At 46.8% G+C, this 72,089-nt stretch overlaps 1 protein-coding gene and 1 long non-coding RNA gene across 2 annotated transcripts; one reads left to right on the top strand and one right to left on the bottom strand.

Annotated features, from left to right (window-relative positions):
• Nucleotides 1-30,812: 30,812 nt before the first annotated feature.
• LOC145519054 (histone-lysine N-methyltransferase PRDM9-like) lies at nt 30,813-41,091 on the top strand. Its single transcript, XM_081524285.1, is given in 8 exon segments — nt 30,813-30,947; nt 34,377-34,444; nt 35,889-36,082; nt 37,764-38,284; nt 40,046-40,099; nt 40,578-40,632; nt 40,800-40,987; nt 41,050-41,091. Coding segments are annotated over 8 exon segments (1,257 nt in total).
• A 296-nt stretch (nt 41,092-41,387) lies between these two features.
• On the bottom strand, nt 41,388-44,068 carry LOC145517649 (uncharacterized). The gene is made up of 3 exons (XR_014062231.1): nt 43,895-44,068; nt 43,163-43,327; nt 41,388-42,787 (listed from the first exon to the last, which is right to left on the bottom strand). It is a non-coding gene; the product is annotated as an uncharacterized LOC145517649 (long non-coding RNA).
• Nucleotides 44,069-72,089: the final 28,021 nt, after the last annotated feature.

The raw sequence follows: 72,089 nt of genomic DNA, 5'->3' as shown, positions 1-72,089 counted from the left end.
TAACCCTAACCCTAACCCTAACCCTAACCCTAACCCTAACCCTAACCCTAACCCTAACCCTAACCCTAACCCTAACCCTAACCCTAACCCTAACCCTAACCCTAACCCTAACCCTAACCCTAACCCTAACCCTAACCCTAACCCTAACCCTAACCCTAACCCTAACCCTAACCCTAACCCTAACCCTAACCCTAACCCTAACCCTAACCCTAACCCTAACCCTAACCCTAACCCTAACCCTAACCCTAACCCTAACCCTAACCCTAACCCTAACCCTAACCCTAACCCTAACCCTAACCCTAACCCTAACCCTAACCCTAACCCTAACCCTAACCCTAACCCTAACCCTAACCCTAACCCTAACCCTAACCCTAACCCTAACCCTAACCCTAACCCTAACCCTAACCCTAACCCTAACCCTAACCCTAACCCTAACCCTAACCCTAACCCTAACCCTAACCCTAACCCTAACCCTAACCCTAACCCTAACCCTAACCCTAACCCTAACCCTAACCCTAACCCTAACCCTAACCCTAACCCTAACCCTAACCCTAACCCTAACCCTAACCCTAACCCTAACCCTAACCCTAACCCTAACCCTAACCCTAACCCTAACCCTAACCCTAACCCTAACCCTAACCCTAACCCTAACCCTAACCCTAACCCTAACCCTAACCCTAACCCTAACCCTAACCCTAACCCTAACCCTAACCCTAACCCTAACCCTAACCCTAACCCTAACCCTAACCCTAACCCTAACCCTAACCCTAACCCTAACCCTAACCCTAACCCTAACCCTAACCCTAACCCTAACCCTAACCCTAACCCTAACCCTAACCCTAACCCTAACCCTAACCCTAACCCTAACCCTAACCCTAACCCTAACCCTAACCCTAACCCTAACCCTAACCCTAACCCTAACCCTAACCCTAACCCTAACCCTAACCCTAACCCTAACCCTAACCCTAACCCTAACCCTAACCCTAACCCTAACCCTAACCCTAACCCTAACCCTAACCCTAACCCTAACCCTAACCCTAACCCTAACCCTAACCCTAACCCTAACCCTAACCCTAACCCTAACCCCTAACCCTAACCCTAACCCTAACCCTAACCCTAACCCTAACCCTAACCCTAACCCTAACCCTAACCCTAACCCTAACCCTAACCCTAACCCTAACCCTAACCCTAACCCTAACCCTAACCCTAACCCTAACCCTAACCCTAACCCTAACCCTAACCCTAACCCTAACCCTAACCCTAACCCTAACCCTAACCCTAACCCTAACCCTAACCCTAACCCTAACCCTAACCCTAACCCTAACCCTAACCCTAACCCTAACCCTAACCCTAACCCTAACCCTAACCCTAACCCTAACCCTAACCCTAACCCTAACCCTAACCCTAACCCTAACCCTAACCCTAACCCTAACCCTAACCCTAACCCTAACCCTAACCCTAACCCTAACCCTAACCCTAACCCTAACCCTAACCCTAACCCTAACCCTAACCCTAACCCTAACCCTAACCCTAACCCTAACCCTAACCCTAACCCTAACCCTAACCCTAACCCTAACCCTAACCCTAACCCTAACCCTAACCCTAACCCTAACCCTAACCCTAACCCTAACCCTAACCCTAACCCTAACCCTAACCCTAACCCTAACCCTAACCCTAACCCTAACCCTAACCCTAACCCTAACCCTAACCCTAACCCTAACCCTAACCCTAACCCTAACCCTAACCCTAACCCTAACCCTAACCCTAACCCTAACCCTAACCCTAACCCTAACCCTAACCCTAACCCTAACCCTAACCCTAACCCTAACCCTAACCCTAACCCTAACCCTAACCCTAACCCTAACCCTAACCCTAACCCTAACCCTAACCCTAACCCTAACCCTAACCCTAACCCTAACCCTAACCCTAACCCTAACCCTAACCCTAACCCTAACCCTAACCCTAACCCTAACCCTAACCCTAACCCTAACCCTAACCCTAACCCTAACCCTAACCCTAACCCTAACCCTAACCCTAACCCTAACCCTAACCCTAACCCTAACCCTAACCCTAACCCTAACCCTAACCCTAACCCTAACCCTAACCCTAACCCTAACCCTAACCCTAACCCTAACCCTAACCCTAACCCTAACCCTAACCCTAACCCTAACCCTAACCCTAACCCTAACCCTAACCCTAACCCTAACCCTAACCCTAACCCTAACCCTAACCCTAACCCTAACCCTAACCCTAACCCTAACCCTAACCCTAACCCTAACCCTAACCCTAACCCTAACCCTAACCCTAACCCTAACCCTAACCCTAACCCTAACCCTAACCCTAACCCTAACCCTAACCCTAACCCTAACCCTAACCCTAACCCTAACCCTAACCCTAACCCTAACCCTAACCCTAACCCTAACCCTAACCCTAACCCTAACCCTAACCCTAACCCTAACCCTAACCCTAACCCTAACCCTAACCCTAACCCTAACCCTAACCCTAACCCTAACCCTAACCCTAACCCTAACCCTAACCCTAACCCTAACCCTAACCCTAACCCTAACCCTAACCCTAACCCTAACCCTAACCCTAACCCTAACCCTAACCCTAACCCTAACCCTAACCCTAACCCTAACCCTAACCCTAACCCTAACCCTAACCCTAACCCTAACCCTAACCCTAACCCTAACCCTAACCCTAACCCTAACCCTAACCCTAACCCTAACCCTAACCCTAACCCTAACCCTAACCCTAACCCTAACCCTAACCCTAACCCTAACCCTAACCCTAACCCTAACCCTAACCCTAACCCTAACCCTAACCCTAACCCTAACCCTAACCCTAACCCTAACCCTAACCCTAACCCTAACCCTAACCCTAACCCTAACCCTAACCCTAACCCTAACCCTAACCCTAACCCTAACCCTAACCCTAACCCTAACCCTAACCCTAACCCTAACCCTAACCCTAACCCTAACCCTAACCCTAACCCTAACCCTAACCCTAACCCTAACCCTAAACCCTAACCCTAACCCTAACCCTAACCCTAACCCTAACCCTAACCCTAACCCTAACCCTAACCCTAACCCTAACCCTAACCCTAACCCTAACCCTAACCCTAACCCTAACCCTAACCCTAACCCTAACCCTAACCCTAACCCTAACCCTAACCCTAACCCTAACCCTAACCCTAACCCTAACCCTAACCCTAACCCTAACCCTAACCCTAACCCTAACCCTAACCCTAACCCTAACCCTAACCCTAACCCTAACCCTAACCCTAACCCTAACCCTAACCCTAACCCTAACCCTAACCCTAACCCTAACCCTAACCCTAACCCTAACCCTAACCCTAACCCTAACCCTAACCCTAACCCTAACCCTAACCCTAACCCTAACCCTAACCCTAACCCTAACCCTAACCCTAACCCTAACCCTAACCCTAACCCTAACCCTAACCCTAACCCTAACCCTAACCCTAACCCTAACCCTAACCCTAACCCTAACCCTAACCCTAACCCTAACCCTAACCCTAACCCTAACCCTAACCCTAACCCTAACCCTAACCCTAACCCTAACCCTAACCCTAACCCTAACCCTAACCCTAACCCTAACCCTAACCCTAACCCTAACCCTAACCCTAACCCTAACCCTAACCCTAACCCTAACCCTAACCCTAACCCTAACCCTAACCCTAACCCTAACCCTAACCCTAACCCTAACCCTAACCCTAACCCTAACCCTAACCCTAACCCTAACCCTAACCCTAACCCTAACCCTAACCCTAACCCTAACCCTAACCCTAACCCTAACCCTAACCCTAACCCTAACCCTAACCCTAACCCTAACCCTAACCCTAACCCTAACCCTAACCCTAACCCTAACCCTAACCCTAACCCTAACCCTAACCCTAACCCTAACCCTAACCCTAACCCTAACCCTAACCCTAACCCTAACCCTAACCCTAACCCTAACCCTAACCCTAACCCTAACCCTAACCCTAACCCTAACCCTAACCCTAACCCTAACCCTAACCCTAACCCTAACCCTAACCCTAACCCTAACCCTAACCCTAACCCTAACCCTAACCCTAACCCTAACCCTAACCCTAACCCTAACCCTAACCCTAACCCTAACCCTAACCCTAACCCTAACCCTAACCCTAACCCTAACCCTAACCCTAACCCTAACCCTAACCCTAACCCTAACCCTAACCCTAACCCTAACCCTAACCCTAACCCTAACCCTAACCCTAACCCTAACCCTAACCCTAACCCTAACCCTAACCCTAACCCTAACCCTAACCCTAACCCTAACCCTAACCCTAACCCTAACCCTAACCCTAACCCTAACCCTAACCCTAACCCTAACCCTAACCCTAACCCTAACCCTAACCCTAACCCTAACCCTAACCCTAACCCTAACCCTAACCCTAACCCTAACCCTAACCCTAACCCTAACCCTAACCCTAACCCTAACCCTAACCCTAACCCTAACCCTAACCCTAACCCTAACCCTAACCCTAACCCTAACCCTAACCCTAACCCTAACCCTAACCCTAACCCTAACCCTAACCCTAACCCTAACCCTAACCCTAACCCTAACCCTAACCCTAACCCTAACCCTAACCCTAACCCTAACCCTAACCCTAACCCTAACCCTAACCCTAACCCTAACCCTAACCCTAACCCTAACCCTAACCCTAACCCTAACCCTAACCCTAACCCTAACCCTAACCCTAACCCTAACCCTAACCCTAACCCTAACCCTAACCCTAACCCTAACCCTAACCCTAACCCTAACCCTAACCCTAACCCTAACCCTAACCCTAACCCTAACCCTAACCCTAACCCTAACCCTAACCCTAACCCTAACCCTAACCCTAACCCTAACCCTAACCCTAACCCTAACCCTAACCCTAACCCTAACCCTAACCCTAACCCTAACCCTAACCCTAACCCTAACCCTAACCCTAACCCTAACCCTAACCCTAACCCTAACCCTAACCCTAACCCTAACCCTAACCCTAACCCTAACCCTAACCCTAACCCTAACCCTAACCCTAACCCTAACCCTAACCCTAACCCTAACCCTAACCCTAACCCTAACCCTAACCCTAACCCTAACCCTAACCCTAACCCTAACCCTAACCCTAACCCTAACCCTAACCCTAACCCTAACCCTAACCCTAACCCTAACCCTAACCCTAACCCTAACCCTAACCCTAACCCTAACCCTAACCCTAACCCTAACCCTAACCCTAACCCTAACCCTAACCCTAACCCTAACCCTAACCCTAACCCTAACCCTAACCCTAACCCTAACCCTAACCCTAACCCTAACCCTAACCCTAACCCTAACCCTAACCCTAACCCTAACCCTAACCCTAACCCTAACCCTAACCCTAACCCTAACCCTAACCCTAACCCTAACCCTAACCCTAACCCTAACCCTAACCCTAACCCTAACCCTAACCCTAACCCTAACCCTAACCCTAACCCTAACCCTAACCCTAACCCTAACCCTAACCCTAACCCTAACCCTAACCCTAACCCTAACCCTAACCCTAACCCTAACCCTAACCCTAACCCTAACCCTAACCCTAACCCTAACCCTAACCCTAACCCTAACCCTAACCCTAACCCTAACCCTAACCCTAACCCTAACCCTAACCCTAACCCTAACCCTAACCCTAACCCTAACCCTAACCCTAACCCTAACCCTAACCCTAACCCTAACCCTAACCCTAACCCTAACCCTAACCCTAACCCTAACCCTAACCCTAACCCTAACCCTAACCCTAACCCTAACCCTAACCCTAACCCTAACCCTAACCCTAACCCTAACCCTAACCCTAACCCTAACCCTAACCCTAACCCTAACCCTAACCCTAACCCTAACCCTAACCCTAACCCTAACCCTAACCCTAACCCTAACCCTAACCCTAACCCTAACCCTAACCCTAACCCTAACCCTAACCCTAACCCTAACCCTAACCCTAACCCTAACCCTAACCCTAACCCTAACCCTAACCCTAACCCTAACCCTAACCCTAACCCTAACCCTAACCCTAACCCTAACCCTAACCCTAACCCTAACCCTAACCCTAACCCTAACCCTAACCCTAACCCTAACCCTAACCCTAACCCTAACCCTAACCCTAACCCTAACCCTAACCCTAACCCTAACCCTAACCCTAACCCTAACCCTAACCCTAACCCTAACCCTAACCCTAACCCTAACCCTAACCCTAACCCTAACCCTAACCCTAACCCTAACCCTAACCCTAACCCTAACCCTAACCCTAACCCTAACCCTAACCCTAACCCTAACCCTAACCCTAACCCTAACCCTAACCCTAACCCTAACCCTAACCCTAACCCTAACCCTAACCCTAACCCTAACCCTAACCCTAACCCTAACCCTAACCCTAACCCTAACCCTAACCCTAACCCTAACCCTAACCCTAACCCTAACCCTAACCCTAACCCTAACCCTAACCCTAACCCTAACCCTAACCCTAACCCTAACCCTAACCCTAACCCTAACCCTAACCCTAACCCTAACCCTAACCCTAACCCTAACCCTAACCCTAACCCTAACCCTAACCCTAACCCTAACCCTAACCCTAACCCTAACCCTAACCCTAACCCTAACCCTAACCCTAACCCTAACCCTAACCCTAACCCTAACCCTAACCCTAACCCTAACCCTAACCCTAACCCTAACCCTAACCCTAACCCTAACCCTAACCCTAACCCTAACCCTAACCCTAACCCTAACCCTAACCCTAACCCTAACCCTAACCCTAACCCTAACCCTAACCCTAACCCTAACCCTAACCCTAACCCTAACCCTAACCCTAACCCTAACCCTAACCCTAACCCTAACCCTAACCCTAACCCTAACCCTAACCCTAACCCTAACCCTAACCCTAACCCTAACCCTAACCCTAACCCTAACCCTAACCCTAACCCTAACCCTAACCCTAACCCTAACCCTAACCCTAACCCTAACCCTAACCCTAACCCTAACCCTAACCCTAACCCTAACCCTAACCCTAACCCTAACCCTAACCCTAACCCTAACCCTAACCCTAACCCTAACCCTAACCCTAACCCTAACCCTAACCCTAACCCTAACCCTAACCCTAACCCTAACCCTAACCCTAACCCTAACCCTAACCCTAACCCTAACCCTAACCCTAACCCTAACCCTAACCCTAACCCTAACCCTAACCCTAACCCTAACCCTAACCCTAACCCTAACCCTAACCCTAACCCTAACCCTAACCCTAACCCTAACCCTAACCCTAACCCTAACCCTAACCCTAACCCTAACCCTAACCCTAACCCTAACCCTAACCCTAACCCTAACCCTAACCCTAACCCTAACCCTAACCCTAACCCTAACCCTAACCCTAACCCTAACCCTAACCCTAACCCTAACCCTAACCCTAACCCTAACCCTAACCCTAACCCTAACCCTAACCCTAACCCTAACCCTAACCCTAACCCTAACCCTAACCCTAACCCTAACCCTAACCCTAACCCTAACCCTAACCCTAACCCTAACCCTAACCCTAACCCTAACCCTAACCCTAACCCTAACCCTAACCCTAACCCTAACCCTAACCCTAACCCTAACCCTAACCCTAACCCTAACCCTAACCCTAACCCTAACCCTAACCCTAACCCTAACCCTAACCCTAACCCTAACCCTAACCCTAACCCTAACCCTAACCCTAACCCTAACCCTAACCCTAACCCTAACCCTAACCCTAACCCTAACCCTAACCCTAACCCTAACCCTAACCCTAACCCTAACCCTAACCCTAACCCTAACCCTAACCCTAACCCTAACCCTAACCCTAACCCTAACCCTAACCCTAACCCTAACCCTAACCCTAACCCTAACCCTAACCCTAACCCTAACCCTAACCCTAACCCTAACCCTAACCCTAACCCTAACCCTAACCCTAACCCTAACCCTAACCCTAACCCTAACCCTAACCCTAACCCTAACCCTAACCCTAACCCTAACCCTAACCCTAACCCTAACCCTAACCCTAACCCTAACCCTAACCCTAACCCTAACCCTAACCCTAACCCTAACCCTAACCCTAACCCTAACCCTAACCCTAACCCTAACCCTAACCCTAACCCTAACCCTAACCCTAACCCTAACCCTAACCCTAACCCTAACCCTAACCCTAACCCTAACCCTAACCCTAACCCTAACCCTAACCCTAACCCTAACCCTAACCCTAACCCTAACCCTAACCCTAACCCTAACCCTAACCCTAACCCTAACCCTAACCCTAACCCTAACCCTAACCCTAACCCTAACCCTAACCCTAACCCTAACCCTAACCCTAACCCTAACCCTAACCCTAACCCTAACCCTAACCCTAACCCTAACCCTAACCCTAACCCTAACCCTAACCCTAACCCTAACCCTAACCCTAACCCTAACCCTAACCCTAACCCTAACCCTAACCCTAACCCTAACCCTAACCCTAACCCTAACCCTAACCCTAACCCTAACCCTAACCCTAACCCTAACCCTAACCCTAACCCTAACCCTAACCCTAACCCTAACCCTAACCCTAACCCTAACCCTAACCCTAACCCTAACCCTAACCCTAACCCTAACCCTAACCCTAACCCTAACCCTAACCCTAACCCTAACCCTAACCCTAACCCTAACCCTAACCCTAACCCTAACCCTAACCCTAACCCTAACCCTAACCCTAACCCTAACCCTAACCCTAACCCTAACCCTAACCCTAACCCTAACCCTAACCCTAACCCTAACCCTAACCCTAACCCTAACCCTAACCCTAACCCTAACCCTAACCCTAACCCTAACCCTAACCCTAACCCTAACCCTAACCCTAACCCTAACCCTAACCCTAACCCTAACCCTAACCCTAACCCTAACCCTAACCCTAACCCTAACCCTAACCCTAACCCTAACCCTAACCCTAACCCTAACCCTAACCCTAACCCTAACCCTAACCCTAACCCTAACCCTAACCCTAACCCTAACCCTAACCCTAACCCTAACCCTAACCCTAACCCTAACCCTAACCCTAACCCTAACCCTAACCCTAACCCTAACCCTAACCCTAACCCTAACCCTAACCCTAACCCTAACCCTAACCCTAACCCTAACCCTAACCCTAACCCTAACCCTAACCCTAACCCTAACCCTAACCCTAACCCTAACCCTAACCCTAACCCTAACCCTAACCCTAACCCTAACCCTAACCCTAACCCTAACCCTAACCCTAACCCTAACCCTAACCCTAACCCTAACCCTAACCCTAACCCTAACCCTAACCCTAACCCTAACCCTAACCCTAACCCTAACCCTAACCCTAACCCTAACCCTAACCCTAACCCTAACCCTAACCCTAACCCTAACCCTAACCCTAACCCTAACCCTAACCCTAACCCTAACCCTAACCCTAACCCTAACCCTAACCCTAACCCTAAACCCTAACCCTAACCCTAACCCTAACCCTAACCCTAACCCTAACCCTAACCCTAACCCTAACCCTAACCCTAACCCTAACCCTAACCCTAACCCTAACCCTAACCCTAACCCTAACCCTAACCCTAACCCTAACCCTAACCCTAACCCTAACCCTAACCCTAACCCTAACCCTAACCCTAACCCTAACCCTAACCCTAACCCTAACCCTAACCCTAACCCTAACCCTAACCCTAACCCTAACCCTAACCCTAACCCTAACCCTAACCCTAACCCTAACCCTAACCCTAACCCTAACCCTAACCCTAACCCTAACCCTAACCCTAACCCTAACCCTAACCCTAACCCTAACCCTAACCCTAACCCTAACCCTAACCCTAACCCTAACCCTAACCCTAACCCTAACCCTAACCCTAACCCTAACCCTAACCCTAACCCTAACCCTAACCCTAACCCTAACCCTAACCCTAACCCTAACCCTAACCCTAACCCTAACCCTAACCCTAACCCTAACCCTAACCCTAACCCTAACCCTAACCCTAACCCTAACCCTAACCCTAACCCTAACCCTAACCCTAACCCTAACCCTAACCCTAACCCTAACCCTAACCCTAACCCTAACCCTAACCCTAACCCTAACCCTAACCCTAACCCTAACCCTAACCCTAACCCTAACCCTAACCCTAACCCTAACCCTAACCCTAACCCTAACCCTAACCCTAACCCTAACCCTAACCCTAACCCTAACCCTAACCCTAACCCTAACCCTAACCCTAACCCTAACCCTAACCCTAACCCTAACCCTAACCCTAACCCTAACCCTAACCCTAACCCTAACCCTAACCCTAACCCTAACCCTAACCCTAACCCTAACCCTAACCCTAACCCTAACCCTAACCCTAACCCTAACCCTAACCCTAACCCTAACCCTAACCCTAACCCTAACCCTAACCCTAACCCTAACCCTAACCCTAACCCTAACCCTAACCCTAACCCTAACCCTAACCCTAACCCTAACCCTAACCCTAACCCTAACCCTAACCCTAACCCTAACCCTAACCCTAACCCTAACCCTAACCCTAACCCTAACCCTAACCCTAAACCCTAACCCTAACCCTAACCCTAAACCCTAACCCTAACCCTAACCCTAACCCTAACCCTAACCCTAACCCTAACCCTAACCCTAACCCTAACCCTAACCCTAACCCTAACCCTAACCCTAACCCTAACCCTAACCCTAACCCTAACCCTAACCCTAACCCTAAACCCTAACCCTAACCCTAACCCTAACCCTAACCCTAACCCTAACCCTAACCCTAACCCTAACCCTAACCCTAACCCTAACCCTAACCCTAACCCTAACCCTAACCCTAACCCTAACCCTAACCCTAACCCTAACCCGACACCCTAACCCTAACCCTAACCCTAACCCTAACCCTAACCCTAACCCTAACCCGACACCCTAACCCTAACCCGACACCCTAACCCTAACCCTAACCCGACACCCTAACCCTAACCCTAACCCGACACCCTAACCCTAACCCGACACCCTAACCCTAACCCGACACCCTAACCCGACACCCTAACCCTAACCCTAACCCGACACCCTAACCCTAACCCGACACCCTAACCCTAACCCTAACCCGACACCCTAACCCTAACCCTAACCCGACACCCTAACCCTAACCCTAACCCGACACCCTAACCCTAACCCTAACCCTAACCCTAACCCTAACCCGACACCCTAACCCGACACCCTAACCCGACACCCTAACCCGACACCCTAACCCGACACCCTAACCCGACACCCTAACCCGACACCCTAACCCGACACCCTAACCCGACACCCTAACCCGACACCCTAACCCGACACCCTAACCCGACACCCTAACCCTAACCCTAACCCGACACCCTAACCCTAACCCTAACCCGACACCCTAACCCTAACCCTAACCCTAACCCTAACCCGACACCCTAACCCTAACCCGACACCCGACACCCTAACCCTAACCCGACACCCTAACCCTAACCCTAACCCTAACCCGACACCCTAACCCGACACCCTAACCCTAACCCTAACCCTAACCCGACACCCTAACCCTAACCCTAACCCGACACCCTAACCCTAACCCTAACCCTAACCCTAACCCTAACCCTAACCCGACACCCTAACCCGACACCCTAACCCGACACCCTAACCCGACACCCTAACCCTAACCCGACACCCTAACCCTAACCCGACACCCTAACCCGACACCCTAACCCGACACCCTAACCCGACACCCTAACCCTAACCCGACACCCTAACCCTAACCCTAACCCGACACCCTAACCCGACACCCTAACCCGACACCCTAACCCTAACCCGACACCCTAACCCTAACCCGACACCCTAACCCTAACCCGACACCCTAACCCTAACCCTAACCCGACACCCTAACCCTAACCCGACACCCTAACCCTAACCCGACACCCTAACCCTAACCCGACACCCTAACCCTAACCCGACACCCTAACCCTAACCCGACACCCTAACCCTAACCCGACACCCTAACCCTAACCCGACACCCTAACCCTAACCCGACACCCTAACCCTAACCCGACACCCTAACCCTAACCCTAACCCGACACCCTAACCCGACACCCTAACCCGACACCCTAACCCGACACCCTAACCCGACACCCTAACCCGACACCCTAACCCGACACCCTAACCCGACACCCTAACCCTAACCCGACACCCTAACCCTAACCCGACACCCTAACCCGACACCCTAACCCGACACCCTAACCCTAACCCGACACCCTAACCCGACACCCTAACCCTAACCCGACACCCTAACCCTAACCCGACACCCTAACCCTAACCCGACACCCTAACCCGACACCCTAACCCTAACCCGACACCCTAACCCTAACCCGACACCCTAACCCTAACCCTAACCCGACACCCTAACCCTAACCCGACACCCTAACCCTAACCCGACACCCTAACCCTAACCCTAACCCGACACCCTAACCCTAACCCGACACCCTAACCCTAACCCTAACCCGACACCCTAACCCGACACCCTAACCCGACACCCTAACCCTAACCCGACACCCTAACCCGACACCCTAACCCGACACCCTAACCCGACACCCTAACCCTAACCCTAACCCTAACCCTAACCCTAACCCTAACCCGACACCCTAACCCTAACCCGACACCCTAACCCTAACCCTAACCCTAACCCTAACCCTAACCCTAACCCTAACCCTAACCCTAACCCTAACCCGACACCCTAACCCTAACCCGACACCCTAACCCTAACCCTAACCCTAACCCTAACCCTAACCCTAACCCTAACCCGACACCCTAACCCTAACCCTAACCCGACACCCTAACCCTAACCCTAACCCTAACCCTAACCCTAACCCGACACCCTAACCCTAACCCTAACCCGACACCCTAACCCTAACCCGACACCCTAACCCTAACCCGACACCCTAACCCTAACCCTAACCCTAACCCTAACCCTAACCCTAACCCTAACCCTAACCCTAACCCGACACCCTAACCCTAACCCTAACCCGACACCCTAACCCTAACCCTAACCCGACACCCTAACCCGACACCCTAACCCGACACCCTAACCCTAACCCTAACCCTAACCCGACACCCTAACCCGACACCCTAACCCTAACCCGACACCCTAACCCGACACCCTAACCCTAACCCTAACCCTAACCCGACACCCTAACCCGACACCCTAACCCGACACCCTAACCCTAACCCTAACCCTAACCCTAACCCGACACCCTAACCCTAACCCTAACCCGACACCCTAACCCTAACCCTAACCCTAACCCGACACCCTAACCCTAACCCTAACCCTAACCCGACACCCTAACCCTAACCCTAACCCGACACCCTAACCCTAACCCTAACCCTAACCCGACACCCTAACCCTAACCCGACACCCTAACCCTAACCCGACACCCTAACCCTAACCCGACACCCTAACCCTAACCCTAACCCGACACCCTAACCCTAACCCTAACCCGACACCCTAACCCTAACCCTAACCCTAACCCTAACCCTAACCCTAACCCTAACCCGACACCCTAACCCTAACCCTAACCCGACACCCTAACCCTAACCCTAACCCGACACCCTAACCCTAACCCGACACCCTAACCCTAACCCGACACCCTAACCCTAACCCTAACCCTAACCCTAACCCTAACCCTAACCCTAACCCTAACCCTAACCCTAACCCTAACCCTAACCCTAACCCTAACCCTAACCCTAACCCTAACCCTAACCCTAACCCTAACCCTAACCCGACACCCTAACCCGACACCCTAACCCTAACCCTAACCCTAACCCTAACCCTAACCCTAACCCTAACCCTAACCCTAACCCTAACCCTAACCCGACACCCTAACCCTAACCCTAACCCGACACCCTAACCCTAACCCTAACCCTAACCCTAACCCGACACCCTAACCCTAACCCTAACCCTAACCCTAACACGACACCCTAACCCTAACCCGACACCCTAACCCTAACCCTAACCCGACACCCTAACCCTAACCCGACACCCTAACCCTAACCCTAACCCGACACCCTAACCCTAACCCTAACCCTAACCCTAACCCGACACCCTAACCCTAACCCGACACCCTAACCCTAACCCGACACCCTAACCCTAACCCGACACCCTAACCCTAACCCTAACCCTAACCCCTAACCCGACACCCTAACCCTAACCCGACACCCTAACCCTAACCCGACACCCTAACCCTAACCCTAACCCGACACCCTAACCCTAACCCGACACCCTAACCCTAACCCGACACCCTAACCCTAACCCGACACCCTAACCCTAACCCGACACCCTAACCCGACACCCTAACCCGACACCCTAACCCGACACCCTAACCCGACACCCTAACCCGACACCCTAACCCGACACCCTAACCCGACACCCTAACCCGACACCCGACACCCTAACCCGACACCCTAACCCGACACCCTAACCCGACACCCTAACCCGACACCCTAACCCTAACCCGACACCCTAACCCTAACCCGACACCCTAACCCGACACCCTAACCCTAACCCGACACCCTAACCCTAACCCGACACCCTAACCCTAACCCTAACCCGACACCCTAACCCTAACCCTAACCCTAACCCTAACCCTAACCCTAACCCGACACCCTAACCCTAACCCTAACCCGACACCCTAACCCGACACCCTAACCCGACACCCTAACCCGACACCCTAACCCGACACCCTAACCCTAACCCGACACCCTAACCCGACACCCTAACCCGACACCCTAACCCGACACCCTAACCCGACACCCTAACCCGACACCCTAACCCTAACCCGACACCCTAACCCTAACCCTAACCCGACACCCTAACCCTAACCCTAACCCGACACCCTAACCCTAACCCTAACCCGACACCCTAACCCTAACCCTAACCCGACACCCTAACCCTAACCCGAGACCCTAACCCGACACCCTAACCCTAACCCGACACCCTAACCCGACACCCTAACCCTAACCCTAACCCGACACCCTAACCCGACACCCTAACCCGACACCCTAACCCGACACCCTAACCCTAACCCGACACCCTAACCCTAACCCGACACCCTAACCCGACACCCTAACCCTAACCCGACACCCTAACCCGACACCCTAACCCTAACCCGACACCCTAACCCTAACCCTAACCCTAACCCTAACCCTAACCCTAACCCTAACCCTAACCCTAACCCTAACCCTAACCCTAACCCTAACCCTAACCCTAACCCTAACCCGACACCCTAACCCTAACCCGACACCCTAACCCTAACCCTAACCCTAACCCGACACCCTAACCCTAACCCGACACCCTAACCCGACACCCTAACCCGACACCCTAACCCGACACCCTAACCCTAACCCGACACCCTAACCCTAACCCTAACCCGACACCCTAACCCTAACCCTAACCCTAACCCGACACCCTAACCCTAACCCTAACCCTAACCCGACACCCTAACCCTAACCCGACACCCTAACCCGACACCCTAACCCTAACCCTAACCCTAACCCGACACCCTAACCCTAACCCTAACCCGACACCCTAACCCTAACCCTAACCCTAACCCGACACCCTAACCCTAACCCTAACCCTAACCCGACACCCTAACCCTAACCCGACACCCTAACCCGACACCCTAACCCGACACCCTAACCCGACACCCTAACCCGACACCCTAACCCTAACCCGACACCCTAACCCGACACCCTAACCCGACACCCTAACCCGACACCCTAACCCGACACCCTAACCCGACACCCTAACCCGACACCCTAACCCGACACCCTAACCCGACACCCTAACACCCTAACCCTAACCCGACACCCTAACCCGACACCCTAACCCTAACCCGACACCCTAACCCTAACCCGACACCCTAACCCGACACCCTAACCCTAACCCGACACCCTAACCCTAACCCGACACCCTAACCCTAACCCGACACCCTAACCCTAACCCGACACCCTAACCCTAACCCGACACCCTAACCCTAACCCGACACCCTAACCCGACACCCTAACCCGACACCCTAACCCTAACCCGACACCCTAACCCGACACCCTAACCCGACACCCTAACCCGACACCCTAACCCTAACCCGACACCCTAACCCTAACCCGACACCCTAACCCGACACCCTAACCCGACACCCTAACCCGACACCCTAACCCTAACCCGACACCCTAACCCGACACCCTAACCCGACACCCTAACCCGACACCCGACACCCTAACCCGACACCCGACACCCTAACCCGACACCCTAACCCTAACCCGACACCCTAACCCTAACCCGACACCCTAACCCTAACCCGACACCCTAACCCTAACCCGACACCCTAACCCTAACCCGACACCCTAACCCTAACCCGACACCCTAACCCTAACCCTAACCCGACACCCTAACCCTAACCCTAACCCTAACCCGACACCCTAACCCTAACCCTAACCCGACACCCTAACCCTAACCCGACACCCTAACCCTAACCCGACACCCTAACCCTAACCCTAACCCTAACCCGACACCCTAACCCTAACCCGACACCCTAACCCTAACCCTAACCCTAACCCTAACCCTAACCCTAACCCTAACCCTAACCCTAACCCTAACCCTAACCCGACACCCTAACCCGACACCCTAACCCTAACCCTAACCCTAACCCGACACCCTAACCCTAACCCGACACCCTAACCCTAACCCTAACCCGACACCCTAACCCTAACCCTAACCCGACACCCTAACCCGACACCCTAACCCGACACCCTAACCCTAACCCTAACCCGACACCCTAACCCGACACCCTAACCCTAACCCTAACCCTAACCCTAACCCTAACCCTAACCCGACACCCTAACCCTAACCCTAACCCTAACCCTAACCCGACACCCTAACCCGACACCCTAACCCGACACCCTAACCCGACACCCTAACCCGACACCCTAACCCGACACCCTAACCCGACACCCTAACCCGACACCCTAACCCTAACCCTAACCCTAACCCGACACCCTAACCCGACACCCTAACCCGACACCCTAACCCGACACCCTAACCCGACACCCTAACCCTAACCCTAACCCGACACCCTAACCCTAACCCTAACCCTAACCCGACACCCTAACCCTAACCCTAACCCGACACCCTAACCCGACACCCTAACCCTAACCCTAACCCTAACCCTAACCCTAACCCTAACCCTAACCCTAACCCTAACCCTAACCCTAACCCGACACCCTAACCCGACACCCTAACCCGACACCCTAACCCTAACCCGACACCCTAACCCGACACCCTAACCCTAACCCTAACCCTAACCCTAACCCTAACCCGACACCCTAACCCGACACCCTAACCCGACACCCTAACCCGACACCCTAACCCTAACCCGACACCCTAACCCGACACCCTAACCCGACACCCTAACCCGACACCCTAACCCTAACCCGACACCCTAACCCGACACCCTAACCCGACACCCTAACCCGACACCCTAACCCGACACCCTAACCCTAACCCGACACCCTAACCCGACACCCTAACCCTAACCCGACACCCTAACCCGACACCCTAACCCTAACCCGACACCCTAACCCTAACCCGACACCCTAACCCTAACCCGACACCCTAACCCGACACCCTAACCCTAACCCTAACCCGACACCCTAACCCGACACCCTAACCCGACACCCTAACCCGACACCCTAACCCGACACCCTAACCCGACACCCTAACCCGACACCCTAACCCTAACCCGACACCCTAACCCGACACCCGACACCCTAACCCTAACCCGACACCCTAACCCTAACCCGACACCCTAACCCGACACCCTAACCCGACACCCGACACCCTAACCCGACACCCGACACCCTAACCCGACACCCGACACCCTAACCCGACACCCGACACCCTAACCCGACACCCGACACCCTAACCCTAACCCGACACCCTAACCCGACACCCTAACCCGACACCCTAACCCGACACCCTAACCCTAACCCTAACCCTAACCCTAACCCGACACCCTAACCCTAACCCTAACCCTAACCCTAACCCGACACCCTAACCCTAACCCTAACCCGACACCCTAACCCTAACCCTAACCCGACACCCTAACCCTAACCCGACACCCTAACCCTAACCCTAACCACCCTAACCCGACACCCTAACCCTAACCCGACACCCTAACCCGACACCCTAACCCGACACCCTAACCCGACACCCTAACCCTAACCCGACACCCTAACCCTAACCCTAACCCTAACCCGACACCCTAACCCTAACCCTAACCCTAACCCTAACCCGACACCCTAACCCTAACCCTAACCCGACACCCTAACCCTAACCCTAACCCTAACCCGACACCCTAACCCTAACCCTAACCCTAACCCGACACCCTAACCCTAACCCTAACCCGACACCCTAACCCTAACCCTAACCCGACACCCTAACCCTAACCCTAACCCTAACCCGACACCCTAACCCGACACCCTAACCCGACACCCTAACCCGACACCCTAACCCTAACCCGACACCCTAACCCGACACCCTAACCCGACACCCTAACCCTGTACCGCCACCCTATCCCACACCCTAAACCTAACCCACACTCTTCACACCCTCAACCCTACACTTACCTTTTGAAGTACATACCTGCATCATCTTCAATTTCGGCTCTTCACATGCATAACAAAAGAAAGGGGAGTAATATTTAAACATGTGACCAAGACCCATTACCTGTATAACAGGAATATAAACACTCTGAACACATTATTTAAATGACTTGCATCAACAAAATACCTCTCCACCACATTTCCAATGGATAAGAGTGGAAGACACGTTTGTGATACATATTGTAACATAGTAGTCTAACACCGAACAGTAATCTGGCTAATTATATACACAAGATATATTTAAACCACAAATAGTTTTACAAATTCCAGTTTCTACAATCGTTTCAATCTTCACAAAGGTAGGATTAACAGCATGTTTTTCCATAGGATCCGAGGCATGGCGCAAAATGACAGTACAAATGTCATGCTCATCATTGACAATGAAAATCTTAATTATGACCGTCAGAAGAAAGGTCAGCATGGTTGCTCTAACAGATTTTTCAGTGTTCCAATACAAGTTCTACCCAAATCCATAAAGAAAGACATACGCATAGGAAACTACACATTGAAAGCAAGTCTATTCAGATAAATATTGGACATCATCTGTATCAATATTTAAGGCATAAACAACTTCAAACATTCTTCAAATTCACAGAATGACAACAAGAAAGTATGGCTACACACAGTCCGTTCAGTTTTATAAACTGCCAATGAATAACCTTCCAAGGAATTTAAAGGCTGGTGACCATTTCAAATGTCATTTTCAATTTTTAATAGCTTTGATCTATGAGCAAAACTGTAAGACAGTAAATTAAACAAATATGACCGAAATAAATGAAGTAAATCCTCAATAGATATGAAAACATTCCATGGTAGTGAAATCAATTCACATAGTTATTAGGACTTTAATGCACAGACATATCTCCAGATTCAATGTGATCAGAATTCATATATAGCAAAGATACAAAAGCTGATTTTAACAGTCATATTATTTTTCTTTGTACCCCTAAAAAGAAAAACAACCTTCAAAAGCAAAATCGAACTTGGAGACTCACATTTCCCTATGTCATATGTTAGTATACAAAGCAACAGCATATCAAACTTTGCAATACTACCATGAACATATGCATTTAAATGAAATTGGCTGAAATACCCCAAAATAAACACATACTTCTAGACTCAGTGTTTCACAAGGCAGATAACATTCAATTAATGAAACTGAGAGGGTAACAGACAGGAAGGCCAGGGGTCTCCAAAGGGAGGAATTAGGCTGCAAATATCAGACATTTTTTTCTCTCTCTCTCTTAACACGCAGGAGGAAACAAGCTAGTGCTATCTTTTTTCCCCTTCTCTACACAAATTTAAAAAGAGGTTTTCTCTGAAAAATCTGTGTTCCTATAATGACACCTGGTTCCACCTGAACTTAACTTTTCTCAAACCATGAGCGAACCAATGCATTTTTCTTTTGGAAATGTTTGCTTTAAGCTATGTGAATGTACTATGTATTTACCCTAGACTCTATCTTCAAGTAGGTTCTGCCTAAAGGCTCAAAACTGACTTGACAAACCAATATGCTTTATTCATACACTGTCCTCCTAATCTATGGGAATGAAGCTATATATTTGCTCATGTCAAATGTTTTATGGCCCAGGATGACTCACCCGGTGCCAGGGTTATCTCCACGTAGCTTGTGGGTGAGGGGCCTGCTGCCATTCCTTTCTCTAATTAGTAGACTGCTAGTAGCTATATAACATCTAGCTAAAGACGAGCAGGGGGGCACTCTCTTGCATTGGCAGGTGGATTCTTTACCACTAGCACCACCTGGGAAGCACCAAAACACATGGACATCAGTGGATTTTGGGATCCACGGGGCATATACAGAACCATTCCTCAGAGAAAACTGAAGAAGGACTTTAACATCTCAAACAAAACATAAGTAGACGTGTTCACAACCTTGATGTAGCAAGGGTTTCTTCAATCTGACAAGTGCCATGGACCGATGAAGCACTATGTGAAGAATACTTCAAAGTCTATTTGGCAAACACAGCATAGGTTGGCTATATTTAGTCCTCAAGTGAATGAAAATGTCATTAATAGTGGTCATTTCAAATAGGTAGCGTGGGAAGCTGTTTACACTTATTGTGATTCGCGCTATACCACATTCACAAATTTCAGTGGCACTGGTGCAAAATCTATACATTTCTCAGTGGAAGCTTCTACGTGGACTGTTAGGATCAGAGCTCTAACTCATACAGGCATACTTTTACTTTTAAAATGATCCTGCATGATAATCAAACAAAACACTGGATGAACACCTAGACAGTGTTTGAGCTCTGTACTAAATGATTTTAAAGCTAGTAGATGGAATGTACTGATGAGGAAGACTATGAACGAGTCACGTTCTTCAACTTGGTCAAACTGCTGATAGTCATACAAGTTAATGAAAAGTTAAGCCTGTTGTCATTAAATCGGTTCAAAAGAAATAGAATAATAAAACAAAGTAGTAAATCTTGTTTTCTTAATAAACATTGTATTATTTCTGGACAGCTTTGTTACTGGCATTAATAGAATACCTTAAATAATAACTTGTCACAGTGAAATGGATCCACATCTTTAATTGATGCCATTGCTGTTTGATACTATTGCTTGAATGAACAGCATGATTCACACTGGCCAACAAACAGAAGCAATCTAAGTGTTCATGGCAGCCAATTCCATAAACAAACTGTGGTATACACACAATGGAATATGATTCATCCCTTCAAAGTCGGTCATTCTGACAATGCTACAATGTGGACAAACCTTATGGTCATTATATTAAGTGAAATAAACCAGACCAAAACGGGACAAACGTTCTGTGATTCCACTAGTATGAGATAGCCAAACAAGTCAAATCCAAAGCCAGAAAAAGCAGAAAGTGATTCCCAGGGATGGAAGACAGTTCATGTTTCATGGACCCCACCCAGTTTCGCTTGGGGAAACTGACTTCCCATGACATCGCCAGAACCAATTATACAAATAATTGGAAGCCATATCCAATCAAATGAATGTAGACATAATTTTACAGTGTACACCAACCTCACTCAAACTTCTCAATAGGCAAAAGCCAAAACTGTATCTATGGTAGCTCAGCTTTGCTTAAAACTGTATCTACAGTACCTCAGTTTTGCTTATGAAATTTAACAACAAAAAAAAACACTAAAGTCTATCCAAAAAAGGATATAAAACATATATAACATGAACTTTAAAAAATTAGAAGTTTAAACTGTGAAAAACCTTATTCACAAAACTTAAACACAAACCACATAAAAATACATTTACAAAATACATATCTGATCAAGGATTGTACTCCAACTATAACAAAAAATCTGGAACAAACAACCTCATTAAAAATGTATAAACCTGAACACCTGGCCAAAGAAAATATAGAGATAGTAAATAAGCATGTTAAAAATACTCAAAATCATATATCATTAGGAAATTACAAACTAAAACAACAGTGAAGTAGCACTGCACATCTATTAGATCCAGTAAACTCAAAAAAGGGCTGGGGGGGCACTTCTCTGGTGGCTCAGTGGTAAGGAATCTGCCTGACAATGCAACAGACTCAAGTTCGATCCCTTACCCAGGAAGATCCCACAGGCCACAGAGAAACATAGCTGGATTTTTCCACAGCTAAACAAGGCTCACCTGTCACCTGAACACTACACATCTAGTACTTAGCAAACAGCTTTGAAAAAGTGTCCAGGCAAAAACTATCACACAATTATACACAACAGCTCTACTTGTAATAGCTAAAAACTTTCAAATATCACGATGTCTTCAGTAGATGACTGTGTCAACAAATGGGGATACTTCCAAAGTGAAGGGGGGCAAATGCTACCCCAAAATATACCGCTTCAGCATGAGAATTAGTTGGACCTAATTAACTTTTTTTTTTAAGAGGACACATGATCATCTCTGAAACCGAAGTTCAAGACGGCTCTTCTGTGAGTCACATTTACCAGAGAAATCTCATTTCAAAGAAATCTTCTGTATATACCAGATAGAAGGATGACAGTCTGTGAAACTATTTTTTATCAATAGGGAAAGCTAAGACGTAAATCTGTACAACAACCAAACCCTTCCTTTCCTTTGGTTTTATTTTTTTAATATTTATTTGTTTTTTATTTGGCTGTGCCAGGTCGACCTTCATTGAGGCAAGCCAGATATTTAGCTACAGCATGCAAACTCTTCGTTGTGGCATGGGAGATCTAGTTCTCTGATCAGGGATTGAACCTGGTCCTCCTTCTTTGGGAGTGTCCAGTCTTAACCACTGGACCACCAGGAAGCCCCGGTTTTGTTTTTAGGTGAAGATAGTACCTAAGCTGATATCTTGGGCCACTTCAGTCACTGGCTCAGTTTCCTGAGTTTCTCCAAAGCACACACAAGGTACACATTATTAAACTGGTTGGCAAAACAAGTAAAGGTAGTTCATACTACAACACTGTATGCTTACAAAGATCTAAATGGTAAATGGCATGTTATTTATTTTTATTTACTATGGGGAAAAAAGAATGCAGTACTCGTACATGTCACAACATGAATAAACGTTAAAACCATGTTTAGTGGAAAAAATCTATATAGAAAAGACCACCCAGATCCCATATTCACCATGTCTGTTTTAAATCCATCAAGTTTGTCCAAATACCTGGAAATCTCAGTAACACTCTAAAGAAAGAAAAAAGGATGAGGATGGAAAAAAAGATATAGTCATACAATTGAACAATTGCTAAAAGTGGAAGTGGGGTTGTGGATTACATTATAATGGAGAAACCACATGATTTCCTGATTTTGAAGGTTATGTGCTGGTTCTGCAAGAGAATGCACCCATTTTGGATAAAACACATGGAGTATTTCAGATGATGCAGCAAATGTGAGTACTTTTTCCCATTGCTAGGAGTTTTCTGTACATTTTAAATTACCGGAAAGTAAATTATGTTTCAAAACAACCATGTCAATACCACAAAAGAAAATTAGATCAGAAAGGAATGAAACTTTCTTATACAGACCAAGACTTACCCAGACGAGGTTCAAGGGAAGCTGTGATGCTCACTGCCATTGTAGGAGTCCACATGGAATGAAGAAGTACTGTGGGAAGTCTATTAGTAACCACCATGTCTTGGGTCCTCTGCATGACCTACTGCAGGAGAAACAGATTTTACAAATAAAATTTTCCACATAACTTCACAAAAAGTTGTTAGACTATATTCAGTAAAGCTGAATAATTTCGGATCAATTTACAATCATATAAAATATTATAATTTACAATCCCAATCAATATGCAAAAATCAGTTGCGTTTCTGTACACTAATAACAATCAGAAACAAAATAAAGAAAATCCCACTTATATTTGCATCAAACAGAATAAAACATCTAGCAACAAACTTAATCAAGGACATAAAAGACCAGTAGTCAGAAAACTAGAAAGCACTGATAAAGAAACCAAGAAAACATAAATACACAGAAAACTCCTCCACGCTCATGCACGGGAACAATGAGGAATTAAAGTGTCCATTCCAGCCAAAGCCATCAACAAATACACTGACTGCAATCACAAAATAATATTCAATGGCATTTTTCACAGAAATAGAAATATGCCTAATATTAGGCTGCTAATATTGAACAGGACTTTAAACAGCCAACAAGACTGAGAAAGAAGAACACAGCTGGAGGCATCTTCCTCTCCGACTTCAAACTACATCACGGAGCTGTAGTAACCACCACAGTGAGGACCTGGCACGAACACAGACACACGGACTCGAGGAAAGAACAGAGAGCCCAGGAGCGAACCCACATGTACTGGTCAGTTCATGAAAATCAAACCAGGAACGAGCGAAGAGAAAAGGACAGTCTTCTCGAGAGACAGTGACAGGAAAACTGGCCACCTACACTAAAGAACATCACTGGTCACCCTCTAGATCATCTAACAGAAATCTAACTAAAAACCCACCATTTTGCACATGGAGCTCTTTCCCCCCTGAGTCCTCTGAGATGGACCTCCGGTCAGCGCTCAGCTGGACACAGGAAATCTCTACTTCACCCTCATTTTTCCCTCTTGCAGCACCTCCCTGCTGGCGGGCACTGAGGCGACCCCGCTCCTCTCAGCCTGGACGCAGCCCCGTTATCCAGAAGCCAGAGCCCTGACGGCCCTGAGGAGACAAACCTCCCGCCAGTTGGTCACCAATCCGAGTCTGAAGGCAAAGCGTCCTGTGCCCGCGGGTCAGAGGGGCGTATGGTGCCCACTGTGGGCCGCCAGAGAAGAGCGGGCAGCCCCACGCTCACAGAGCCCAGAGCGCTCACCCAGAAGCAGCTGTGCTGTGAGCACTCAGACTGGAAGCCCAAACTGAAATGGAGCAGAATATCTCCATGACCCTCCTCAAAACAAGTCTAAGGAACAATTAGAGCCTAAGGAACACATTTGAGTCAGTTCTAATGAAGTGGATGGACCTAGAGCGTATTAAACAGGGAAGTCAGTCAGAAAGAGAAAAATATGGAATCTAGAAGGACGGTACTGACGAATCTGTTCACACAGCAGCAATGGAGATACAGACATAGAGAACAGACTTACAGACAAGGGTGGGGAACAAGAGGGAGAGGGTGAGATGGATGGAGAGAGTGGCATGGATGCATGTGTACCAACATCTGTAAACAGACAACAAATGGGAATTTGCGGTATGACTCAGGGAACTCAAACTGGGGCTCTGTAATAACCTAGAGAGGTGGGAATGGGTGGGATGTGGGACGGAGATTCAAGAGCAAGGGGACACACATACACCTACGGTTAATTCATGTTGATGTATGACAGAGCAAACCAATATTGTAAAACAACGAACAATCAACTAAAAATAAATAACTTAAAAAAACATATGGAATGAAATGAACATAAACACAAACTTTACAACACTGTAATTCAATTTTAAAAACTATAAAAATTTTAGAAAACAACAAAAGACCTACATGACCTTTGGTCTGGTGATGAGTTCTAACACACAACAAAAAAGCCAACTTACCAAATTATTAACATAAATTACTTAAAACACTGACTTTTACAATTTTATACAATTACTCTGTGAAGGACCTTACTCGAGAGAACCAAAAGACAAACTGTTAAACGAACCACTGACCACCCACCCTTGACAGGCCACAGAGAAGAGGAAACGCTTGCAGGAGTCGTCTTACAACAGGAGGTCCTGGTAAGGAGCCAGGAACTAACCAGCTACCACCAACCAGGATTCTGGAGAGGTCAAAAGGAGATGGGAGACTCCAGTCCAGAGGTCCTACCAACCACCCAGGATACTCCTCGCTGGAATCCATCTCAGCTGAGGGACGCGTGTGCCCCCAGGAAGGATCCCAATTCAGAATGACGGGCAACAGACAAACCAGAAACTAACCCAATGACCATAAAACCTGAGACTGTGAGCCGCGTGGCAGAGCAGTTGTCTCCGTTTCCCCCGCCCTCCCGCCCTCCGCCCCGGCAGCCCTTCCCAATCAAGCCTCTCGCTTGGACAGCGCTCCGGCCTCGGACAACTCACTTCCAAGTGTCAGACAAGAACCCACTCTCAAGCCCTGGAAGGGATCCCCTTTCCTTCATCAAAACCAACACCCAGGAGAAAATATCTTCAAAATGCTGTCTTGTGGAGAAGGAAATGGCACCCCCTCCAGTATTCCGGCCTCAGAAATCCCGGGGACAGAGGAGCTTGGTGGCTACAGTCCAACAGCAGGGCATTTCTGAGGGGAGGAAACAGTCCCGGGAAAGTTGAGGCACTCGCCAAAGGGCCCAGAGCTTTTGATAGCACAGCCAGAACTGTGCCTGAGGATTCCCAGCTGCCAGGCCTCTTGATCCTGGCCTCTTTCACCACATACATGTGTGGAAAACTAGAATCTAAAATATGCCCTGGTGGCTCCGTGGTAAAGAATCCGCCTGCCAGTGCTTGAGATGCAGGTGTGATCCCTGGTATGGGACGATCCCACATGCTATGGAGCAACTAAGCCCGTGTGCCACAACTGCTGAGCCTGTGCTCCAGATCCTGGAGCCACAGCGCAGAGCTCACATACTGCAACTACTGAAGCCCGTGAGCCTGTGCCCCACAAGAGGAGCCACTGCAGTGAGAAGCCCGCACACCACTAACTATGGCCCATGCTCACCAAAACTAGAGAAAAGCCCACACACAAAGACCCAACTCAGCCAAAAATAAATAAAATCATTTTCCTAAAAAATGCATATCTGACAAAGAATCTGTACTCAAATTGTCCAAGAACGCTAGAGCAAACAAGCCCATTCATAGTTGATAAAGACTGAAATAGACACCTGGCCACGGAGGGTATACTGATAGTAAACGATCAGACAATAACACACTCAAGACACTGGTGGGATGCATGCACAGCCCCCTTTGGAAGACAGTCTGACAGTTTTTTCAGCAACCCCATCGGACAAGCACTGAATTCTATACATAACAAGTGGTGGAAGTCAGGTATCTTACCATTGGAATGTGATGTTACAGATACACAAAAGGAAAGGTTACAACATCCATGTCATGGTGGATCAGGTTGGAGACATCATCACAAATTACCTTTAACTGAATATGTTCAAAGGTAAGCTGGAATACATGTATATATTTCCATGTATTGTCAGCTGAGTATATGTAGCTCCTACATGTATGTTTTAAATATCATTCTGTAATAAAAAGGAACAGGAAACATCCCTGGTGGCCGGGTGGTAAAGAATCTGCCTACCAATGCAGGGAACACGGGTTCAATCCCTGGTCCTAGGAGATTCCACAGGCCCAGGGACAACTAAGCCCCCGTACAACTATTGAAGCTTGCATGCTCCAGAGCCCAAGTTCTGCAACCAGAGAAAGCACTGCAATGAGAAGCCATGGGACAGCAACTAGAGGGTAGCCTCTGCTCACTACAACTAGACATCTAGCAACAAAGACCCAGCATAGTCAAAAATAATTTAATGTTAAAAAAAAAAAAAAGGACAGAAGTTCTTTGAAGAAATGACTGAGACTAGGGGTGAGACAGTAAATATATAAGCCAGGCTAATCTTAAATTATGAGAAAGTAAAGAATGTAAAGACAACTATCAAGCTGTCCAAACTGATAAAAATGAATGATTACACAGTTCTATCTGTATACACTAGCAAATAACAATCTGAAAAGGAATTTAAAAAAACAATTCCCTTTCAATAATGCCAGCATTAATAAAATACATTGCCACGGATGTAATGAGGATGACAAGACTGGCACACTGGAAATTATACAATCCAGGGCCAGTGACAAAGCTTGATTGCTCAGGGCTTTTGTGTCATAAAGTTTTATTAAAGCATAAAAGAGATAGAGAAAGCTGCTGACATAGACATTAGAAGGGGGCAGAAAGAGTACCCCCTGCTAGTCTTTAGCCAGATGTTATACAGCCACTAGCAGTCTGCTAATTAAATAAAGACAACGTATCAGAAAATAGCACCAGGCCCCTCACCCACAACATGCATGAGAAAACATTGGCAGCAGGTGAGCCATCCCAGGCCATAAAATGATTGACATGAATCTTGAAGAAAGGCAGATTTCCAAGCAAATATATAGTTTCATTAACGTAGATTAGGAGAACAAGGTATGAGTAAAACATACTGGTTTGTCAAGTCAGTTCTGAGCCTTTAGGAGGAACCGACTTGAGACAGAGTCTAGGGTAAATACATAGCACATTAACATAGCTTAAGACAAACATTTCCATAAGAAAAATGCATTGCTTAGCTCAAGGTATGAGAAAAGTTAAGTTCAGGTGGAGCCAGGAGTCGTCATGGCAACACAGGTTTTTAAGAGAAACCTCCTTTTAAATTTGTATCAAGAAGGGGAAAAAATGTAACACTAGTTTGTTTCCTCCTGCCTCTTAAGAGAGAGATAAAAACGTCTGACACTTGCAGCCTGTTCCCTCTGTCTGGAGACCCCTGGCCTTCCTGCCTGTTACCCTCTCGAGGCCTTTAGGAAGCAATACACAAGCTGACCCTAACATACACGTGGAGTGACAAGGGACTCCAAGGAGCCAAAACAATCACATGAGTCTGCAGTTCAAAGGTCCTCCAGTGTGCTGTGCTAAGTCGCTTCAGTCATGTCTGACTGTCCGAGCCCGCCAGGCTCCTCTGTCCATGGGAATTTTCCAGGCAAAGGTACTGGAGTGGGTTGTCACACCCTCCTCCAGGGGATCTTCCCAACCCAGGGATCGAATTCCTGCATTGGCAGGTAGGTTCTTTGCCACTAGCACCACCTGGGGCAAAAGTGCCTAAATGGAGATCAGGGAAACCCAGCTAGGAGATGAGAGGAGGCTCAGAGAAAAGCAAGTGAGGGAAGGAGACTCCTAGTCACATTCAGAGAAGCCCAGCAGGTAGTTCTCCAGGAGGTAGAGGAGGGGGAAGCAGGCTGGAGCTACATAGAAGAGGAAAGAGGGAACTAAAGCAGGGGCCCCCAACCTCTAGGATCTGATGCCTGATGATCTGAGGTGGCACTGATGAAATAATAATAGAAACAAGTGTTCGCTCACTCAGCCAACCCTTTGTGACCCTATGGACTGTAGCCCACAAGACTCCTCAGTCCATTGAATTCTTCAGCCAGTTCTGGAGTGGGCTGTCATTTCCTTCCCCAGGACATCTTCCCGACCCAGGGATTGAACTCGGGTCTCCGCATTACAGGCAGACTCTTTACCAACTGAGCCACCAGGGAACAGAAATAGAAACAAAGCGCACGGGAAACGGACGGCACTTGACACATGCTGGGGAGGAGGCTCCTTACAAACCCCGGAGCCAGGGTTCCCGGAAGGATATCCCATTCTCCCCTGGACCATCCACCCTCTCTGGGTCTCAGTTTCCTCATCTGTAAAATCACGGACAACTGACTATAATTCATTCCTGGAACCCAAGCCCATTGAGAGGGATGGGAAATATTACTCCAAGGCCTGGATGATAGACCAGATTTAAAGAAAAATATGGCATTGCTGCTTTTCAGTCAAACATACAAATACAATCAAGGAAGGAGTCCCTGGCCCTGCGGGATTTGCCTAGGGGTCTAGTCTGGGAAATTCTTACACATCAGGAGATGGCTCCGAGCTGGATTTCCACAAACAAGAATATCCATGCGAAGGACAAGCCTGTAGAGCTCTGTGCCCATCAGCCACGGGAAGAGACTGCCTCCCGACAGCCAGCAGCATTTACGAGTGACCTCCTAAGGCCTTCACCAAACTACAGGGGCACCTCTGCGTTTTCTGTTTCCCTCACTTTTCTGACTCTTTTCTTAAAAACACGCACATTTCTTCATAGAATGCCACAGTGGAAGGAAAATAGGCCTTCAATTTTTAGACCTCAATTTGCAAAAAACTTGGAGCTTCTTTGTTTTTTTTTAATTAAAGCACCACATAATTTAAAAATTTTACACGTTCTAATTATTCAGTTCCAAAACACCACACTTATTGTACGGGGTCCCCATGGAAAGGCCCCCTCTCAGCAGCAGGACAGCCACAGATGCCACCATGAAAGGGCAGCCAGGTGCCCTCCTCCCTTCTTTTCCGCCTGGGTGGCCGCCAGGTTTTTAAATCCACGCACCCTACTAAGTTTCTAGGGTGCAATACGTGGACCCCTCCCTTTCCCATCCCAGAAGGTGGTCAAGGGCCCGCTGGGCTGCAAACTGCCGGAAGCAGGGCTGGGCCAGCCGGCCAGCGGAAGGGTTGTGGAGTCCCAGCAGGTGAAATCACCAGGCAGCATAAATCCCTTGGACTTCCTGGGGACCTCGCTGCAGGCACTAGGCTGCTCGGGAAAACCGCGCGGGTCTGAGCTTTAGGCGACGGGGTAAAGTGGTAAAGGCCCTAACCCTAACCTTAACCCCAATGGCGAGGCCTTTCTGCGACCGCCAGGTTAGGGGGCTCCGAGACTGTGCCAACAGAGAGGGCGGAATACGTGGTTCCCTGCTCCACCCTGCGCCAGAGCCGCAGTTCCCTTACCTGTGGTCCGCACCCCTCCGCTCCGCTCACTGGATGCCAATCGATGCGGACCCAGGAGCCCACGAAATGAGCGTTCCCAGCCGCAATGGAGACCCCTGAGACCCGGGACCCACTACCTAGGAGCTCGGAGGAGGCGCGCTCCGCCCCCGACGCGGCCAGGTGCGCTCCGCCCACACGCCCGCTCCCAGGAGAGGCCCGCGGGCCTCGCTACTGCCGCCAGGTGACATCCATCCGCGAGCAAATCCACCCCACCGAGACGACCCGAGCTTTCTATCCGCTGATCTGTCTATAATTCAGGGATAAAACTGTGACTACAGAAATCAAAGATGACCTGACCTAGGATGGCCATGATTTTCTATAGAACCAGAGAAAATTGGTTAAAAAAAAAAAAATTTCTTGGAAATTGTAAAGCTGTTGTTTTGCATATGCAATTAAGAACAATTAGCTTGTTAAAAGGCCTGCCTAGGGCAAAGCTTGAAGTTAACCCTTTCCTTGAAAAACACTGCCCACTTTGCCTGAGATCTCAGCCTTGGGCAAATGAGAACTTCAAGCCCCCCTCCCCCCCAAAAAAGGAGGTCAAAGAGATATTTTAAATCTTAGGCGGAAAACTACAAGATCTGTCTGTCTGTCTGTGTGGATTTATGTATGTCTCAGTGTGAGGTGAGTCTTCTGTTTTTTGATAATATTGCTGAAGTTGTGAGTTCTTATTTAAATAATCTAAAGAAAAGGAAGCCCTTACAAATCAAACAGTTCTAAATACAGGAAAAAATTGACCTAAATGAATTTTAGATTCATGTGAACTGGGAAATAGTCAATATTAAATATCTAGTATTTTTTTTTTTGCTACTCTAATATAGACATGTCTAAGAGTCATTAACATTAAGCATAAAATTTTTATAGTGTCTAGGATTATTATAAGTTAAATTATAAGTTAAATATTGCTATATTGTTATATCTGTCACAAGCTTGTCAACAAAGAAAGTACCTCTAAAAACAAACAAACAAAAAACTCCTAAAAAATGTAAATGCGATATGAGCTTTTAGATAAACTATTAAAAATAATTATGTTTTAAAATATCTGTCTATAATAGTCTTGATTGAAGGCAGAGGAGAAGGGGAGGACAGAGGATAAGATGGTTGGATGGCGTCACTGACTCGATGGACATGAGTTTGAGCAAGCCCAGGGAGTTGGTGATGGACAGGGAAGCCTGTTATCCTGAAGTCCATGGGGTCACAAAGAGTCAGACACGACTGAGCAACTGAACTGAACTGAATTTACAATAGTTTCTCCAGATTTTGGTTACCTGAATTTCTATTGTTGTGCTAAACTAAGTGATGACAGTGTATTGAATAGCTAGGTCATTTCCAAATAAATTAAGGTTCTGAAACATTCACTACTTGACAGGACCTTCCTCTTACACAGAAACTGAAGAGATGTTTGACTATCCATGAATAGTGTCTGGTGCCATCCTGAGATGTTCACTATAAGAAAGCAAAATTTTTTTTAGATAGTATCACTGATACGTATGTTCACCAATCTATAGAATGCCAATATAAAAGTCAGTTCTTGGTTGCTTAAGGAAAATGTATTCTTGTTATTAAAGAAGGTATGAGGAATGAAATCACATTTTATGAAGGAAAAAGAAGTAGTTCTGACTTACAGGTGGCAGTTTCAGGATGGGAGAAGCAAAGGAATGTGTACACAAAGGGATAAGGAGGTTTTATGGAAAGTGGGCCCCCAGAAAAGAGCTTTGTGCGTAGTACAAGTTTTCCTGAGATGTTGAACTGCCTTTGCTGATGGCTTTTAAGTTTCTTTACCTCTTAAGTGATCTGTTCTAGGTTTACCTTTGAAATCTTTTGTTAACTTTGGCTAAGTGGCTAAGTATTGTTTCACAGTGACTTATGTGATTCCTACCTGACTGTTATAAACCCTTTGGATATTTATGAACAAACCTTCCTAAATAATTGACTTCTAGCTAACTTTGGGATGCTTAAAAGGACCCCTGAGACCTCCCAAAGAGAGATATTAAACAACCTGAGTTCATTTGGCCTGTTATACTACATGGGAAGTGTTGTCAGAAGGAGTGATGAATCTTCTCAAGTTACATTGTATGGTTGATGATACTAATATAGATATCCTAGAAATTATGTGACATTCATGAAAATCTGATATGTTCTGGTAAAATGCTGTCAGTTATAATTCTAGTTATCATATTAAAGTGTTTCAAGTCACAGCAATGACCAGATTACTTTGTCAATTTCAATTTAATCAGGTTTTAAACATGCCTTCTATGATTTCGCACGGATGCCTTTGCAAAAATACTGCTACTTCAAGATATATGGAAAAGACTTTTCTAAGCTTACCCGTAAACAACTTTTTTGTTTCTTATCTGGTAAACTGGTACCAGACTGGAATTTAGTCTAGTCTCTAGGTTAAGAGAACACAGTTTTCTTAGAATGCAGCTTTCGATCACAGATTATGACTTTCTTTACCTTTCAGTGATTTATATTTGTTTTTATCATCTTTTTTTTACTTCGGTAAAGTAAATAAGCATTATTTTAACATTATGGTACATGTAGGATGGACCAAGCTTTCCCCACTCCTGCAAATTCCCTTAAGCCCTCAGATTCTTCTGATGGGACCAAGGTCTCACTTCCCTCCAGAGGGACAATCTAAGCTTTTTATCAGCTGACCTGCCCCTGATAGCAGAGTCAATTTGAGCACTATTTGGTCTATAATTTAGGCATGAAACTATGACTACATAAAGGAAAGATGACTTTTTGATGCAGGATGGCCATGATATTCCTTGGACTTCAGAGAAAATTGGTTAAATTGACACTTTTTCTCTTGGAAACTGCAAAGCTGGTTCTTTTAGCATATGCAATTGAAAACATCTAGGTGGTTTGGTCAGTTTTCATTCCAGTCCCAAAGAAAGGCAATGACAAAGAATGTTCAAACTGCCGCACGATTGCACTCATCTCATACGCTAGTAAAGTAATGCTCAAAATTCTCCAAGCCAGACTTCAACAATACATGAACTGTGAACTTCCAGATATTCAAGCTGGATTTAGAAAAGGCAGAGGAACCAGAGACCAAATTGCCAACATCCACTAGATCAAGGAAAAAGCAAGAGAGTTCCAGAAAAATATCTATTTCTGCTTTATTGACTATGCCAAAGCCTTTGACTGTGTGGATCACAAAAAACTGGGGAAAATTCTGAAAGAGATAGGAATACCACACCACCTGACCTGCCTCTTGAGAAATCTGTATGCACGTCAGGAAGCAACAGTTAGAACTGGACATGGAACAACAGACTGGTTCCAAATAGGAAAAAGAATATGTCAAGGCTGTATATTGTCACCCTGCTTATTTAACTTATATGCAGAGTACATCCTGAGAAATGCTGGGCTGGATGAAGCACAAGCTGGAATCAAAATTGCCGGGAGAAATATCAATAACCTCAGATATGCAGATGACACCAGCCTTATGGCAGAAAGGGAGGAAGAACTAAAAAGCCTCTTGATGAAAGCAGTTGAATCCATGCAGGCTGAAGAGCACCAATGACAGCAGAGAGACATAGTTCTTCTATTGCTTCCTACCAAATAAAAAAGAGAGAAGAAAACTTGTAACTGTTTTTCTGACACTCAGATCACCAAAGGGAGAAACTGCTATGAGTATGTGGATGGAAAGGACACGTCTTTGGCCAACTGGATGAGGTGAGTGCAGTGAGTCTGCAGTTTGTAGATGTCGCTCTTCCCTCAAGCCCACACCCCTTTATTTCTCAACCTGTCTCCCTCAATAGCTTTCACATCTTCTTTCCTCTTTTCCCTCCATATCACACTCTCTCATTTCAAAAGACATTAGAAAGAAAGAACTAAAAATATAGCATGTGCCCTCAAAACACAAGTCTATATGCTGAACAAAACTGGGGGACTTGAAAACAACTTGAGGAGTCTAGATGCACCAGGGACAGTTTAACTCACTTAATTGACACTTACCAAGCACTTTATGTTTCAGTTTAGACAGTGAACTTCATTACTGAAGCAGATCACACAACCCATGTCCTTTTGGAGAACATACTGCAGAGAGACATTAGCCAATTGATTTTAGGAACTGCAAGAAGATCCAACCAGTCCATCCTAAAGGAGATCAGTCCTGGTTGTTCATTGGAAACACTGATGTTGAAGCTGAAACTCCAATACTTTGGCCACCTCATGCGAAGAGTTGACTCATTGGAAAAGACCCTGATGCTGGGAAGGATTGGGGACAGGAGGAGAAGGGGACGACAGAGGATGAGATGGTTGGATGGCATCACCGACTCGATGGACATGGGTTTGGGTAAACTCTAGGAGTTGGTGGTGGACAGGGAGGCCTGGCGTGCTGCGATTCATGGGGTCGCAAGGAGTCGGACACGACTGAGCGACTGAACTGAACTGAACTTTAATTTTTCTATCTTTGAGTAACTGCACAGTACCAGGATAACCTAACATGGGAGACCTTGAGCCCATGTGGGCAACAAGCTCCCCAGGCTTGGTTCCAGTGAGAAGTGAGCCCTGAGGCCTGGGAAGGAATGAGGGGCAGGATGGCCGTGAGCATGGCCATTCTCTGAGGGCCTCTCCTTTCATCAGGGCAGGCAGAAAGTGAATGAACTATTACTGTTCTGGGTCTCAAGCTATGTCAGAGCACTCTCCAAGTTTCGATGGGAGAGGGTAGGCAAGTAAATAGGACCCTGGCTACACGTGGGGAGATTGAAGAAAAGCCTCGAGAGAGAAGGCAGGCTGGGGTGAGCGCTGAGGGCTGTGTGTTAGCCTAGAAGCACCAAGTCCTGTGGAATGAAAGAGAACTTAATTTAGAGTTTAGGGGAGCTGGAGGTCACCAGCCTCATGGACAGTCCAGGTGGAGACGAGTCTGGAACTGGGCTCTGGAAAATGGCTAATTAGGTAAGGAAAGAAAAGCATTCCAGCCAGGAAGAGGACCAGAAACAGGATCTGGAAATAGGAATTCATACGGCCTGGTCGAAGGTGTGAACAGAAGGTCCCCATGAGGGGCGGTGGGAGCCACAGCGGCCTCAGAGCCTGAAAGCAAGGAGCTGGGCATGGTCCGACCCTGGAGGGCACTCGTCACCTGAGGTTTCTTTCCCTCTCCCGGCCTCGACCCCAGGTACGTGAACTGTGCCCAGGACGACGAGGAGCAGAACCTGGTGGCCTTCCAGTATCACGGGCAGATCTTCTACTGAACCTGCCAGGTGGTCAGACCGGGCTGTGAGCTGCTGGTCTGCTATGGGGAGGAGTATGGCCAGGACCTCGGCATCAAGTGGGACAGCAGGGGGAAGAGCGAGCTCGCGGCCGGGAGAGGTGAGTGCCACCCCTCTTCCAGCGCCCCAGCCCATCCTGGGGAGCCTCCCTGGTCCGATTCAGAAGCAGAGTACAATTCAGTCTACAGTCAGTCAAGTTGCAATTAAAATGCCTCAGAATTTGATTCATTTCATATGACTGTTAGAAAAGATTTCTATATTAAAAATGTTAGTTCTACTTTTCAATATTTCACACAAAAACTATGCCACATCACCTTCTGCTGAAAGGCTCAGAAGCAAACAGCAAGTTTCCCAGCACCAACCCGCCCTCTCACCTCTCCCTGTTTCTCCCTCATTTCCTCCCATTTCTAAGCGACACGTGTACAGTGATTTGCATTCAGTCACTGTTTCAGTTTGTTGTCACGTGAGCTCATACTCTGTGCCAGACAGGGCTCCACGCACCGAAACAGACAGAACCACTGCCCTGGGGCAGCACGGGCTTCATACCAGACAGGGGCTGGTGCTCTGAGGAAAACAGCGCAGGAAAACTGCCTCGGATCAGCGTGAGCAGAGGGTGGGGTGTGGCGCAGGATGGTGGGGCAGGGTCTCTGCAGAGATAACACTCCTGGGAAAGGATTCAGGCAGGGGAGCAGCCAGTGCCGCAGCCCCAGGGCCGGGAAGAGAGCCCATGCCAATGGTCGCAGGAGGAAGCACAGAGGGCAAGAAAGGAGCTGGACGGGACACAGAAACCTCAGGGCCCGTGTCCACGTGCAGGCCCCAGGGCTCTTCCTGGGTGACACAGAACAACCGTGCGGCTTTCAGCTGCAAGCGGCACGTTCTCTGTCCTGTGACGATGCTTTGGCTCATTTTTGGGAAGAGACGGTAGCGGGGAGTCCCCTCAGAAGTCAGTTCACTCCCAGACATGAGGGGAGAGTGCGCTGGCTGAAGATGCACTGGAGTGAGTGTGTGAGGAGTCTGGCTGGAGGTGTATTTTTAAACAGGAATTCCTAGTGCATGTTAAATGGACTAAGACTGAATGAAATAAATGAGGTATGAATACTGGTGAGGCTTGAGAAAGGACATGTCTTTATTTTCTGATTTATGGAAAACTGAGAGAGGAGCAATTTGTGAACCAGTTGGGGCAGCAGGAGCAAGAGATCTGTTGTCAGTGGGAACTGAGCCACTTGGTCTCGTCCAGTCTGAAACCCACTTCCTGCAGAGATCGGCACAAAAGCTGCTCTTTGAACCAGGAGCTGCAAAGTCACCTTTACTCACACCTGCTCTAACCACCCCCTGTGCTGCCTCCCATATGCAGAGAGCTCCAGGCCAGGCGCCCCTAACTTAATAGACCCTCTCCCCTCACAGGGAGCCACTCAGGAAGATTCTACCTAAGTCATCAAGAGTCTTATCTCTCAGTAGGGTAAAACACCTGTGGCCACGGTGACATGACTTTTCAGATACTTACATGCAGGGAAAGGTCCCTACAGATCCACCTCTCTCAGGAGAGACGCTGCCTCCGATGCTGCTGGAAGGTCCCCAGTCTGGGTGATGTGTAGAAAAGGCCCTTGACACAAGCTTCCTGGATTTCGCTAGATGTAGAGAATAAGAATGGAATGGAAAAGTGGACTGTAAAGACACACTTGATGGGAGACAAATCGTGAGCTGTCAACCCTAAGATGATTAGTGGGCAGGCCTTGCCATGGCAAACCAGCTACCTGACCAAAAGCTTCCTCTTTCAGGAGAGCCGAAGCCCAAGATCCACCCACGTGCCTCCTGCTCTCTGGCCTTCTCCAGTCAGAAATTCTTCAGCGAACACGTCCAACACAGTCACCCCTCTCAGACGCTCCTGAGACCATCTGAAAGAGACCACCTCCAAGCAGAGGATCTCTGCCCAAGGAATCAAAATCAGCAGCAGCGATATTCCGATCCACACAGCCCAAGTGACAAACCTGAGGGTCACGAGGCAAAGAAAAGGCCCCAACCTTTGCTGAAAAGCATAAGGCTGAAGAGGATTTCAAGGGCCTCTTCCTACTCACCCAGAGGACAAATAGGGGGTTCTGGGGTGCATGAGAGAATGACAGAAGAGCCCAGCACAAGCCAGAAACTGAATCCAGAGGACATAGGCAAATTATTCATGGGGGCAGGGGTCTCAGGGATTATAAAAGCCAAATACAGAGAGTGTGGGCAAGTCTCCAAGGATAGGTCAAGTCTCATCACAAACCAGAGGACACACACAGGGGAGAAGCCTATGTGTGCAGGGGGTGTGAGTGAGTCATGACCAACAAACCACATCTTAGCCACAGGAGGATTACTGCAGCCACCCCATGCCTCAGCTCTAAGGGGGCCTCAGAGGAGGTCTATGACCCGTTACTGTCCCCAAGAGTATGAGGAGAGACTTCCCAGGTGGTCTAGTGGCCAAGATTCCAATGCAGAGACCCATGTTCAATACCTGATTGGGGAACTAACTCCCACATGCTGCAACTAAGACGTAGTGCAGCCGAATAAATAAATACATAAATAAACATTTTAAAGAAAGAGTGTGATAAACACAGAATTAATTGATTAAATAGACCTTCCACTTTCATGACAGGAGAGGAAGTAGATAAACAGCAGAGGGTTTCTTAAGTGTTCTGGAGATGTTCATGCCAATTGCCTTCGTGGTTTTTTGTACTCCTAATAAATTTTGTCTCCAAACAAATCTGAAGCCCAGACTACATACTTATTCACCGCTTATTACTGAGAGCAGTGGGGTCCAGTGGTAGCTGAACCCCTGGGAAGGCATAATTCTGGAGCCAACTCAGTTAGGTCATGGGACATTCGGTTCTTGGGTCCAGGAAGAGGAATCTAGGGTTTGAGACAGACTCACCAGGGAAGAGAATTCCTCAGCCTCCTGGGAAGTGTGGTCTCTCCTCCTTATAGACCTCGACTTTCCTTTGGCCTCTCCTGGTTGCCCTCTGGTTTCCTCTGACTTCTGTGGCCTCAAAGGTGAAGGCCTCATGCATGTGTGTGTGTGTGTGTATGTGTGCCTTGCTCAGCCTGGACCATCTGGTCTTTGCCACTCCCTCAGGGTCATCACAGCATCTGGACTCCAGATTCAACCACAGGGATCCAGTTCTCAGCCCTTCCCTCAGCAGCTCTGTGACTGTGACCTGGGGCAAGATGCCCAGCCTCTCTGTGTCTCTGTTCTCATCTGTGACACACGGTGGAGGCAGCAGCATTTTAGTCTGATGCATGAGCACAGGCAGAATCTGGCAGAGGCTGGCTGAGGATGCAAGCCCCACCTTTGCTGTTCTTTGTGTTTTTTTCTTTAACTTTTTCTTATTTTTTAATTGAAGGATAATTGCTTTACAGAATTTTGTTTTCTGCATGTCCTTCAGCCCCCACACCTTCCAGGTTTTCAGAACTAGACGAGGAAGGAGCCATTTAGGCACTCGGCTGCCCTGATGAGTGGGTGTGAAGTCAGGGGTGCTAAGGGAAGGTGACCTCCCTTCCCACCACAGCCGTTCCTGCTGAGCTGGGCAGCCCCATAGCCCCTCCACAGACAGGCAGTGCTGACAGTCGTCCGCCTGCCAAGAACAGAGCCTGGAGCCGCGTGTGAAGGAAGTCCCTGTCCGGCCCCCATCCCACCCCCACACGGAGGGTCCTCAAAGCCCACACAGTGGCTTCTCTATGCACGGGCCTCGTACCTGTGTCCACATGCTCTGGCCAACGGTGTCATGACCTTGAAATTCTTAACTATGGAATAGTTCATCCTTACACGTCCCTTTTATGAGTGAAGTCTGATGGACCCGGGATGAGCAGAGCAGATACGCACAGCACGGGTCCCAGGGGTGACCAGGCTGCACGAAGAGACAAAGTGGACACAAAGGCCCCCTGGTGAGTGAAGGTGGGGACGGCATCAGGAAGCTACTCTTGCTTAGACCCAGAACTGAGTTCCGACAGAGAGTGGAGACAATGGCGTTCTAAAGAGTCAACCACACCCTCCCCTCTGTGAATGACCTCTGCCCTGGCCTCATCCTTCCAGGATGTGTTTAGGAGGCTGAAGTCCGCCCAGTCACCAGAAGACACCAAGGGGAGAGTGGGCCACGGGGCAGGGGGCGGAGGGTGCAAACTCCAGGACTGGGGGCGATGGCCCTCAGTTCCCTCCCTGTGCCAGGTTTCTGAAGCATCTCTACATGAACCATGTCAGTAATAACCACCCACTATTATTTTCTCGTTTCTTTCATGCTTTCTCAAAGGAACACGTTTGTCTGTGGCTTGATTTCCCTACAGGAAGGGAAGCCATATAGAGTCCCCATCTTCTGCGGCTTTAGGCAGGGGCCGCGGGAGGGAGAGTTAAGGGTGGTGCAGGCAGAGGGGCTTCAACTGAAATACGGTGGGGACCGAGCAACTTGCAGGGGCTTCTCACCTGCACCTCCCACCGGAGCTGGGCCTGGAATCCCCTGGGAGCCTGAGCAATTCATAGCTTCTCCCTCCCCTCTGCTCCCCTCTCTTCCCCTCAAAAAGCTGGCTCCTGGGCCAGCCCACAACACCCCCAAATCCCCCATCACCCACAGCCCCGCACAGGCCCTCCCTCACAGAAGTGGGACGACCTGCATGGTGGCGGGGACGGTGTGTGACCCCAGAGCTTGGGGTCTCAGCTGACCTTGAGCAATGGGACTGGTGCTTCACACAGCCTCCCAGCCCAGGGAGCTGACAGCAGCCACAAGCCACGATCTGAAGCGGGGGGTGGGGTGGGGATGTGAGCTGTCTGAGGTCCCATCCTGTCCCCACGACAGCGGCCAGGCCTCACCTGACACCGCGACTGCCCTGCACGGGCACACAGGACAGCAGCAGTCACGGGGACGGACAGCCAGCTGCCTCCACCGCAGGCTCCACTCTGACTGCAGCGGTCCCACAGCTGTACCAGCCCCACCTGCGCGCCGCTCTGCTTGGCTGCCAGGGCTCGGGGACCCTACGTGAGTCGGTGAGGGCAGAGGTCCAGAGGCCAAGCCTGTCTTCAGCCACCAGACCCACCCTGGTTGCCAGACTCATGAGCCCAACCGGTACCTGAAACCTTTGGGAGAATGACACCACAGACGCTGACCTCAGAGCTCAGACCCCTGAAAACTTACTAAACAGGTTGCTTTTAGTCTTTTTTTAAAGGAGGAGGTTGGCAGGAAGGAGGGAGGGGAATGACTTCCTTGGTGGTTAAGAATCCACCTGCCAATGCAGGAGACATGGGTTCAATCCCTGATCTGGGAAGATCCCACCTGCCATGGAGCAACTAAGCCCATGCACAAGTACTGCAGCCATGAAATTAAGATGCTTTCTCCTTAGAAGAAAAGTTATGACCAACCTAGCATATTAAAAAGCAGAGACATTACTTTGCCAACAAAGGTCCATCTAGTCAAGGCTATGGTTTTTCCACTAGTCTTGTACGGATGTGAGAGTTGGACTATAAGGAAAGCTGAGCACCAAAGAATTGATGCTTTTCAACTGTGGTGTTGGAGAAGCCTCTTGAGAGTCCAGTAGTCTTCAAGGAGCACGAACCAGTCCATCCAAAAGGAAATCAGTCCTGAAATATTTATTGGAAGGACTGATGCTGAAGCTGAAACTCCAATCCTTCGGCCACCTGATGCCAAGAGCTGACTCATTTGAAAAGACCTTGATGCTGGGAAAGATTGGAGGTGGGAGGAGAAGGGGACGACAGAGGATGAGATGGTTGGATGGCATCACTGACTCAATGGACATAAGTTTGAGTAAACTCCAGGAGTTGGTGATGGACAGGGAGGCCTGGTGTGCTGCAGTCCATGGGGCCACAAAGAGTCAGACAAGATTGAGCAACTGAACTGAACTGAACTGATTCTTAAAGATCTTATTCAGAAAATCAAAAGACAAGCCACAATCTGGGACAGAAGTATTTGCAAAACTCATATCTGATGAAGGATTTGGACTCAAAATAGACAAAGACCTCTTTAACAACCCCATAAAAAACAAATAAAGATCTGAACAGACACCCAGCCAAAAAAAGATATACAGATAGTCAAAAACAAAAACATGCTCAACATCATACACCATTAGGGAATTATAGATTAAAATCATGAGATATCACATCACACATATTATTAGGACTGTAAATTCTAAATATATGACAATACCAATTACTGGAGGCTGAGGAACAGCAGGAATGCCCCCTCACTGCTGGTAGGCTGCATGCATAGCCACTTTGTAACACAGTTGGGCAGTTTTCTCCCAAGCTAAACAAACCTCACCTTGGGATCCAACAATCATTATTTCCAGTATTTAAGAAACTGCTTTGAAAAATCCATGCCCAAATGCAAACAAAGATGAACTTAGGCACAGCAGCGCTATTCATAATAGTCAAAAACTTGAAGGCAAGTAGAGTAGGCCACCCCAAAATAAGCCTCTCTGGTGTGAGGATTATTTACATCGGCTTCAAGGGGAAAAAAAGAGGACTCCCAGTAAACTAAGTAGCAATTGCCTTTTGTGAAGGACATTTACAACAGAGAAATCTCTGCATTTAAGGGTTGCCCCTGTTTGCACCAGAAATAGAAGGATAATTAACTCAAGTAACTTATCAATGGAAAGGTCCTACCTTAAATCTACCAACAATCATCCTTCTTTACTGTGTCTTGATGATAACCTTCCATAACCGGCTTCTCTCATTCCCCAAGGTCTTACTTCTGTCTTCAGCTGAAGATGGTATTTAAGGTGATGGCTTAGGACATTTCAGGGACTGACTCAGTTTTCTTTGGTAGCTCCCCTGTATACAGTAGGCATTTGTTGTTTTAGTCGCTAAGTCATGTTCAACTCTGGGATCCCATGGACTGTAGCCCCCCAGGCTCCTCTGTCTATTGGATTCCCCAGGCAAGAATACTGGAGTGGGTTGCCAATTCCTTCTCCAGGGGATCTTCACAACCCAGAAATCAAACCCATCTCCCCTGTTCTGCAAGCCATCAGGGAAACATAGAGGAGGTATGCTTCTGTTTTTTCTCCTGGTGATTTGTCTTTTATTATGGAAGGGCAGAATAAAAATTGTTTTTCCTCCAATATACATGCAATGGAGTATTACTCATCAGTAGAAAGGAATGAACCACCAACCCTCAAAAGGCATGGTTAAATCTCACGTGCATATTACTCAGTGAAAGAATGCAGTCTGAAGAGACAGCGCGCAGCCTGACCTCACTGATGAGGGATGGGCTCGGTTTGGTTGGTCCTCCTGTTTCCTGGATCTCAGAGGGAGCAGGCCCCAGGGGGCCGTGGAGCAGATATGTGGGGTTCTGCTGCAGATAAGCAATTCAAACTGAAATAGAGATGAATATCTTATGATTTCTCCAAAATAGTTACAGAACAATCAACTGGAAACCATATGAAATGAAATGACTGTAAACACAAACTGTAAAACTTACACCAAATTCACTCAGATTCATTAACAGACATTTAAAATGCAAAACAATCAAAATTACTTGTATATATAAGAAAATATACATGACTTTGGCTTTGGTCTGCATATCATGAGCTTTGAGTTGTAACACAGAAAACACCAATACACAAAAGAAAAAAATATGTGGACTTTATAAAATAAAAGATTTCTCCCCTGAAAGACCTTATTCAGAAAGTCTAAAGACAAGCAACAAACTGGGAGAATAATATTTGCAAACACATATCTAATAAAGGATTTGGACCTAAAATAGACAAAGACCTCTAAAACAGCCCCAGTTTAAATTAAAAAAAAAAAAAATGGGTAAGGATCTAAACAGAAACACCTGGCCAAAGGAGATATGCAGATGCTCAATATCATAGAAAAATTATACAAAAGTATCATACTACTAGGGAATAACAATTAAAATCATGAGTTAACACACTGCACCTATTAGCACTGCTGAGCTCCGAATATATGACAGTAGCGATTGCTGGAGTGTGAGGAACAACAGAAGCTCTCCTTCATTGCTGGTGGTGTTGAAGGAAGGGGGACCCCTTCCAGGCCCCGAAACTGGGCTCTTGTCTAACACTCGGAAATGAATTGTCCGAGGAGACACACGTGCTGACAAAGAAAGAGATTTTATTGGGAAGGGCGCCCGGGTGGAGAGCAGTAGGGGAAGGGAACCCAGGTTTTATGGTGATGGGATTAGTTTCCAGGTTGTCTTTAGCCAATCATTCTGACTCAGAGTCCTGCCTGGTAGTGCTGAAGGAGGAAAGTAGGCCGAACAGATTCCATCTTGAAAATCAGTCTCCGTCATGAAACCACTGTGAAATTTGGACTATATGCCTGGGTGCTCACCCGATGGACACTAAATTATATGCCCAGTATCCATGGAGACGATGTATCAATTGGAAAACTGACCCCTGGATAAAAGGCCTTCAGGACTGTCACCAAGGGAGTGTACTAATTTACCCCAAAGCAAAACAAATTATCTGTACAATATCTATTGATATATGTTACCCTGTTTATCCAACTAACACTTACTGCATATAAATCACAGCTAGCCTTGATTATATCTCTCCTTTACACTATCCAGACTAGTTTCAAGGAATCTGGGGATGTGGGTTTAGACACGTACACTTATGGTATATAAGGTTGTCACAAAAACTGGTCAGGGTCCTCGGCTAAGAGGAGACTCTGTAATAAATTGCACTCCACTATTTGCGTTGTCCTTCTGAGTGAGTTTGCTTCCTGGAGAACATGGCTACAACAGTGCACACCCTGTTCAGCCAAGATGGATGCCAGAGAGGATTCTGGGAGGTGGTTGGACATATGGTGTCTCCTTTTGACCTTTCCCGAACTCTTTCGGTTGGTGGTGGCTTATGAGTTCCATGTTCCTTACCAGGACCTCCAGTCATAAAACAACTCATGCAAATGGTTACCATGGTGCCTGGGCAGGGTGGGCGGTCTCAGTCAGTGTGCTTCCCCTAACAGTGGGATGCCTGTACAGCCACTGTGTAAGACAGCTGGGCAGTTTTTTCCAAAGATAAACAAGTCTCACCTTGGGATGCTCAGAACTTAGTCAACTGCTTTGAAAACCTATCTCCAAATTCAAACAAGGAGGAAATTATGCACAGCAGCACTATTCATAATAGCTAAAAACTTGAACAAATAAGGATATCCTTGAATGCACAAGCAAAGTGGGATACATCCATGTCAAGGCAAACAGAATACGCCGCCCCAAGATATGCCTTTCTGGCATAAGGAATATTTCAGTCTCATTAAAAAAAAAACAAACAGGAATCTCAGAAAACTGTATGGAGATGAAGGACATTTACAATGGAAAAATTTCCATATTTAAAGGCTATCCCTCTTTGCATCAGAAATAGAAGGATGATTAAACCTCAAGTAGCTCTTTTCAATGGTGGAGCCCTGACTTAAATCTGCAAACAATCATACATTTCTTTACTGTGTTTTGCGTGATAACCTCCCCCAAGGACTTTCTCCTATTGTTTTTATCTGAAGATAGTATTTTAAATAATGGCCTTTGACGTTACAGTGAGTACCTCACTTTTTCTGGGTAGCTCTTGTATATACAGGAGGTAGGTGCTTAGTCGCTCAGTCATGTCCGACTCTTTGCGACTCCATGGACTGTAACCCGCCAAGCTCCTCTGTCCAGGGGGGTTCTCCAGGCAAGAATACTGAAATGAGTTGCTGTGCCCTCCTCCAGGGGATCTTCCCAACCCAGGGATCGAACCCAGGTCTCCCGCATTGCAGGTGGATTCTTTACCATCTGAGCTGCCAGGAAAACCCATACAGGAGGTATACAGGTTATTAAACTTCTGTTTTTCTCCTGGTAATCTGTTTTTTCTTTTTTACAGGGGAAGTCTCTACCAAAAATCTGGAAGGGTACAAGGAAAATTGTTTTTCTTTACAAGCATAAGCAATGGAACACCACTTAGCAATAGAACGGAATGAACCATCAGCTCATACACTGTTGGTGAAAGAATCCAGTGTAGAGAAGCTGCACACACTATTGAACTCAACGAGGCAGCAGTTGTAACCAGGGAGGGTTAATTTTAAATTTACACTGGCTCTGCTTCTATGACTGTAACTCTTTTTTGTTATAATAAATATACATAATGGCCTGCCTCTGGGAGATAATCTGAGCCCCCTATGAAGGACTGTAAGGAAGTGAGACTAACACATCCCCCTGCCTGAGGCTTGCCATTCTAGGAGACATCTGCAAGGATTGAAAAGTCTTCTTGCTTTGTTTCCTCACCTGCCCCCATTTCTGATCCATAAAAGAGCCTGGCCACCAGACCCTGACAAGATGGATATTTTGAGGCACTAGCCTGCCGTCTTCTCAGTCAGCTGGCTCCCCAATTAAAGTCTCTTCCTTGCCTCGATACCTTGTCTCTTGGATTCATTGGCCTGTTGTGTCACGAGCAGAGTGAGCTTGGACTTGGTAACACAGTGAGCAGGGCATGAAGCAGGATCTTAATTCCCTGCCTAGGAACTGACCCCGGCCAGCCTGGATGAAAACCAGGAATCCTAGACACCAGAGCAGCAAGGGCTACAGGCTAGAAGATGTTTTCCCTTGACTCTTTGTCCCAGGGAAAAATGCATTTATCCTGGAGGCAGAGACTGTAAACCAAGTATAAAATTCATTATCATAGACATAGTGTAACAACAAGTGGGAGAGCACATAGAGAAACCATTTGTTTAGTTGAGACAGAAGCAAGGCAGAGACGCGCATCTGGAGAGAAAGTGTGTGGGCAGCCCCCCCCCCCCCCCGGGGAGGAGCAGCCCAGTAAAGAGGCGGTTAAGTCATTCATACAGGTCAGTTCTTCCAGGTCTTTGTCTTCCATCATCCAGTTATCTGGTTTCTTTTTCAACCTGATCTATGCTGGGACCCTCCCCTTGGCGTGCACACACCCCTCAGCCAAGATGGACCTCAAAGTGAAGGGAGGCACAAGACTCATTATGGCCTGGCACTGTCCCCAGACTTTCAACCCACAAAGAGCCTTCCTGTGCATGTGGAGTATCTTCTTTGTCCCAAAAGACGGGGAGCAGCAATTCCTGACTCCTTTTCTCACACAGGGTTTTGCCCCTCTTTGTCCTTGCCTTGACTATTACCTTGACTATTGCCATAACTGTTACTTGAACGTGTTTCCAAGAGACAAACCCTGGCTATTTACCCTGTTTCTGTTGTTACCTCCATTTCAGAAGGCAAAAGAGGCTGATTGTAAATGCCTTAACTGGCGTCCAGCTATCTCTTGTCTCAGGAAATGCTAACCGTTGTGAGTATCCAGCTGAAGCCCACTTCTTCATGTCCCATGAAATGCAAACAGGAGGCCAGTTGCTAGTGTCTAACCTGGAGCCCAGCTATCTCCTACATCATTGTGACCCCATTTATGACATCCTGGATGAGGCAAAGCTACACAAATAATAAGCAGATCATGGGGTGGGGGTTTAAAGGAGTCCATGTGATACTTTAGAATGGATACCTGTCACTATGCATTTGTCTGAGCCTGCAGATGTGTATAGCCCAAGGGGTCGATTATAATCTATTTGATTTTAGTTATTTTGGGTGTAGGAGTGGAACACACAATGGGACACCGCATCTGACTGTAATAGAACTACATAGAAAAACCTCACTGTGCGGGATGAGGCAAAAGGCGCTGACAGCTTTGGAAATGAGCAGAATCTGCAGACTAAAGGCAAAACGGAGCTTCATAAACAGTGGGCTTGATTTTACAGAGGTCTCTCCAGGGTGTGGCAGCTGAGAATGCTCAAACCTCTGAACATGTCCTCTGGAAAGGAGCAGCACACAGAGAAACGGCGGAGGGTGGGCACCGGGTTCCTCACTGTGGGACTGACAGCTACACATAAAGGGAGAGAGGGCCTCTGCCCTGGTGACCCAGGGTCTGGGCTTCCTGGGAGGATGACGTGGGGAGCTGACTGGCCAGGGAAACGCACAGACCTCTGCACTGGGAAGGCCCTGCACACGCAGGAACCTCACGCCCCATGGTTCCCCCATACCCGCTGGAAACACTCAGCCCTCCATGATATGCGAGGTGCAGATTTTAAGACATTCTTGACCCCAGGCAGGTACAGGAGTGTGAGGGTCTTCCTTACCCTTAAACTATCACAGAAGCCAGGCGCTGGAGCCTGGAGCCAGGATGGGGATGCCTGGGCCTCTAACCAGCAGCTGGTTGGAAGGAGGAGCCAGTCCTGAGGGCAAGAGCTCCCTGTCGTCTGTGAGCCTCGGGGCCCTGATGGGGCTCATCGCCAGTGAGGACACGGGCGGGGCCGGCAGTGGTTCTGTTTCCCCTGGGACCCTTTGATGAAAAGGCTTCCCGGGTGGCTCAGTGGTAAAGAACCCACCTGCCAATGCAGTAGACACAGGAGAAGGGGATTTGATCCCTGGGTTGGGAAGATTCTCTGGAGGAGGAAATGGCAGCCCACTCCAGTATTCTTGCCTGAAAAATTCCAAGGGCAGAGGAGCCTGGCGGGCTACAGTCCACAGGGTCAGACATGACTGAGCATGGTCACATGCCCTTTGAAGAAACCATGCAACACTGGTCTCAGAAGTCTCCTGATAGGGTTTCAGACTGACATGGGGGTTTTATAGGAACAGAGAAAGAAGCTGAGCTCCTGACAGGCAGCCCTTTCTGGCTGTGAGTTTATTCCACCAGGACTGCACTACAGTCACCCGCGTGGAGTCTGCTATGACCCACAGGCCCCTGCCCAGCCTCTCCTCTTCCTGCAACGATTCCAGTGATATTTCCAGCCTGGACCCTCTCCCAGACCAGGTGCATCTGTCCAGCCACCACATCCCCGTCTCACCTTGAGGGCCAAGAGGCCTCACAGAGGACTGTGATCCCGCTGCTCCCACACCCAGGAGGCAGCCCGACCTCCCCTGGTTGCTGAGCCCAGACGCCCAGGGCCTCCCAGTCTCCCACTTCCTTGTGCCCCAGCAACTGCCAGTTCCCCCTCCAGAGCCTATGGCCAATCCCCACACTGATTTCCCTCTAGGGCCACAACCTTGGCTCAAGCCTGATCCCTCCATCAGGCCCTAACAAAGCTCCCTGCCCCCACGGTGAATCTTACACCCCATCTCAACATGGTCTTTCTGAAGCATAAACAATGGAACCACATGCTGGGGTCATAGGGCAATATTTCCAGAATTAGCAAAGCTCCATGGCAACCACCGTCATGGGCCATTCTGTTTGTCATTCGTCATTCTGTCCTTGGACTTTCCTGGTGGCTCAGACGGTAAACTGTCTGCTTACAATGCAGGAGACCCAGGTTCAATCCCTGGGTCGGGAAGATCTTCTGGAGAAGGAAATGGCAACCCACTCCAGTATTCTCGCCTGGAAAATCCCATGGACAGAGGAGCCTGGTAGGCTACAGTCTACGGGGTCGCGAAGAGTCGGACACGACTGAGCGACTTCACTTCACTTTTCACTTCACATTCTTCCCCTAAATAGCAAGTTCCAACCTCCATATTAGGCAAGGTGGACAATCAAAAGACCCCCAACCAATGAGAACACCATCCCATTTCATAGGAACTTTCTTTGTCCTGAGACTATAACAATTAGCTCAAGCCCATGAAACAGATCAGCTCTTCCTGGTAGGTCAGGAAGTCTGCCTGCTCTCTCGTCAGTGGCCCTCCCTACCTCAGTCCTCTGTTCTCAGCAAATTCTCTCTAAAAGACTGTCTGCTCTGCCTGTGTGTCTCTCTGTCTCTCTCCCTGCCATGTAAGGACACAGTGTTGCACATCTTATCATTTGCTTATCCTCACAACACTCCCTTTCCCTTGTAGTTACATATCAGAAAGGCCACAGAGTCACTGAACTGCTAGACTCAATTACTGGGCTATTGACACCAGCCCAGGACTGTTTTTGACAAGATCCTAACACCTCTGTTCCCCATCACTAAGTCCTGACTGCAAGCCCTCGTCTTATATAAGCCCCTGGACTCCTCATGGGAGGGGGTGCAGTTCTCAAAGCATGACCCTACAGGATTCCCCTCTTCACTGGCTGGAAATTTCTTTTAGGAAGTTCTATGTTCTGTAACTTCAGAGTTAAATTTTTATGCCTTCAAAGATTGTATAAGGTATTCAGCACAGACCTTTTTCAATTTATAAATCGAGCCAAAGCAAAATTCCTATTTTTAAATAAGAGGTTCTGGGATCGCCAGAGTAGGGTAAAGCTGAGGAAGTCAGGCCCTTTTTGCCTCAGTTTCGTTCAGTTCAGTCACTCAGTCATGTCCGACTCTGCAACCCCATGGACTGCAGCACACCAGGCCTCCCTGTCCATCACCAACTCCTGGAGCTAACTCAAACTCAAGTCCATTGAGTCGGTGATGACATCCAACCATCTCATCCTCTGTCATCCCCTTCTCCTCCTGCCTTCAATCCTTCCCAGCATCAGGGTCTTTCTCAGTGAGTCAGTATTCCCATCAAGTGGCCAAAGTATTGGAGCTTCAACTTCAGCATCAGTCCTTCCAATGAATATTCAGAGCTGATTTCCTTTAGGATGGACTGGTTGGATCTCCTTCCAGTCCAAGGGACTCTGAAGAGTCTTCTCCAACACCACAGTTCAAAAGCAACAATTCCACAGCACTCAGTTTTTTTATGGTCCAACTCTCATGTCCCTACATGACTACTGGAAAAACCATAGCTCTGACTAGACAAACCTTTGTCAGCAAAGTATGTCTCTTCTTTTTAATGTGCTGTCTAGGTTGGTCATAGCTTTTCTTCCAAGGAGGAAGCGTCTTTTAATTTCATGGCTGCAGTCACCAACTGCAGTGATTTTGGAGCTCAAGGGAAAAAAAAAAAAAAACACTCGCACTGCTTCCACTGATTCCTCATCTATTTGCCATGAAGTGATGGGACCGAATGCCAAGATCTTCGTTTTTTGAATGTTGAATTTTAAGCTAGCTTTTTCACTCTCCCCTTTCATTTTCATCAAGACGCTATTTAGTTCTTCGCTTTCTGCCATAAGGGTGCTGTCATCTGCGTAACTGGGGTTATTCAGGCAGCCTCTCCCTCTCCTGGTGCTGGGAAGCCCAGTTCCAGCCTCCTGCCTGAGAATGCAGCCTTCTAACTCCTAAGAACCCCCAGCAGTGCACTGTGGACCCTGAAGGGACTCGTCTGGAAGGGCTGCTTGTGAGATGCTGTAGGGGGAAAGGGGTGAGACTCAGGCCAATCTTCTTTGCTCAGGCACATCCCACTCATTTATTACACAGCCAGGAAGCCAGCTGGCCCTAAGGCTCCGCTTGCCCCCAGGATCCAAAGGTGGGCATGGGAAAGTGCTACCACCTTGTGGCCATTTCCTGTAACTACAACATGACAACAGGAACCTCAGGTCAATCCACAAGGCCTGGGCTTCCCTTCCAGCCAGCTGCCCCCAGGGAATGGCAGCTGATGTTCAGGACGCCAACTGCCAAAGGAAAATCGCCCTGACACCCTTAAAGGAGAAGAAAGAAAGAAAAAACCAGAAAGCACAGATGCACTCAACCTCCCCCACCAAACAAGGCGCTCAGCATCCCTGATTAACGCAGGAATGCCAATCGAAAGGACAATGGGAAGTCACATTGCAACATTCACAAATGCCAACATGGCACGGCTATAGGCAATCAACGTGGCAGAGAGTCTGGAGGAAGAAGAACCACCCTGGACTGTGGCTGGGAGCACCCATTGACAGCAGCCGCTAGAAGGGAGACAGCAGACTCTGAACGCCTGAAAGAAACACTCTCAAGTCAGGCCTTATGTCATTCCCACACCTTGGCCTGCATCCTGAGAGCTCCATCGATCAAAAGGCACATGCACCCCCAACAGACCGCCAGCACTGCTTCCTTCAGGAGCCTAGATGTGCAACCTGCAAAATCCCCAACGAGAGACTGAAGCTTAAAGAAAACATTGTACACAGTTCCGGTAGACGGTTTCTCACTCACAGAAAAAAAAGATATGGAAAGTAGGGAACTCCAACCCTGGGAGACACGGATGGATGGCCCAGGAAGGATCAGAGGCCAAGAGTAGTCAGTCAGGCAGAGGAAGAACTGGGTATATGAGGTCTAGTCTAGGCCAAGTGAGGACAGAGAGAGAAGGCGACAAACTGACATCCCAGGAAGAGATGCTGAGAATTCGAAGTCAAAAAAGGGTTTTGGAAAGAGAGAAAGAGCACGGCCTGGAACAAATTAGCAAGTAAGTACTCAAAGCTAAAGCAGATCTGTACCTGTAATGAATCACCCACGTGGGCTGCACCGTTTCCTCCTCCCTTCCATCCAGACATACAACTCTGTAGCGCTAAGAGATGATCCATACCAGTTATCTATTATCTTCCTGCTTTCCATTGGCAAAAAAAAAAAAGAAAGGGTACCTGAAGTATAAAAGGCATGAAGACCTGATGCTCACCACTAAGCTCAACCTCCTAAGGCAGATAGTCTCCCCAACACCATAGAGAAAACCCATAGATGATTTCATACCTGAATCAGGCGACTGTGCAGTGACAACCGTCACAGCAAGTCAATTGGACTATGCTGCGGGTAGTATTGGCAAGATGTTAAAGAAAAGGGAAGGAAAGCAGTGTCTACTGTATGACGTTCGACCTCCCTAAGTTGGGACGCTACAGCATCCCTGGAGGCCGAGCAGGCTTGAGTCCCACTGCTAAACTGGGGTGGGGTCAAAACAGTCTGGCAGTGAACAATTTTTAAAGGTTTAGTGTGTGCTGTGTCAGGCTGGGACAAAATTACATTGTGGGATCGAGGCCGCTAGAAATTTCAAGGCAAAATTTAGCCAGTCTTCACCTCTGCTGGTCCTGGGGATCTTAGCTCAAGCCTCCTTCCTGACAACGCTGCCTCCTGGCATAGAAGCACCCTCAGTAGTGTACTGTGGACCCTAAAATGATGAGTCTGGATTGGGTGTTTGTGTGATGCTCTATGGGGAAATAGTAGTGAGACTCAAGGCCTTTTCTGTTTGTTCAGGTAGAATCCAGATAGATAGTTCAGGTAGAATCCAAAACACAGAAAACTAATTAAACTGATCACAACAACCACAGCCTTGTCTAACTCAAAGAAACTATGAGCCATGCCATGTAGGGCCACCCGAGACAGACAGGTCATGGTGGAGAGTTCTGACAAAATGTAGTCCACTGGAGAACGGAATGGTAAACCACTTCAGTATTCTTGCCTTGAGAATCCCATGAATGGTACAAAAAGGCAAATAGATAGGACACTGAAAGATAAACTCCCCAGGTCAGTAGGTGCCCAACATTCTACTGGAGAAGAGGAGAGAAATAGCTCCAGGAAGAATGAAGAGATGGAGCCAAAGTGAAAACAATGCCCAGTTGTGGATGTGACTGGTGATGGAAGTAAAGTCCCATGCTATAAAGAGCAATACTGAATAGGAACCTGGAATGTTAGGTCCATGAATCAAGGTAAATTAGAAGTGGTCAAACAGGGGATGGCAAGAGTGAACATCAACATTTTAGGAATCAGTGAACTAAAATGGATTGTAATGGGCGAATTTCACTCAGATGACCATTATATCTACTACTGTGGGCAAGAACCCCTTAGAAGAAATGAAGTAGCCCTCATAGTTGACAGAAGAGTTGGAAATGCAGTACTTGGGTGCAGTCTCAAAAATGACAGAATGATTTCTGTTCGTTTCCAAGACAAACCATTCAATATCACCGTTCCAAGTCTAGGCCCCAACCAGTAATGCTGAAGAAGCTGAAATTGAATTATTCTGTGAAGACCAACAAGATGTTCTAGAACTCACACCCAAAAAAGATGTCTTTTTCATCATACGGGACTGGAATGCAAAAGTAAGAAGTCAAGAGATACCTGGAGGAACAGGCAAAATTGGCCTGGGAGTACAAAATGAAAAGGGCAAAGGCTAACAGAGTTCTGCCAAGAGACCACATGGTCATACCAAATACCCTCTTCCAACAACACAAGAGAAGACTCTACACACAGACATCGCCAGATGGTCAATACCGAAATCAGATTGATTATATTCTTTGAGCCAAAGATGGAGAAGCTCTATACAGTGAGCAAAAAACAAGGCTGGGAGCTGACTGTGGCTCCTATCATGAACTCCTTATTGCCAAATTGAGACTTAAATGGAAGAAAGTAGGGAAAATCATTAGACCATTCAGGTATGACCTAAATCAAATCCCTTATGATTCTACAGTGGAAGTGAGAAATAGATTCAAGGGATTAGATCTGATAGACAGAGTGTCTGAAGAACTATGGATGGAGGTTTGTGACATTGTACAGGAGACAGGGATCAAGACCTTCCCCAAGAAAAAGAAATACAAAAAGGCAAAATGGTTGTCTGAGGAGGCCTTACAAATAGCTGTGAAAAGAACAGAAGTGAAAGGAAAAGGAGAAAAGAAAAGATATACCCATTTGAATGCAGAGTTCCAAAGAAGAGCAAGCAGAGATAAGAAAGCCTTCCTCAGGGATCAATGCAAAGAAATAGAAGAAAACAATAGAATGGGAAAGACTAGAGATCTCTTCAAGAAAATTAGAGATACCAAGGGAATATGTCATGCAAAGATGGGCTCAATAAAGGACAGAAATTGTATGGACCTAACAGAAGCAGAAGATATTAAGAAGAGGTGGCAAGAATACACAGAAGAATTATACAAAAAAGATCTTCATGACCCAGATAACCACGATGGTGTGATCACTCACCTAGATCCAGACATTCTGGAATGTGAAGTCAAGTGGGCCTTAGGAAGCATTGCTACAAAAAGCTAGTGGAGGTGATAGAATTCCAGTTGAGCTATTTCAAATCCTAAAAGATGATGCTTTGAAAGTGCTGCACTCCATATGCCAGCAAATTTGGAAAACTCAGCAGTGGCCACAAGACTGGAAAAGGTCAATTTTCATTCCAATCCCAAATAGGGGCAATGCCAAAGAATGCTCAAGCTACCACACAATTGCACTCATCTCACATGCTAGCAAAGTAACGCTCAAAATTCTCCAAGCCAGGCTTCAACAGTACATGAACCATGAACTTCCAGATGTTCAAGCTCAATTTAGAAAGGCAGAGGAATCACAGATGAAATTGCCAACATCCATTGGATCATAGAAAAATCAAGAGAATTCCAGAAAAACATCTCTTTATTGATTACGCCAAAGCCTTTGACTGTGCAGATCACACCAAAATGTGGAAAATTCTTCAAGAGATGGGAATCCCAGACCATCTGAACTATCTCCTGAGAAATCTGTATGCAAGTCAAGAAGCAACAGTTAGAACCAGACTTGGAACAATGGACTGGCTCCAAATGGGGAAAGGAGTACGTCAAGGCTGTACATTATCACCCTGCTTATTTAACTATATGCAGAGTACATCGTGTGAAATGCTGGGCTGGATGAAGCACAAGCTGGAATCAAGATTGCCAGGAGAAATATCAATAACCTCAGATACACAGATGACACCACCCTTTTGCCAGACAGTGAGGAGGAACTAAAGAGCCTCCTGATGAAAGTGAAAGAGGAGAGTGAAAAAGCTGTCTTAAAACTCAACATTCAATAAACAAAGATCATGGCATCTGGTCCCATCACTTCACAGCAAATAGATGGGCAAACAATGGAAAAATAACAGACTTTATTTTGGGGGGCTCCAAAAATCACTGCAGATGGTGACTGCAACCATAAAATTATAAGATGCTTGATCCTTGAAAGAAAAGCTATGACCAACCTAGACAGCATATTAAAAAGCAGAGACAATATTTTGCCTACAAAGATCCGTCTAGTCAAATCTATAGTTTTTCCAGTAGTCATGTATGGATGTGAGAGTTGGACCATAAAGAAAGCTGAATGCCAAAGAATTGATGCTTTTGAACTGTGGTGTTGGAGAAGACTCTTGAGAGTCCCTTGGACTGCAAGGAGATCCAACCAGTCCATCCTAAAGGAAATCAGTCCTGAATATTCTTTAGAAGGACTGATACTGAAGCTGAAACTCCAATACTTTGGTAACATGATGTGAAGAACTGACTCATTGGGAAAGACCCTGATGCTGGGAGAGATTGAGGGCAGGAGGAGAAGGGGATGACAGAGGGTGAGATGGTTGGATGGCATCACCAACTCAATGGACATGAGTTTGAGCAAGCTCTGGGCATTGGTGATGGACAAGGAAGCCTGGCATGCTGCGGTCCATGGAGTCACAAAGAGTCGGACACTACTGAGCAACTGAATAAGAAGATGTGCTACATGTATACGGTAGACTATTTCTCACTCATATAAAACTGCTGCTGAAGTTAGAGAATTATAACACTGGTAGTCACAGGGATGGAGCTTGAAGGATCATACACTAAGGCAGAGGTAGAACATGGTGTATGAGGTATTGTCCAGGTAAACTAAAAAATAGATAGATGTGCAAGTCAACAAATTTCCAATTCTGAAAGGGACTCTGAGAATTCAAATCAAACAAATGGTTCCACGAAAAAATTGAAGTGAAGGGAGGGATGCATTAGGAGGTCCATACCTAAATTGACAAGAAATCAATATATGTAACAAGTAATCCACAAGGAAAATCCTCTGCCTTCCTTCCTTCATTCCTTCCTTCAGCATATACACAGAAATCTTTGTCTCTAAGAGATAATTCATAAAATTTATCCCCTATCTTCCTGTTCATATTCACAGAAAAGTGTATCTGATATAAATAACTCACAAGGACCTGATGCTCACCACTCTGCTCTACCTTCTAAGGCATAAAAAAGGGGTGGGGGGAAGTAGAGATTTCATAGAAAACTTGCATTCCAGTCCCTATGATGAAAAGGACATCTTTTTTTGGTCTTAGTTCTGGGAGGTCTTGTAGGTCTTCATAGGCTCAGTATTTCAGCTTCTTCAGTATTAGAGGTTGGGGCATAGACTTGGATTACTTTGATATTGAATGAATTGACTTGGAAATGAACAGAGATCATTCTGTTGTTTTTGAGACTGCAGCCAAGTACTGCATTTCACATTCTTTTGTTGACTATCAGGGCTACTCCATTTCTTCTAAGGGATTCTTGCCCACAGTAGTGGATACAATGGTCATCTGAATTAAATTCACTCACTCTCATCCATCTTAGTTCACTTATTCCTCAAATGTTAATGTTCACTCTTGCCATCTCCTTCTTGACCACATCTAATTTACCTGGATTCATAGACCTAACATTCCAGGTTCCTATGCAATATTGCTCTTTACAGCATCGGACTTTACTTCCACCTCCAGACACACCCACAGCTGTTTCTGTTTTGACTTAGCCTTTTCATTCCTTCTGGATTTCTTTCTTCACTCTTCTCCAGTAGCATATTGGGCACCTACCAACTAGGGGAGTTCATTTTTCAGTGTCATATCTTCTTGTCTTTTCATACTGTGCAGCTGAATATTAAATGCCAGCTGAATTGCTAGGCAGTTAATATTCAGGAAGATCCAGGTTTTTGTAGTTGTTCAGTTGCTAAGTCATGTCTGACTCTTTGTGACCCCATGGACTGCAGCACGCTAGGCTTCCCTGTCCCTCACTATCTCTGGGAGTTTGCTCAAACTCATGTCTGTTGAGTGGGTAAAGCCATCCAACCATCTCATCCTCTGCTGTTCCCTTCTCCTCTCATCCTAAATCTTTTCTAGCATCAGGGTCTTTTCCAATGAGTCGACTCTTCGCCTCAGGTGGCCAAAAGATTGGAGCTTCAGCTTCAGTCCTTCCACTTCCAATGAATATTCAGGGTTGATTCCACAAGAACTTTCTCTCCAACACACACAAATTATTAGTACACCTCAGCCAAAAAAAAAAAAAGAAAAACTCAACAAAAATATCAGCCAGAGGTCCAAATGCATGTTTCTCTAAAGAAGTCATAGAGACGGTCATAAAGCACATAAAAGATGCTCAGCATCACTAGTTCTTTGAGAAAGGCAAATCAAATGTACAATGAGGCATCACCTCACATTGGTCAGAATGGCCACATTAAATACCTACAACAATAAATTTTGCAGAGGGTGTGGAGAGAAAGAAACCCTCCAACACTGTTGGTGGGAATGTAAATTGGTACACCAATCAGGGAGAACATTATGGCAGTTCTTTTAAAAACTAAACATAGAAGTACCCAGTGACCCAGAAATCCAACACCTAGAAGGAGATCAAGGAAAAAAAGCAACATTTTAAAAGACACCAGCACTCCACAGATCACGGCAGCGCCGGGTCAACAGTCAACACAGGGGAGCAACTTCAGTGAGCAAAGACAGACAGATGGACACAGAGAATGAGGTACATACCCACTGGGTACAACAGTCAGGACAGGGGAGTGACTTCAGTGAGCAAGGACAGACAGACGGACACAGAGAATGAGATACATACACAGCCAAGACAGGGGGGCAACTTAAGTGAACAAGGACAGACAGACGGACACAGAGAATGAGGTACATATACACCAGGTACAACAGTCAGGACAGGGGACCGACTTCAGTGAGCAAGGACAGATAGACGGACACAGAGAATGAGATACATACACAGCCAAGACAGGGGGGCAACTTAAGTGAACAAGGACAGACAGACGGACACAGAGAATGAGGTACGTATACACTGGGTACAACAGACAAGACAGGGGGCAACTTACGTGAGCAAGGACAGACAGGCGGACACAGAAAATGAGGGACATACACAGCCAAGAGAGGGGGCAACTTAAGTGAACAAGGACAGACAGATGGATCCAGAGAATGAGGCACATATACATAATGCAATATTGCTCAGACATAAAGAAGGATGAAATAACGCCATTTCCAGTTACAGGGAAGAAACTAGAGGTGATCAAACTAAGTGAAGTAACTGAGAAAGGGGTAGTCAGATGATAGAGAGTATCACTTCTGTGGAATCTAAAAATGGATACAAATGAACGTCATTACAAAAGGCAAACAGTTTCACAGACTCAGAAACGTATGGAAAGGTGGCAAACTGGAAAGGTGGCAGGGGGTGGAGGAGTAATTAGCTGGCACAGACCAAGATTTACATGTCAAAACGGGTGCAGTTGTTGTTGTTCAGTTGCTCAGTCGTGTCCGACTCTTTGCAACCCCGTGGACCGTAGCCGGCCAGGCTCCTTTGTCTATGGGAGTCTCTAGGCAAGAATACTGCAGTGGTTTGCCATTTCCTTCTCCAGGGGATCTTCCCAATGCAGGGATTAAGCCCAGGTCTCCTGAAGGTCTCCTGCATTGCAGGTGGATTCTTTTACCACTGAGCGAGCAGGGAAGCCATAAAACAGGTGCTGAAGGACTCTAAATAGTCACAAGTTTGACAGGGCTTTAAATGCCATCTTCCCTCAAGAAATGTCCCGGGTATTTCAACAGAAAAGAATTCCAAACAGGGCCGAGATTCAAGAAGCCATTTTCCAGAGGTAAACTGTACTCACAAAGCATAAAATAATAAAAGCACATGGAAAGATACTCCACACCAATAATTATTAAATCAATGCCAATCAAAACTACCATAAGGTATCACCTCACGCTGGTCACAATGGCCATCATCAAAATGATCTACAAAGAATAAAGATAAAATAAATAAATAAAATAAAAGATCTGCAAAGAATATACAGAAAATGAAATCCTCCTACAATCTTTTTGAGAATGTAAATGGTGAAGCCACTATGGAAAACAGCATGGAGCTTCCAAAAAACACGAGACATAGAGGTATCATATGACCCTGCAATCCCACTCATGGGCTTAGGTCCAGAGAAAGTGAAGTGAAATTAGCTCAGTCGTGTGTGACCCTTTGCAACCCCATGTACTATACAGTCCAGGGAATTCACTAGGCCAGAACACTGGAGTGGGTAGCCTTTCCCTTCTCCAGGGGATCTTCCCAACCCAGGGATCAAACCCAAGTCTCCCTCATTGCAGGCGGATTCTTTACCAGCTGAACCACAAGGGAAGCACAGGTCCACAGAAAATCACCATTCAAAATGACACATGCCCCTTGATTTTCAGGGCAGCACTATTTCAATAGGCAAGACATGGAATCCACCAACAGGTCCACCGACAGAATAATGAAGACTAGGGGGTACATCTATACACTGGAATACTACTCAACCATAAAATAGAATGAAATAAGGATGCTGTCAGCAGCATGGATGGACTAAGAAATCATCACAGTAAGTGAGGGAACTCAGAGAGAAAGATAAATATCGTGAGATATCACTTACAGGTGCAATCTATAAGTTCATACCAATGACTTAATGTACAAAACAGACTTCACAGCCTGAGAAAATCAAACTATGATTATCAAAAGAAAGTTAGAAAGAAGGGATAATTAAGAATTTAGGATTAACTATACACACTAACAAATATCTAACAAATTAATAATCAAATAGGTTCTAGGGAATAGAACAGGGAACTCTACTGAACAGACTGTAATCATCTATACGAGGAAAAAAATGGAAAAAGAATAGATATGCTTCTATGTAAAATCAAATTAAGTTCCTGTACCGCTAAAACTAACAAAACAATGGAAATCAACTTGACTCCAATAGAAAATAAAAATTAAATTACCTGAAATCCATCTAGGGAACCCCAGACAGTGGCGACCCTGTGATACGGGGGTCGCCTATCACATATATGTGATATGCTATGACATTAATATGACACCACCAAAGGTTTTCACTCAGCAGAACACAGAGCAGCAACCCATTCAAAGTTGCCTGACCTCATGTGAATGTCCCAAGATGAAGAGGAGAAAAAGGACCACAGGTTAACCAGGATAAGATCTCAATTCAGATGTTGGGAATCTCCGAGGGGCAAGAGCAGACACAGGGTCTCTGGGTACAGGATCCGGACCCACGTGGATGGGGTGAGACCCACACAATCCCCAGCCCCTACATCTGGGGTCGCATGACTCTTGGTTAGGACACCAGGTCTCTACTGGCTGGGCCCCTAAGGCGGAAACGAGTGGGTTCCTGGAACCTCCTGGGATGGTAGAAAGAAGCGTAGGGTCTCCCCTCCCCACACTTGTCCCAGGGAAGTCCTCCTCTCCCGCCCTTTGGTTCTGTCTGATACTGTTTTTACAGCTGTCACGATAATGTTGAACACACTACCTTGGTTCCAGCAGGCTCGGTCCTTCGTTTTCCCACTGAGGTGTTGAGAAAACACATCAGGCGCGGGGCTAGGAGATGAGGGGCAGGTCTGGTCTCTGCTGAGCAGGGACGGCCGACCGGAAGGTGATCACAGGAGCAATCTCACCTGCGGCCCGTTGGTTTTCTGCCTCATCCCAGTACCCTGGAATCAATTTACCAGGTGAAACCTGCCTTCCTACTCAAACTGAATGTGCTGGAAACTAGGACTAATTACCAGGTAGCCCACCTGAGGTGTCTCTGTGAGCCCCAGGGCAGGTGAACCTGGCAGGAGGAAAGACTAAGAGCCCTACTGCAGCCCTGACCCCTGGGAGGGCCATGGAACCCCACTCAGAGGAGGGCACATTACCCAGAGGAGCCCACCTCAGCTCCAGACCCCAGGCCTCTGAGCACTGACATTCAGACACAGGCACGGAGTTTTCCAGGACAGAGGACAGGCCCAGTCTGCACCCAGGTCTCCACGTCCTAGTGCACACAGAACATGGTCAGTGTCAATATTCTCACACTATTTCAATAGGCAAGACATGGAATCATTGTAGAAAGCACACAGTCTTGTCTAAACATAATCAGTGCAGAAGGGATTGAAAAGTCAAGGTGTTCATCATTCAGACATGTCTGACTGTTTGTGACCACATGGATGGTAGCCCTCCAGCCTCCTCTGTCCATGGGATTCTCCAGGCAAAAATACTGGAGTCGGTTGCCATACCCTTCTCCAGGGGATATTCCTGATCCAGAGATCAAACCCAGGTCTCCTGCGCTGCATGCAGATTCTTTACCATCTCAGCCACCAGGGAAGCCCCTAGACAAGACTAAGGGAGGTCTAAATCTACCATGTAGACAGAACGTGGTCAGGTTTAAACTAGCATAAAGTTGCTCTCCCTGGAGGCACAGGTCACACACATGCAGGGTCTCTCATCATTGGACAGGGGCCTCACCCTCATGTGGGAACTAGCAAGTAAGTTTCTTAAAGAAAAAAATCATCACTGGGCTCCACATGTCACCCACATCAGGAAACTGAAAGAACCTTTGTCGTTAAACACTTCAACAGGCAAAACCAAACCGTTACCAGTATCTTTGGGCACATGGGGGTCAGGATCCAGGGGAGATCCAGGGATTTCTTAGAGTTGAGCCCAGGGTCCTGTACAGACAGACAGAAAGTGCCCTGATTCCATCATCCAAGGCTTCCAGCAGGAGGCAGCCACACTGGAAGCCTTCTAGAAAAGGATATTCTTTATCAGAATAAAATTGTTGAAATTGAAAGTATATTAGTTATTATTTGCCAACCTAAAATATTCTTAAAAGCCTGGCCCCCAGATCTTTGCGGTTCCCACTGGTTCCTTTGTGTTCAGATTGTCAGGGTAGAAACAATCCATCGTTTCAAATTAGTTTCTTCTAATTCTGTTTATTTGCTATTATATGAAGGAAAGGTCACACTTGAAAAAATACGTAAGAAAATTCCTGCAAAAAATTGAGTCAAGGAGCCCATAAACTGAATGAATTCTCCCTTCTAACAGTTTCAATTTCAAAGACTGAGGGCAGAAGAAGAGAGAACGACAGAGGACGAGATGGTTGGATGGCATCACCGACCTAATGGACATGAGTTTGAGCAAACTCTGGCAGATGGTGAAGGACAGGGGAGCCTAGCGTGCTGAAATCTATGGGGTCACAAAGAGTTGGACATGACTGAGCGACAGAACAGCAACAAGCTTCAATTTTCTGCCTGGAGAAATCTGATAAAATAGGCATCCTGATTTTTTCACTTCTCTGTTCAAACTCTGCTAAAATGAAATTGATATTCATATCAACATGTAAGAATTTCTGAGTTTAGAGATGTCACACCAAGGTAAGAGGTGCTGGTGAAAATAGAACACTACTGGTAGGCAAAACATTCTTAAAGCTTTGTTTCAAATTGGATTTAAATACAACACTACATGGTTACATGAAGTATGAACCAAGAGTCTAAACGTAGTAGGCAATATGTAAAAGCAAATTTGATACCCCATATGTGAGAGTAAAAGCTACTGGTTTTTGCAGTAGTCATGTACGGGTGTGAGAGTAGGACCACAAAGAAGGCAGAGCACTGAAGAACTGATGCTTTCGAACTGTGGTGCTGGAGAAGACTCTTGAGAGTCCCTTGGACTGCAAGGAGATCAAACCAGTCAATCCTAAAGGAAATCAGTCCTGAATATTCATAGGAAGGACTGATGCTGAAACCAAAGCTCCCATCCTTTGGCCACCTGATGTGAAGAGCCGACCCGCTGGCAAAGACCCTGATGCTGGGAAAGATTGAAGGCAAATGGAGAAGGGGACAACAGAGGAATAGATGGTTGGATGGCATCACCAATTCAATGGAGAGCAGTTTGAGCAATCTCCAGGAGATGGTGAAGGACAGTGATTCCTGGAGTGCTGCAGTTCATGGGGTCACAAAGAGTCAGAGACAAGTCAACAACTGAACAGCAACAACAACGTGAGAGTAGATGTTTCTTGTCAGATCTGCAGCTGGTATGCACAAATTGGTTTAGAACACTCTCCAACATAGATTGTCTCTAAGTCTGATTAAGTGTGTCACAAGGGCATGAATCAAAAGGTGATGTATTCATTCCAGGATGGAATAGAATGTTACTTTGAACAGTCTGTAAAACTTACACAGAGTCTGTAATCCACTCAATATTTCAAATAATAAAACACTTGCCTGAAATTTAAAGCCTCTCGGAAAGCTGTATTCTAAACATTTCATAGATTTCTTTTCATAATCATTTTTCACAGTGATAACACTTTAACTCCTCAGTTGCTGACGTTGTTACCAAGATAAACTTGTCCTCATGGGTGTGGAAGATAAATTTGATCCATTGTGATTGTTCTCTGGTCAAATGACTCTCGCAATTTCTAATTATGTTCTACATTCACAATATTTTTTTTATATCTATCAAAGTCTACTTCTCAGATCTTCATGTACACCAAATAGTAGATACCTGGTGAGTTCAGATTATATTAAACACTCTTTCCATAGCTTTTCCCATGTCAGCTGAATCAGAACAAGGTGAAGCAGGGAGAAGAGTTGAAATTTTCAATGATTTCTAAGGCCTCTAAAAAAACATTAGACAGAAATCCTAGCCTTTACTAGTCTATACAAAAGAATCACAATGTGCCTTTTTCGTGAAATTGCAACAATTGACTAGAGTTGCAATAAGTTGGAATTATGCTTGGACTGATTTGAGTTGAAACAGTTTGGATGTGGGCATGTGAAGATATATATAGGATGATACATACTTAAGGAGATATCAACAAGTATGAATCCATAAATTGATGAGGTATACTTTGTAAACAAAGATGACACATTGAACTTGGTTTCACTATCTGACCCTTCCAAAATTTGTCATCATCTACTGACTCCCCTGTGGACTTGGTTTATTGCCATCAGATAAAAACTAGTTACAGGAATCGTGGTTAGCTTTGTTCTCTTTGTTTGAAATTGTTTATGTTTCTCTCTCCTAGGATGCTCTTATAAATGCCACTATCTGTGTCTCTTATTTTGTCTATAAGGTTATCTCTTGCATTTTCCACTGTGTAACCATCTTCCATGATTATATACATGTCTATGTATATAAATATCTATGTCTATATGTATCTATAATAGAGATTTATATCTGTATGTGGCGTGCTGCGATTCATGGGGTCGCAAAGAGTCGGACACAACTGAGCGACTGAACTGAACATAGACATTTATGTCTATATGTACATAGATATTTATATGTCTATGTATATAGATATTTATGTTTCTGTGTATCTAGGTATTTATATATCTATATATCTATGCATATAGACATTTATATATCTATGTACCTAGACATATCACTATCAGTCTGGACATTTATGTATCTATGTACCTAGACATCTATAACTATGTACACTTTTGTATACACAAATAGATGTTTTACCAGTGTAACAGGGCCTGGCGAAAAGGGAACGCTCCTACAAAAAGAGTCAGACATGACTAGGCGACTGAACAACAAAATAGAAAATATACTCGGTTCACCTGCCACCAACAACACATAGTATATCACTGTTACTACAATATAAAATAAAGGTTCATTAAAAAAAAAAAAAAGAATGCCCAAGGGGACGTCCCTGCCGTTCAGTGGTTAAGATTCTGTGCTTCCAATGCAGAGGGTGAAGGTTCGATCCTTGGGCAGGGAACTAAAGATCCCACAAGCCGCATGGCATGGCCAAAAAATAAATAAAATTATTAAAATAAATAAATAAGAATGTTCAGGAACAACACACAAGCTTTTCGGTGTTTCTTCAGGTACATTCCGTATTAAATTATAGTCCTGAGTTAAAACTCGAAAGCTTTCATTTCCAAGGTAATCACAACTGGGCATGAAAGAATCCTGCCGCCTTGTGGTCATTCCCTGCAATAGCAACCTTAAGAGTTTTGCTTATGAGTACTTCTTTATTCGGAGAAGGCAATGGCAGCCCACTCCAGTACTCTTGCCTGGAAAATCCCATGGACGGAGGAGCCTGGTGGGCTGCAGTCCATGGGGTCGCACAGAGTCGGACACGACTGAAGCGACTTAGCAGCAGCAGCCACCTCTTTATTGTTCAGTCCCCAAGTCGTGACCCACACTTTCCTCTCTAGGACGTGACGCCGCCTCTCACTGCTCCCTGAGGTCTTACTCTCTAGGACCTGACGCCGCCTCTCACTGATCCTTGACGCCTTTCCTCTCTAGGACCTGACGCCGCCTCTTATTGCTCCCTGACGCCTTTCCTCTCTAGGACGTGACGCCGTCTCTCACTGGTCCGTGACGTCTTTCCTCTCTAGGACCTTACACCTCCTCTCACTGATCCCTGAGGTCGTCCTCTCTAGGACTTGACACCGTCTCTCAATGATCCCTGACGCCTTTCCTCTCTAGGACGTGACGCCGTCTCTCAATGATCCCCGAGGTCGTCCTCTCTAGGAACTGAGGCCTCCTCTCACTGCTCTCTGACGTCTTTCCTCTCTAGGACCTGACGCTACCTCTCACCGGTCCGTGACGTCTTTCCTCTCTAGGACGTGACGCCGTCTCTCAATGCTCCATGACGTCTTTCTGTGACGTCTTTCCTCTCTAGGACCTGACGCTGCCTCCCACTGATCCCTGAGGTCGTCCTCTCTAGGACCAGACGTCATCTCTCAATGATCCAGGACGTATTTCCTCTCTAGGACGTGACGCCACCTCTCACTGATTTCTGACGCCTTTCCTCTCTAGGACCTGAGGCCGTCTCTCAATGCTCCATGACGTCTTTCTGTGACGTCTTTCCTCTCTAGGACCAGACGCTGCCTCTCACTGATCCCTGGGGTCGTCCTCTCTAGGACCTGACGCCATCTCTCAATGATCCATGACGTATTGCCTCTCTAGGCCGTGACGCCGCCTCTCACTGATCCCTGACGCCGTTCCTCTCTAGGACGTGACGCTGCCTGTCACTGATCCCTGAGGTCGTCCTCTCTAGGAGCCTGACCACCTCTCACTGATCCCTGAGGTCGTCCTCTCTAGGACGTGACGCCGCCTCTCACGGCTCCCTGACGTCTTTCCTTTCTAGGACCTGACGCTGCCTCTCACTGCTCCCTGACGTCTTTCCTCTCTAGGACCTGATGCAGCCTGTGACCGGCCGTGACTTTTTTCCTTTCTCTATACCCTGAGACGCCTACTTCAGGTCTTCTCCACAGACCCCGTGCACTGCCACTTGTCCACTTACGACTCACCACCCCAGGTCCGCTTGACTGCTCCCCTCAGGGTCCTCTCCGCGGACACCCCCCCCCCCGCCCCGTCCCGCCCAAGGTTCTCTCCGTAGGTCCTCCCACACCAGGTTTTTCCACTAGTCATGTATGGATGTGAGAGTTGGACTGTAACGAAAGCTGAGCACCAAAGAATTGATTCTTTTGAACTGTGGTGTTGGAGAAGACTCTTGAGAATCCCTTGGACTGCAAAGAGATCCAACCAGTCCATCCTAAAGGAGATCAGTCCTGAATATTCATTGGAAGGACAGATGCTAAAGCTGAAACTCCAACACATTAGCCATCTGATGCGAAGAACTGACTCATTTGAAAAAACGCCGATACTGGGAAAGATTGAAGGCAGGAGAAGGGGACGACAGAGGATGAGATGGTTGATGGCATCACTGACTCGATGGACATTAGTTTGAGCCAGCTCTAGGAGTTGGTGATGGACAGGGAAGCCTGGTGTGCTGCAGTCCATGGAGTTGTAAACAGTTGGTCTCCACTGAACTGAACTGAACTTGCACCATTTCAGGAAGTGACTCAGTTTTCCCAGGTATGTTTCAAGTATACACGAATGCATGGCATATATTAAACTGTTTTTCGCCAGTTCATCTCCCTTTCATTATGAGGATCTCAATGAAGAACATCGAAGGGTAGAGAGAAAATTATCTTTCCTCTCATATAATGCAGTACAGTAGTATTCAGAGATACAAAAGTATGAACCACCAACCCATTTATTAAAAAAGCATGAATCTAACACTTACATTACTAAGTGAAGAAATCCAGCCTCAAGTGCTACACGCTGTACAAACTTATAAGACATTCTAGAAAAGACAAAACAGACATGATAGTTTATGGAATATGTGGTTGAAATATTTCATATGATATCGTAGTGATGAATACCTGCCACTATGCATTTGTCTAAGCACATATATTTTTGTTTTTAGAACGCAACAAGTAAATTATTACCTATTCAAACTTATTTATTTATAGTATGGGAGTGTCAAAGACTGGAATGAAGAATTTAACAAAGAATCTAACTGACTGAGAAATGTATGAAAAACTTCAGGACTTCCCTGGTGGTCCAGTGGTTAAGACTCCATGTTGCCAATGCAGGAAAGGTGGGTTCAATTCCTGGTCAGGGACCTAAAATCCCACACGCCATATAGCACAGCCAAGCAATTTTCTTAAAAAAGAAGAAAAAACCCACTCTTAGTGGTACGACAAAATGAGCCGACCTAAGTTCAGTGTGGAAATGAATGGACTCTGCAGGCCAAAGGCAAAATGTACCATGCACAAACAACGGACTCTGTAAGTTCTTTCCTATGGGAGCGTGTAGCTAACAGGCAAAGTGTACCATGCACAAACAATGGACTCTGTAAGTTCTTTCCTAGGGAAGGGTGTAGCTAACAGGACTGGAACTACTGTATCAGTCATCGAACGGAACAGGCACTGGACTTGATAAATGACAAGTAGTGGGAGCCAGGTTTCTTATCCCTGGAGTGGGAAGTTACAGGCAGACAAACGGAGAAGGTTACAATACCTGTGTCATAACAGATCAGGAGACATAATTATAAACTATCTTTAGCCTAATACAGAAACACATAGCTCCCTGTGAAAATCTTCATAACTGTGTGTATGCACAGTCTGGGATACATGCATATGTATTTTCATGCATTGTCTGCTGAGAATAGTAAGTTCCCACATGCAAGTTTTTATTACTATTCTCTAATAAAAAGGAATAAGGGTTTTTTAAATATGTGGCTGATACTAGGACTGAGACAGTAAATATGTAAAGCAAGATCATCTTAAAATATGAGAAAGAAGTACCAAAAAACCCCATGAAAGCTGAATTATGTAAAATAAAAACAGGAGAGCTTGGAAAAAGCTCTCAATAGCCAAAGCAAGAATAAACTAAGCAATCTAATAATGTAATGCTGGATTATAACCAAAAGTTTTAAATAGTTTTCATGTGTCCAAACTGGTTTAAAAAAAAAGTTACATAGCTTTTATGAGTAGTGATGAATAAAAATCTCTATTCAGAAAGATTCTAAACAATTGATACAGACACTCAGCTGTCCATCAAGTATGTGAAGCTAACTCCCTTCTCCTCCTGCATTATGACCTCCTCCTTAATAAGGCACACAGGATGGACATGGGGAAAATCAACAATAAAGACAAATAACAAATGTTGGCAAAAATGTACAGAAATTGAAACTCCAACTTTACTTGTGGAGATGTAAAATGGTAAAATCAGTGTGTGTAAAACTTCAGCATTTTCTCAAAAATATAGAAAAGTAATTATCATATGTTTTGGAAGCTCCACCCCTAGATATACATATAAGGAATTTAAAACAGGTGTTCAAATATAAAGTTGTACACCAATATTCATAGCAGCACTGTTTTCAACAACCCAAGGTAAAAACAATGAAAATGTCCACCAACAGATGAATGAACAGGCAAAATAAGTTAGATCCATCCATAAGATGCATTCCTCTGCCATATAAAGGAATATAGTAAAATAGAGCCACAGCTGCAGAAAACAGTAGGGGGCTCCTCAAAAACAAACACAGAATTAACATAGAATCCACCAATTCCTGTCCAGGGAATACACCAACATATTTAAAACCAAGAACTGGAACAGATATTCGTATCCCATATTCACAGAAGCATTATTCACAGTAGCCAAAAGGTGGAAGCAACACAAGCGTTCCACAGATGAATGGATAAGCACAGTGTACTAGATACACAACGGAACATGATTCAACCTTTAAAAACAAGACAACTCTCACACATGCTCTAATGTGAATGAAGCTTCAAGTCACTATGTGAAGTTGAAACAAGGCCGACACAAAAGGAAAAATGTTCTATGATTCCACCAGTACGAGATATCCATATAAGACAAATTCCAAGTAGAATAAGGTAGCCAGGGATTGAGGGTGGTGAGTGTTTAATGGTTACAGTGTCACTTCGGGAAAAGGAAAAGATTCTGGAGATAAATGGTGAGGATATTTTTACAATGTGAGTGCAGTTAATGCTATAGAAGTGTACACTTAAAATGACTCAAATGATAAATATTATATGTTTGTAATCACAATTAAAAATGATACAGGTTACAACATGGAAAAGCACTGAAAACATCCTCAGTGAAAGAAGCCACACAGAAAAAGCCACGCAGATCATAGTCATCTTGTCACTTTAAATCCATGGAAGTTTTAACATGAGGGAAAGCCCCAGTGGTGGTCCCAGAAAAAGAAAACTGCCTTAGAATGGAGAAAGACATTTGCACAAAGTTTGGGCAGCTGATGCAAGTTGAAGTGGTCCTATGGATAGGATTGTAATGTGGACACCATAACTATCCCCCATTTTGGGGTTATGGGCTGGTTCCCTGGGAAAGTGACCCTGTTTGGGGTAAAACACATTGCATTCTTCGGTGTGATTACAGAAAACTTTGTACCACTATTTAAAATGGACACTTTTGAAATTTTACTATAAAGTAAATTACTTTTCAGTACAACCATGTAAGTCATATGCCAGAAAATCAGAGATGGCATCAAACATTGCAATAGAGTCCAAGACTTAACCAGACCAAATTCAACTAAAGTAGTGATGCTAACTGCCTTGTAGTAGTCCACATGGTATTAAAGGTCACCGTAGGAAGAGTAGCCACCATGCCTAGGGTGCTGCGGATGGCCCTGATGGAACTGAAACTATGAGATGTCTGAATTCTAGTTTTCCATGTAACACTACACCAAAGCAACTGTCAGAACTATAAAATGAATTCAGGGACTTCCCTAGCAGTCCAGTGGTGAAGATTCTGCACATCCAATGCAGGGGATACGGGTTTGATCCTTTGTCAGGGAACTAAGATCCAACATGCTGAGTTGCATGGCCAAAAAATAAATCAGTAGAACTGCAAGATCGTGTGTGATTCTCTACACTAATAGTGAACTATCAGAAAGAGAAATTAAGAAAATAATCCCCTGTACAATTGCATCCCCCCAAAACTAGAAATTCAACCAAGGACTTGAAAGATCTGCAAGCTAAAAACTGCAAGACACAGTGCTCAATTAAACTGAACAGATATGAAAAGATATCCCATGCTCATGGGTGACAATACTGTTAAAATCTCCATTCTAACCAAAGTAACGTACACACTCATGCAATCACTACCAACATCTCATTGACATTTTTCACAGAAACAGAAACAATGTTAACATCTGTGTGGAACCACAAAGGACCCAGAAGAGCCAAAGTGAACCCGAGAAAGGAGAACAGGCTGGCAGCACCTCCATCCCCGACTTCAATCTACATTACGCACCTAAAGGCACCACAAGACGTGTGGGACTGTATCAGAAACAGGCACAGATACCAGAGAACCCAGAAATAAAATCTACAGGTTCATGGTAATCAATTTACAAGGAAGGAGCTAAGAACACACACCCAGGAAAGGACAGTCCCCTCAATAAACTATGCTGGGAAAAATGGACACCACACACCAAGGAACAACACTGGACACCATTCTATACCACAGACAAAAACTGACTAAAACCCCACAACTTTCCACATCAAGCCCTAACTGTCCTGGGTCCTCTGAAGACAGACACTCAGCAACAGCCACACACAGAAAGTTTCTTCCCTATTTTCCTCACCTTTTCCTTCAGCGGCACCACCTCCCTGCAGGTCCTGAGGAAACCAGACTCCTGTCAGACTCGACTGAACCCCACAGTGTACCAAAGACGAAGCCCCAGAAGGTCCTGAGGAAACCAGGCTCCTGTCAGCCTGAACTGAACACCACAATGTCCCAAAGCCAAAGCCCTAGTGGGTCCTGAGGAGCCAGATTCCCATCACCCTGGATTGAACCCCAAAATGTATCAAAGCTCAAAACTCAATGGGTCCAGAGAAGACCAGACTCCTGTCAGCTTAAGCTGAACCCCACAACGTCCCAAAGCCAAAGCCCTAGTGGATCCTCAGTGGCCAGACTCCCGTCTCCCTGAACTGAGCCCCACAATGTCCCAAAGCTGAAATCCCAGTGGCTCCTGAAACGACCAGACTCCTCTCAGCCTGAACTGAACCCCACAAAGTCCCAGAGCTGAAGCACCAGCAGGTCCTGAGGAGACCAGACACCCATTCAGCCTGAAATAACCCCACAATGTCCCAAAGCTGAAACACCAATGGGTCCTGAGGAGACCCACCTCCTGTCAGCCTGAAGTGACCCCGACAATGCCCCAAAGCCAAAACCCGAGCAGGTCCTGAGGAGGCCAGACTCCC

The sequence above is a fragment of the Giraffa tippelskirchi genome, chromosome 8, assembly GCF_054371585.1.
Source record: "Giraffa tippelskirchi isolate mGirTip1 chromosome 8, T2T-mGirTip1v1.2.pri, whole genome shotgun sequence".
In the NCBI taxonomy this organism is placed as follows: Eukaryota; Metazoa; Chordata; class Mammalia; order Artiodactyla; family Giraffidae; genus Giraffa; species Giraffa tippelskirchi.
The sequence above is the reverse complement of the archived record's forward strand: the minus strand, read 5'-3'. Positions and strand labels throughout refer to the sequence as shown.